The following is a 72,089-nucleotide window of genomic DNA, read 5'->3' on the forward strand; positions in this document are numbered from 1 at the left end:
CCGAAAAGCTATTTTAAAATCTGACATAGCAAATGCATAAAGGAGTTCTGCATCTATAATTCTTAAAATAATTGTTATGTATTTTGTCAATGTTTATGATGAGTAATTTAGTAAATTCACCGGAGGTTTTGAGTAGGAATGCATGTTTTGAACATCACATGCCAATGTAAAAAGCTGTTTTTGGATATAAATATGAACTTGATTGAACAAAACATGCATGTATTGTATAACATAATGTCCTATGAGTGTCATCTGATGAAGATCATCAAAGGTTAGTGCTTCATTTAGCTGTGTTTTGGGTTTTTGTGACATATATGCTTGCTTGGAAAATGGCTGTGTGATTGTTTTTGGCTATGTACTCTCCTAACTTAATCTAATGTTTTGCTTCGCTGTGAAGCCTTTTTTAAATCGGACAATGTGGTTAGATTAACGAGAGTCTTGTCTTTAAAATGGTGTAAAATAGTCGTATGTTTGAAAAATTGAAATTATTGCATTTTTGAGGTTTTTGTATTTCGCGCCACGTTCTTCCATTGGATATTGGCGAGGCGTTCCGCTAGCGGAACCCCTAGATGTAAGAAGTTTTAACACCTGCCCGCTTAACCTGGAAGCCAGCCGCACCAATGTGTCAGAGGAAACATTGTTCAACTGACGACCGAGGTCCACCTGCAGGCGCCTGTCCTACCACAAGGAGTCGCTAGAGCGCGATGAGCCAAGTAAATTCCCGGCCAACCCCTCCTCTAACCCGGACATTGCTGGGCCAATTATGGACCACCCTATGGGACTCCCGATCACGGCCGGTTGTGATATAGCCTGGGACTGAACCCAGGTCTGTAGTGACGCCTCTAGCACTGTGATGCAGTGCCTTAGACCGCAGCGCCACTCAGGGGGCCCTCTGTTACCCCCAGTTTTATCATTGGAATGTGAAACAAACGAGGCAACGGTGTGCTTTAAGACCATGCGGACGCCTCCGAGTGGTTGGATAGGCTTTTTAGGAGTGTTTATCTGACTAGATAAAAAAAAATATATAACAATAAGAATTATGTCCCCTACTTCTAAAACCATAGTTGCACCCCTGCCTGCGGCACTCTAGGACCAGGGTTGTCTACCCCTGTCCTATAGCTTGACTTTCCACTTGAGATGATGCATGCATTTTCCAGTCTCTCTCTCTCCCTCTCTGGAGTGGAGGCAGCAGAACTCAAGGTATGGAGGGAAATAGAGCGTGGGTAATACAGAGACACAGATCTTCCACTGCTTGAATGCAGCATTAACAATAGTCGGCAAAGCGTTCTCTTGTTTTCACCTTCACTTGACTGCTGCCATAATGCGCCATGGGGGTTGTGTACTCATCCCCCTGATTTTTGTGACACTTTTCTCCCCCTTCTCTCTGGCCGGCCTCATCTAAATAGCTCCGAGGCGCATAATGCTCATTCCATTTGTCCCTCATCCTCAGAGCAGTCATGAGAAATACGTGTTATCACAACACAAAACGTTGTCATTATTGCATCACACGGTCGTTAAACATATCATGGTTTTTGAGGACAGTATGGGAGACTTAAGCCAGCCTTTGAACCCTTTTTGGGATATTATGAAATATAACCTACACTGTAAAAAATGTGTCTTTGGGATCAATCTAAAATTACAAGTAAATTAGTTAGGTTTTCTCAAGGGAAAATACTACATTTGTTGAAACCAAACATAGGATTCAATGCCAGCTGTTTTATTTGATTATTAGAGAACCTATAATACTATTTCCAGTTGGTGCAACCTATTTCTCCCAACACTTAACTTAATTTCCCTTTCTAATGAATAACAAATACAACCAAATATTTCCTGTAAACACAACTGTTTTTTTCTTACTCCATTTATATTTTTTACTTTGAAAATACCTATCCAATTTACCACAACTGGGTTACAAGCAATTACATCAATTCCATGTAAATCGAAATATTAAGTTGAACTAGATGGTAACTTTACATGAAGTTGTGGGGCTTACTTTAGGTCTGTAAAACTATTTTTGTGGTAGTGGAAGAAGTTTAAAACATTTTACTTTACTTTTTAAAGCAATGCTGATAAATATACAGTGCATTTGGAAAGTATTCAAACCCCTTGACTTTTTCCACATTTTGTTACGTTAAAACCTTATTCTAAAATGGATTAAAAAACAATTTCCCCACAATAGGTTTTAGGAGATTTTAGCAAATTAACTAAAATTAAAAAACAGAAATACCTTATTTACTTAAGTAGTCAGACCCTTTGCCATGAGACTCGAAATTGAGCTCAGGTGCATCCTGTTTCCATTGATCATCCTTCAGACGTTTCTACATCTTGATTGAAGTCCACCTGTGGTAAATTCAATAGATTGGACATGATTTGGAAAAGCACACATCTGTCTATATAAGGTTGCACAGTTGACAGTGCATGTCAGAGCAAAAACCAAGTCATGAGGTCGAAGGAATTGTCTGTAGAGCTCCGAAACAGGATTGTGTCAAGGCACAGACCTGGGGAAGGGTACCAAAACATTTCTGCAGCATTGAAGGTCCCCAAGAATACAGTGGCCTCTATCATTCTTAAATGGAAGAAGTTTGGAAACCCCAAGACTCTTCCAAGAGCTGTCCGCACGGCCAAACTGAGGGGAGAAGGGCCTTGGTCAGGGAGGTGATCAAGAATGCAATGGTCACTCTGACAGAGCTCCAGAGTTCCTGTGTGGAAATGGGAGAATCTTCCAGAAGGACAACCATCTCTGCAGCACTCCACCAATCAAATAAAATCAAATTTATTTACATAGCCCTTCTTACATCAGCTGATATCTCAAAGTGCTGTACAGAAACCCAGTCTAAAACCCCAAACAGCAAGCAATGCAGGTGTAGAAGCACAGTGGCTAGGAAAAACTCCCTAGAAAGGCCAAAACCTAGGAAGAAACCTAGAGAGGAACCAGGCTATGAGGGGTGGCCAGTCCTCTTCTGGCTGTGCCGGGTGGAGATTATAACAGAACATGGCCAAGAAATTCAAATGTTCATAAATGACCAGCATAGTCAAATAATAATAATCACAGTAGTTGTCGAGGCTGCAACAGGTCAGCACCTCAGGAGTAAATGTCAGTTGGCTTTTCATAGCGATCATTGAGAGTATCTCTACTGCTCCTGCTGTCTCTAGAGAGTTGAAAACAGCAGGTAGCACATCCGGTGAACAGGTCAGGGCCTTTATCAGGCCTTTATGGTAGAGTGGCCAGACGGAAGCCACTCCTCAGTAAAAGGCACATGACAGCGCGCTTGGAGTTTGCCAAAAGGCACCTAAAGACTCTCAGACCATGAGAAACACGATTCCCTTGTCTGATGAAACCAAGATTAAACTCTTTGGCTTGAATGCCAAGTGTCACATCTGGAGAAAACCTGTCACCATTTTTACGGTGAAGCATGATGGTGGCAGCATCATGCTGTGGGGATGTTTTTCAGCGGCAGGAGGAGACTCGTCAGGATCGAGGGAAAGATGAATGGATCAAAGTACAGAGAGATCCTTGATGAAAACCTGCTCCAGAGTGCTCAGGACCTCAGACTGAGGCGAAGGTTCACCTTCCAACAAGACAACAACCCTAAGTACACAGCCAAGACAACACAGGAGTGGCTTCGGACAAGTCTCTGAATGTCCTTGAGTGGTCCCAGCCAGAGCCTGGACTTGACCCCGATCAAACATCTCTGGAGAGACCTGAAAACAGCTGTGCAGCTACCCTCCCTATTCAACCTGACAGAGCTTGACAAGATCTGCAGAGAAGAATGGGAAAAACTCCCCAAATACAGGTGTGCCAAGCTTGTATCATCATACCCAAGAAGACTCGCGGCTGTAATCGCTGCCAAAGGTGCTTCAACAAAGAACTGAGTAAAGGGTCTGAATTCTTATGTAAATGTTATATTTCAGTTGTTGTTGTTTTTTTAGCACAATTTTCTAAATCACTGTTTTTGCCTTGTCATTATGGGGTATTGTGTGTAGATTGATGAGGGGAAAAAATGATTTAATACATTTTAGAATAAGGCTGTAACGTAATAAAATGTGGAAAAAGTCAAGGGGTCTGAAAACTTTCCGAAGTATTGACTCCCCCACCTCCCGCCTGCTGTGTACTGGTAGAGTCCTAACTAGCTAGCACACAGTGTCCTTCGCTCCTGCCTGCCGTCGCTGTCGTTAAGAGAACTGTGGGAAAGCAGTACCCGACAGGCAGGGGTGAAGTACACTGTCTAGCTAAGTACACTGTCTAGCTATAGCTATTGTTAGCTAGCTAGCTACCTAGCCCGCCTGCTATGTACCAAAGTTTTAGCTAGCTAGCACACAGTGTCCTAAACGCCTGCTGAACACCTGACCAGCTGAGTGTTAATTTACCTCTTTGTTACACTGAAAAACAAATATTATCATATAACTACAGTTAAAACATTCTCATACCTATCTTTTTAAACTGAGCATGACATCTTCATGCGTGTGTGCGCGCAAGGTTACTATTTAAACACTGAGGTAAACACTAATGCTCAAGGCACTATTTTAAAGAAAAACATTTATCTAGATTCCTTCTTGCCTTCCAAAGAATACTTCTTGCTTTCCAAAGAATAATCTAAGAACCCTTTTTTCCAAAAACGGTTCTTAGAATGAAAATGCTTCTTGGTAGAACCCTACCCCTCTGCAAATAACCCTTTTGGAACCCTTTTTTTTTTTAAGAGTGCACTTTCATATTGCTGACAACAGGTGTTTCCAGAGTACCGGCGTCTGAAGCTAACTGAGCATTAACACCATCAAAGTTAACTAGGCTCTCAAAGGCTTATTTCCTATCAGCCAATTATGCTAAATGTTCTGAACTGTCAGTATAAATATAGGAGAAATAACAAAGAGCAGATTAGTTTATTCTGTGATCTGCCGGTAAGACTGTTTTTCTCTCATCTTGCTTTGTGAGAGGCATTGGTTTTGTCTCCACACCGGCTGGCAGTGGTTTGCTGTTTGTGGGTGTGTTATCCAAACTGAGATGTTACTTAAATATATTAAGTTGGATGTGCGGGTTGGGTAAGCGCAGGCCTAGAACCAGTTTGCCCTGGCCCCTAAATTGACCTTTACTCTAGGTAAAAAGCAAAACTGGCATGACATCAGAATTTAGGGGTAACGCATGCGCAAGCACACACAAAGTGTCATTATGACTAGACATACAGAGGTACATTCTTTGAGATACAGTGATGTATGACCTATTTTTGCAGAGACAGAATTTTGCTTTCATAATGATGCTTTTGCATTTGTGTGTGTGCGCAGGCTGTGCTTACCAGTGTCATACATTTAGATGATGCAGTGCGGCATGGCTTAAATCTTGAAAGGAAGTGCTATGCTGGTTTCTGGTAAATACTACTGTCGCATGCTCACTTCACAAACCATTAGAAAGACCAGCATGACGGTGGCCAGTGGCTTCTTCTGCTGATCCAAAAGTGCAGGAAAGGGGAACCTATCGTGACACTGTGGGTGAAAAATAAGGATTATTGGAAAAGAGGACCTGTATTACACTGTAAAAAGTGGGATGACGCTGTTGTTCATCTAAAGTGCTTTTACTGATTGGAATGATTGAAAAGTACGTTTTGGTCCGTTAAACCTTTTCTAGTTAATTTGTCTGAAATCAAATGACAAATCAGACAGATCAATGTGAGTTTTCAAATGTAATTAAAACTTTGAAATTGCTTTAGACACCTCATGCGCATATGCAATATCGGTGGGTGCGATGTAGCGGCGGCAGCCTATCATAAGAGTTGGAGGCGTGGCTTATTGGGGACGTGGCTTTCAGGTTGTTTTTTTTTGCCCACTCGACAGACTGAACGTCAGTCTAGTTAATTTGGTCGATTGTTGTCAACATTTAAACGTAACCTTATACACCGCCAGTATCTGCACTTGCTCAATACTTGCATAAATACATGTGACAAAGTGTAAATGCGCGTTGGCACTGTTCTTCATCTTAAGTGTTTTTACTGACTTGTAGAGGCTTTGGTTTGTTCAACCTATTCTATTCATTTTATCTGAAATCAAATAACAAAGTTGATAGATCAATGTGTTTTTTAACTGAATTGAAGTTTCTAAATTGCTTTCAACACCTCAAGTAAATGCGCATTGCATAGTGGTGGGGCAGTGTAGCAGTGGCAGCCTATCAGAAATGGAGGTGTGGCTTATTTGGGCTGTGCCTTTAAGGTTGTTATTTTTAGTCACCCATCACAGTGAATGTCATTCAAATTAATATGTTCTGTGGTATTCTTTTCATAGACTCTTACTTGTATACTACACACACTGAATCTCTAATGATACTTGCATAAGTTAGTGATGGGCATTCCGGCTCTTTTCAGTGAGCCGGCTCGTTCGGCTCAGCTCACCAAAAAGAGACGGCTCTTTTGGCTCCAAAACGGCTCTTTAAAAAATATGTTTCGTATTTTTTCAAGTCAAACAGTTTGCGATAGTTCGACTATGATTGGTGTTAAAACAATTCTAATTAAATTATTAAATGAAATCATACTCTACCTTAACCACAATGTAATTTAAAAATGCATTGGTTTGTTATGAAAAAGAATGCTATTAAACATTTGCATTTAAAGTATAACTTTTTAAGGTATTTAAACAAGGTGCATATAAATCTAACCATTCAAATCGAATACAATCTGAACAGCATAATAGAATATTGCAACATATCAAAGAAAAATAAATAACAAATTGCAAAACTGCAGCATCCCACAAATTGAAATAAATGTAAAAAAGCAGGATGCTATTACACATGTACATTTAAAGTATAACTTTTTTGATGTATGTAAACAAAGTGCATATAAATGTAACAATTCAAAATGAATACAATCTGAACAATATAATAATAGAATATTGCACCATATCAAAGATAAATAAATAACAATATGCAAAACTGCAGCATCCCACTTAAAACATTAAACTGGTCCCTCTTTTCTCTCTCTTATTTATTGCCATGTTATAACCAGCAGCACACAGCAATGCTAACCATATTTTGTTTTTATGAGAGATTTGCATTCAGAAATGAAAGCTGCCTCACTTTCGAGGGGCTGATGTGGTTTCTTCTCTCAGTAATTATTTGTCCCGTTTTCGAGAAGACCCTCTCAGAGGGTACGGATGTGGCCACTATGCAGAGTCTCCCTGTCATGACTTTAGTAAGCCGTGGGTAGACAGAGGCCTTACTATTCCACCAGCTCAGAGGATCTGCAGATCTTTGGAGGGACTCCTCCAAATAGGATCGGACCTCCGTTATGGCATCTGCTGAGGTAATCCTTCGTGCTGCATCCCCAATTGCTTTCTCGTCAAACAGCATCCAAACAGCAGACGTTTGTGGCACTACTGCTGGTGCTTCTGCTCCATCTGATCCCACTTCTTCCTGTTGCCCTGGTGCCTGAGCCAGCTGACTGCTGGGGCTGTCCCTCCCTGCTGCTGAGGTTATTCAATCGCTCTGGCATCACTGAAGGCTAACTTCTTAAACCTGGGGTCAAGTGCAGCGGTTTCTGATTACACGTGATTATATTCCATTCTGTGGAACTTTGTGTCCATTGATGAACATAGGGAGTCCATCAACTCTGTCACATGTCCTGTGGTTACATTTGCTTTTCTCTGGCGGCTGGCTGTGATTCGCTGCAGACCCTTATCATTTTTGAGGCTGTCACATAGCTGAAAAGAGAGAACAGTAACTTATTAGTTCAGGTTCATGTTTTGTCTACTGATACTAAATTCTCATCTACTGCTCATATACATATATAATACTGGATTAAATAATGATGTAGTAATAACTGCTTACTGTACCTCTCTCCACTGATCTCCACAGTGACCTGCTCAAAGGGTGCCTGGACTCTGCACACCTCCTCCACCACCTCCCATTCCTCTTGGGTCAGAGCATCAACAGCTGCATTGACAATGGCCAGGGTAGAGATGATGGCATCCTTTGACTCAAGAAACCACTTCAACATATAAAATGTTGAATTCCACCTTCTAGTGCAGTCTTGTTTAGGCCTCAGCTCAGGCATCCCCATCTGGCGTTGTGTAGACTTTCGTTTTTCAGCACCTATTGTGCTCCTGTGGAAGTATTCCACAGCTGCTTTCACTTTGTCCACAGTGGGCTTCATCACCTTCAGAGCATCGCTTACAAATCAGGTTGATTGTGTGGGCAAGACATGGATGATGGGTCCATTTTAACATTTTTATGCTGTGTTGTCGCTAACACAACAGACCACTTTTCCATCTACTTGCCATTCTCTGGCCACTCTCAACAGTTACTCTGCCAAGTTTTCTGAGGTGTGTCTGTCACTGAACTCAAAGCAGTCCAGAAGACAGCTAGACATCGAAAAATCTTCAATTAAGTGACATGTAACAGATATGAAAGAAGTGGTTACCCTTGATGTCCAGCAGTCAGTGGTAAAGCAAACTGCAGTAGCTTTTTGGACTTATTCCCACACTGAAGCCTGTGTGCTCTCGTACAGTTGTGGAATAAGTGATTTTGAAAGGGTTTTCCTGCTTCGAATTGTGTACATTGGATTTAGACTATTGCTATGATTTCTAAAACCTCTGTCCTCCACAATCAAAAATGGCTGGAAATCGGTGGCAATCATTTTACCCAATGCAATATCAATTTGGCCTTGTTTTGGTACAGACATAGACTTTGGCATAAACTGGTCCATAGAAGACTGCGTTGCTGTGGGTCGCGGAGTAGGCCTACTTGACTGAGTGGATACATCTCCATGTGTGGAGGTGCTGGCTCCACCACTATCACTAGCAGGCCCGCTAGTTTCTCGAAGCTTTGCTACAGCTAGCTTCACAGTTGGGTGCACAGTTCGCATATGTTGGTGTAGGTTGTGCGTAGAACCGGCTTTATATGAGATTTTGTTTTGGCAAATTCTACACTGTGCTCTAACATTGTCTACATTATTAAAAGGCATCCAAATGCTACTGTGCTTCCGACTAATTTTCCAGCTGTTGTTTTCACAGCTGTCCTTCCTCTCTCTCCTCGGCTGCTAAGTGTGTGACTGTGAGTGAGTTGGCTCGGCCCTCCCTCACGCATCTTTGGTTCATTGGTTCACACTGCGTGTCTGATTGACAGGAACAACAGGCGAGGGTGTTAGTCTGAGCAGACAGTCAGAACGACGAATGTGTGCGCTTGAGCATTTAGGCCTATATTATGTTATATATTTTTTTGTTCTTTGAATTAGTTAATTATATTCATATCTTAATTTGTTTATATTTTTATAAATAGATTTGGCTCTTCTGATATGCGAGCAGGCTCCCAACGTTCACCTATAAGAGCCGGCTCTTAGAGCCGACTCATTCGCGAACGACCCATCACTAGCATAAGTGCATGTGTTATTTAGAAACCAGGTCAAGGCTGTCATTGAGAAATCACTATTCGGCTTTAGTGTGGGCTATAAATGTGAAAACTTTAAGTGAAGATCAGTTTGGAGTGACTGTTTCATGTCATTGAAGCACTGTAAATTCTAGGTAATTCCTAAGTTAAAATCTACTTGGCACAAGATAAGAATGGGTTGAATTTACAGGAAATACTATATTGCATTTAACCTAATATTTTGATTGACGTGGAATTGATGTAATTGCTTGTAACCCGGTTGAAGTAATTTGGATAGGTAGTTCTAAAGTGAAAAATAATCTTGGAGCAAGATAAAACATTTTTTAAAGGGTTGTATTTACAGGAAATATAATATTTTATTAATGGCTCACGAAGCAAGAGTTCCCATTTTAAATATTAGACATGTTTCTTATTAGTGGGGCTTGCGAAGCATTTTAAATCCTCACTTTACATTTTTAACATACTTCTGACTTATTTGTGTGATTGTGAAGCAACACATTACTGTTATTCGTCATACTTCAATTACTTATTACCTTCCCACCTCTACTCCTCCTACAGCATTTATGCAACACATACAATTTTCACTTTATAACCTGCAGAGAGGTCTAACTTGAAAAAAATAAAAATTTTGACATGGAGGTCTATGGTGACCAGAATATGATATTTTTGAAACACTGCCGTTGTCACGTCCTGACCAGTAAAAGGGGTTATTTGTCATTGTAGTTTGGTCAGGGCGTGGCAGGGGGTGTTTGCTTTGTGTGTTTCGGTGTTTTTGGTTTAGGTTCTATGCTTTCTATTTCTATCTTTAAATCTAGTTTTCTATTTCTATGTTGGGTTTTTGGTAGGACCTCCAATTAGAGACAGCTGGTTGTCGTTGCCTCTAATTGCAGGCCACATTTAGTTGAGGTTTGTTTCACTTGTGTTTGGTGGGTGGTTATTTTCTGTATAGCCTGGGAGCCTTATGGAACTGTTTTTTCGTCGTTTCTTTATTTTGTTTAAGTGTTTTCTTTAAATAAATTAAGAAAATGAGCACTTTACCCGCTGCGCCTTGGTCCAATCCTTACGACAGCTGTTCACACCTTTTAACCCCAAAAACACTTCAAAATGTGCAGAATTCCAAAACCTAAAATATAATTAAGATAACTATTATACTTTTTATACCTTATACCTATTATACCTTTCACAATATTCAACTTTTTGTAACTCCAAAAACTCACATTAGTTAACATTTCCTTGCAACTGTCACGTCCTGACCAGTATAAGGGTTATTTGTTATTGTAGTTTGGTCAGGACGTGGCAGAGGGTATTTTGTTAAAGTGGATTGGGGTGGTGATTTATGTAGTAGGGTGTTTGATTTATTATTTCTGGGTTTTGGGTTACGTTCTAGGTTTGTATTTCTATGTGGTCTCTAGTCTTTTGTATTTCTATGTCTAGTTTATTGGGGTTGGACTCTCAATTGGAGGCAGGTTTTTTTCGTTGCCTCAGAGTCCTATATATGGGAAATTGTTTGGTGTAGTGTTGTGGGAGATTGTTTCTTGTTTTGCCTGTGTGAGCATGACAAGACTGTTTTGTTGTTCGTGAGTTCTTTGTTTTGTTATTTTGGTGTTCTCTTTATTTATAAATAAATACAAGATGAGCATCCACATTCCTGCTGCGTTTTGGTCCTCTATTCCCGACGACAACCGTTACAGAATCTCCCACCAAATAAGGACCAAGCAGGAAGGAGCAATGGAGGGATGATCGTGAGAAGTGGACGTGGGAGGAGATTATGGCCGGAGAAGGTCCATGGAGGAAGTGGAGCGAAGACAGGGAATGCTACAGGGGAACACGACTGGCGTTTAAGCCCGAGAGGCAGCCCCAATAAAAAAAATTGGGGGGGGGGGGGGCACACGGGTAGTTTGGCTGGGCGAGGATTGAGCCCAGGCCAAATCCCCGTACCTTTTCTGGGCAACCAGTGACTGGACAGGTCCCGTGCTTCGGGGTAATGGGTACTGTGGCGAGGCCAAGTATTTTTAGGCCGGTACGCGCAGTACCAGCGCCCCGCATTTGCCAGGGGGAAGTGGGCATCCAGCCAGTAAGAGCGATGCCAGTTCTGCGCTCGAGACCGCCAGTACGCCTCTACGGTCCAGTGTGTCAGCCCTGTCCGACTCGCCCTGTTCCCGCTCCCCGCACTAGCCCTGAGGTGCGTGTTCCCAGGCTGATACCTCCAGTAGCAGCACCACGCATCAGGCTTCCAGTGCGTCAGCCCAGTCCGACTCGTCCTGTTCCCGCTCCCTGCACTAGCCCTGAGGTGTGTGTTCCCAGGCTGATACCTCCAGTACCAGCACCACTCATCAGGCTTCCAGTGCGTCAACCCAGTCCGACTCGGCCTGTTCCCGCTCCCCGCACTAGCCCTGAGGTGCGTGTCCCCAGACTGGCACATCCAGTACCAGTACCACGCATCAGGCTTCCAGTGCGTCAGCCCAGCCTCGAGAGTTTGGCAATAGTGTGCAGTCCAGAGTATCCGGCGATAAAGTGGACCAAGACTTAGTGGGGAAATGTGCACCCATCTTCTTTATTAATAGGACAAAGAAGGAAAAACCAAAATAAACACGTACACAAAAAGACACAACGACGAATAATAGTCTGGTAAGGCACAAGGCTATACACAGAACAATATCCCACCAACTCCAAACACATACCTAATTATAGGACTCTCAATCAGAGGCAACTAGGAAACACCTGCCTCCAATTGAGAGTCCAACACCCAATACCTAAACATAGAAATACTAAACTAGAAAGAACATAGAAATACAAAAACATAGAACATAACCCAAAACCTGGAAATAATAAATCAAACACCCTTCTAAACAAACCACCACCCTGAACCACATAAAACAAATACCCTCTGCCACGTCCTGACCAAACTACAATAACAAATAACCCCTATACTGGTCAGGACGTGACATGTGCTAGTGAAAAAGTACCTAGCTAGCTAGTAAGTTTCTTATGTCTCTAGCTCACAGAAGGCTGCTGAGGGGAGATCGGCTCATAATAATGGCCAGAACGGAGCAAATGGAATGGAATCAAACACCTGGAAACCATGTGCTTGATGTATTTGATATCATTCCACTTATTCCGCTCCAGTCATTAACACCAGCCTGTTCTCTCCCATTAAGATTTTAAATTGAATCAAATTTTATTGGTCACATATACATGTTTAGCAGATGTGTTTGCGGGTGTAGCGAAGTGCTTGTGTTACTAGCCCCGCAGTACAGTAATATCTAACAATTTCAGAACATATGCCCAATACACACAAATCTAAGTAAAGGAATGTAATTAAGAATATATAAATATATGGACGAGCTATGTCAGAGCGGCATAGACTAAGATAAGTCTTATTACATACAGCCGGGAGAAACTATTGGACATAAGAGCAACATCAACTTATCAACATCAAGACCAGGAATACGACTTTCCCGAAGCGGATCCTCTGTTTGGTCCCCCACCCAGGACAATGGATTGGATCCCAGCAGGCGACCCAAAACAACGGCGCCGCTGAAGGGGCAGGCGGCGCATTCTTCTGGTCAGGCTCCGTAGACGGGCACATCGCCCACCACTCCAGAGTATACTACTAGCCAATGTCCAGTCTCTTGACAACAAGGTAGACAAAATCTGAGCAAGGGTTGCCTTCCAGAGAGACATCAGAGATTGTAACATTCTCTGTTTCACGGAAACATGGCTCATTCGGGATACGTTATCAGAGTCGGTACAGCCACCTGGTTTCTTCACGCACCGTGCCGACAGAAACCAACATCTCTCTGGTAAGAAGAAGGGTGGGGGTGTATGCCTTATGATTAACGAGTCATGGTGTGATCATAACAACATAAAGGAACTGAAGTCCTTTTGTTCATATGACCTAAAATTCCTTACAATCAAATGCCGACCACATTATCTACCAAGAGAATTCTCTTCGATTATAATCAAAGTCGTGTACATCCCCTCAAGCAGACACCTCGACGGCCCTGAAAGAACTTCATTGGACTCTATGTAAACTGGAAACCACATATCCTGAGGCTGCATTTATTGTAGCTGGGAATTTTAACATGGCTAATCTGAAAACAATGCTCCCTACATTTTATCAGCATATCGAAAGCGCGACCCGGGCTGGAAAAATTCTGGATCATTGTTATTCTAACTTCCGCAACGCATACAAAGCCCTCCCTCGCCCTCCTTTCGGCAAATCTGACCACGACCCCATTTTGATGCTCTCAGCCTTTAGACAGAAACTAAAACAGGAAACGCCCGTGCTCAGGTCTGTTCAACGCTGGTCCGACCAATCTGATTCCACGCTTCAAGAATGCTTCGATCACGTGGACTGGGATATGTTCCCGGATAGCGTCGAACAACAACATTGATGTATACGCTGACTCGGTGAGCGAGTTTATTTGCAAGTGCATCGGTGATGTTGTACCCATGGCGATAATTAAAACCTTCCCCAACCAGAAACTGGGGATTGACTAAGGATTGACTGCTTTTAATCAGGGCAAGGTGACCGGAAACATGACCAAATACAAACAGTGTAGCTATTCCCTCCGCAAGGCAATCAAACAAGCTCAGCGTCAGTACAGAGACAACGGCTCAGACACGGCTCAGAGACGAGAGCTATGTGGCAACCAGCCCCGTTGCGGACCCCGATGTCTTGCTCCCAGACAAACTAAACAACTTCTTTGCTCGCTTTGAGGACAATACAGTGCCACCGACATGGCCCTCTACCAAAACCTGAGGACTCTCCTTCACCGCAGCTAACATGCGTAAAAGAGTTAAAAGTGTTAACTCTCGCAAGGCTGCCGGCGCAGACGGCATCCCCAGCCACATCCTCAGAGCATGCGCGGTCCAGCTGGCTGGTGTGTTTACGGACATATTCAATCAATCCTTATCCCAGTCTGCTGTTCCCACATGCTTCCAGAGGGCCACCATTGTTCCTGTTCCCAAAAAAGCTAAGGTAACTGAGCTAAATGACTACCGCCCCATAGCACTCACTTCCGTCATCATGAAGTGCTTTGAGAGACTCGTCAAGGATCATATCACCTTCTCCCTACCTGACACCCTAGACCCACTCCAATTTGCTTACCGCCCCAATAGTTCGACAGACGACGCAATCGCAATCACACTGCACACTGCCCTAACCCATCTGGACAAGAGGAATACCTATGTAAGAATGCTGTTAATCGACTACAGCTCAGCATTTAACACCATAGTACCCTCCAAACTCACCTACAGTACCCTGTGACATTGGGTACTGTAGGTGTCCTAGAGGGCAGGTAGTGCACCACCCTCTGGAGAGCCCTGTGGTTGTGGGTGGTGCAGTTGCCATACCAAGCAGTGATACTGCCCGATAGGATGCTCTCAATTGTGAGTCTGTAAAAGTGTGTGGGAGTTTTAGGTGCCATGCCAAATTTATTCAGCCTCCTGAGGTTGAAGAGGCGCTTTTGCGCCTTTTCCACCACACTGTCTGTGTGGGTGGACCATTTTAGTTTATAGTGATGTGTACGCCGAAGAACTTGAAGCTTTCCACCTTCTCCACTGCGGTCCCGTCGATGTGGATAGGGGGGTGCTCCCTCTGCTGTTTCCTGAAGTCCACGATTATCTCCTTTGTTTTGTTGATGTTGAGTGAGAGGTTATTTTCCTGGCACTACAGTCCCAGAGCTCTCACCTCCTCCCTGTAGGCTGTCTCATCATTGTTGGTAGTCAAGCCTACTACTGTTGGGCCGCCCGCAAACTTGATGATTGAGTTGGAGACGTGCTTGGCCACGCAGTCATGGGTGAAAAGGGAGTACAGGAGGGGTCTGAGCACTCACCCTTGTGGGGCCCCAGTATTGAGGATCAGCAAAGTGGAGGTGTTGTTTTCTACTTCCACGGCCCATCAGGAAGTCCAGGACCCAGTTGCATAGGGCGGCGCTCAGACCCAGGGCTTCGAGCTTGATGAGCTTGGAGGAAACTATGGTGTTGAATGCTGAGCTATAGTCAATGAACAGCATTCTTACGTAGGTATTCCTTTTATCCAGATGGGATAGGGCAGTGTGAAATGTGATATGTGATTGCATCATCTGTGCATCTATTGGTGCGGTAAGCAAATTGAAGTGGGTCTAGGGTAACAGGTAAGGCAGAGGTGATATGATCCTAGACTAGACTCTCAAAGCACTCGCCATGAGTGATAGTCATTTAGCCGTTGAATTGCGACTCCACTTTGTCTCTATACTGATGTTTTGCCTGTTTGATTGCCTTGCGGAGGGAATAACTACATTGTTTGTGTTCTTCCATACTCCCAGTCACTTTGCCATGGTTATATGCGGTGGTTTGCGCTTTCAGTTTTGTGCAAATGTTGCCATCTATCCACGGTTTCTGGTTAGGGTAGATGTTAATAGTCACAGTGGGTACAACATCTCCTATACACTTCCTGATAAACTCAGTCACCGTGTCAGTATATACGTCGATGTTATTCTCTGAAGCTACCCGGAACATGTCCCAGTCCGCATGGACAAAACAATCTTGAGGCGTGGATTCCAATTGGTCAGACCAGCGTTGGACAGTCCTTAGCATGGCTACTTCCTTTTTGAGTTTCTGCCTATAGGATGGGAGGAGCAAAATGGAGTTGTGGTCAGATTTGCCAAAAGGAGGGCAGGGGAGGGCCTTGTATGCATCCCGGAGGTGGAGTAACAGTGGTTGAGTGTTTTAGCAGCGTGAGTACTACAGTCGATATGTTGATAGAGCTTTGGCAGCCTTTTCCTCAAATATGCTTTGTTAAAATCCCCAGCTACAATAAATGCATCTGCAGGATATGTGGTTTCCAGTTTGCATAAAGTCCAGTGAAGTTCTTTGAGGGCCGTCATGGTATCGGCTTGAGGGGTGATATACACGGCCGTGACTATAACCAAAGAAAATTCACTTGGGAGATAATAATACGGTCGGCATTTGATTTGTGAGTTATTCTAGATCGGGTGAACAAAAGGACTTGAGTTCCTGTATGTTATCACAATTACACCATGAGATGTTAATCATGAAACATACACCCCCCGCCCTTCTTCTTCCATGAGAGATATTTATTCCTTTCTGTGCGAAGAACTGAGAACCCAAGTGGGTAGACCGACTCAAACAGTGTATCCCTGAGAGCCATGTTTCCATGAAACAGAGTATGTTACAATCCCTGATGTCTCGCTGGAAAGAAGCCCTCGCCCTGAGCTCGTGAACTTTATTATCCAGAGACTGAACATTTGCGAGTAACATATTTGAAAATGGTGGGTGGTGTGCATGAAAAAACAAAATACTGCAAAGTTTCCTAAGAGCGAGATGCTAGGCAGCCCTCTCTGTTGGCGCCATTAAGCCACCAACCTCCTATGCTCTAGCTCTATCTTTTAAGAAAACTACTGACCACAACCACACAACTACTGACCTAACAACAACTGAACCACATAACCTCTGACCACAACCACACAACTACTGAACCACCCAACTACTGACCAGAAACACAGAACTACACAACTTCTGACCACAACACAACTACCCACCATAACTACTGACCACAACCACACAACTACTGACCACACAACTACTATCACTAGTGCTAGGGGAAAAGTTGCTAATAAGCTAGATGGCTAGCAAGTTTCTTGTCTCTAGCTAGCAGTCTTTTAAGAAAACTACTGACCACTACTGATTACACTACTGACCACAAAACTACTGACCACAACCACACAATTACTGACAACAACCACACAGCTTCTGGCCACACAACTACTGACCACACCAACATAACTACCTACCATAACTACTGCCCACAACCACACAACTGGTGACCACAACCACACAACTACCGACCACAACTACTGAACCAACCACACAACTATTGACCACAACTACTAACCACAACCACACAATTACCAACCATAGCTACTGGCCACAACCATACCACAACTACTGACCACAGCTACAGAACCACACAACTACTTACCACATCTAGGTGAACCACACAGTCACTTACTGACCACAACCACACAACTACTGACCACAATTACTGACCACAATGAAGATTGTGTTTGGCTGTGTGTTGTGTAGGCGATGCATTCGGGTACAGTAGTCTATGTATCATCATGCACAATTTGCGTTTTAAAGTGTGTATTATTTGAAGTGCTTCAGTTCAGGCCAGCCCAATTTTCCATAGTCCCACCCACGTACAAACTCCTGGCTACGCTACTGACATGAAGATGTCCATTGTCCTCACCAATCAGGATTTTGTGAATGTTGGATTATTGTTTTGTTTTTTTTACAAATAAAATTACCATAATTACACAGTTGTAGGCAACGGATTTAACCCCAAGCTGAAGTGTGTACGATTACATAATCTAACCACTCGATATGCCTACAGTGGCGACAAATTCAACCTGCTAGTCTACAAGCTCTGTAACACTTCAATGAAGCTGTCATGACTTTTCTCATGTTTTTATCCTTTGCATCAGCTAAATAAATAAACTTTCCCCAGTCATAACCACAATTAGGCCTACCTGCCACATTGATGTAGTCTTACAGTTGCCTAGGCTATATGTATTTCGTTATATAATTTCCCTTACACGTTTCTTCTCTGTAAATGCGGCAAGACTGTATTATTACTGTATGCCGACTTAGGGTCGCTGGCAATCGCAGATCATATTCAATCGCAGATCATATTCAATGTAAAAAGTATGGTGTCCAATCAAAAACAACATTTTTGACCAAGGGGTTTGGGAATATGTTCACTGTGTAGATAATCATCTCAGAAAACAAATGGTCAAAATCGTATGATAGTTGTTTCCCCCTGTAGAATTGGTAATATTTTGGGAACAAAATCAACAGAGGTGCGAGATAAAAAGTGGTCGCTAAGGGTGAAAAATGCTTCTCGGAAACAAGACAATTTGTAGCCTAAGCTTTGTGACAAGCATGGGGTTCATTGTAAGTCATAAAACTATAACCTATACATTTAGGCTTGATCTTATATTATGTGTAAATTCAATAATTGGAAAGCAATTGTAAAGCAATATTTATAATTGATTAGGACGTATAGGCTATCCCATTACTACAGTGAGGGAAAAAAGTATTTGATCCCCTGCTGATTTTGTACGTTTGCCCACTATTTGACCCCCTCACAATCAGAAAGAGTTCTGGCTCCCAAGTGTCTTTTATACAGGTTACGAGCTGAGATTAGGAGCACACTCTTAAAGGGACTGCTCCTAATCTCAGTTTGTTACCTGTATAAAAGGCACCTGTCCACAGAAGCAATCAATCAATCAGATTCCAAACTCTCCACCATGGCCAAGACCAAAGAGCTCTCCAAGGATGTCAGGGACAAGATTGTAGACCTACACAAGGCTGGAATGGGCTACAAGACCATCGCCAAGCAGCTTGGTGAGAAGGTGACAACAGTTGGAAGAAACACAAAAGAACTGTCAATATCCCTCGGCCTGGGGCTCCATGCAAGATCTCACCTCGTGGAGTAGCAATGATCATGAGAACAGTAAGAAATCAGCCCAGAACTACACAGGAGGATCTTGTCAATGATCTCAAGGCAGCTGGGACCACAGTCACCAAGAAAACAATTGGTAACACACTATGCCGTGAAGGACTGAATCCTGCAACACCCGCAAGGTCCCCCTGCTCAAGAAAGCACATATATATGCCCATCTGAAGTTTGCCAATGAACATCTGAATGATTCAGAGGACAACTGGGTGAAAGTGTTGTGGTCAGATGAGACCAAAATGGAGCTCTTTGGCATCAGCTCAACTCGCCGTGTTTGGAGCAGGAGGAATGCTGCCTATGACCCCAAGAGCACCATCCCCACCGTCAAACATGAAGGTGGAAACATTATGCTTTGGGGGTGTTTTTCAGGACAACTTCACCGCATCAAAGGGACGATGGACGGGGCCATGTACCGTCAAATCTTGGGTGAGAACCTCCTTCCCTCAGCCCAGGCATTGAAAGTGGGTCGCGGATGGGTATTCCAGCATGACAATGACCCAAAACACACAGCCAAGGCAACAAAGGAGTGGCTCAAGAAGAAGCATATTAAGGTCCTGGAGTAGCCTAGCCAGTCTCCAGACCTTAATCCCATAGAAAATCTGTGGATGGAGCTGAAGGTTCGAGTTGCCAAACGTCAGCCTCGAAACCTTAAAACCTGTTTGGGACAGGGGACAGTATTTTCACGTTCGGATGAAAGCCCAGAATCAAATATTTGCATATTATTAGTGGATTTGGATAGAAAACACTTTGAATGATGTCTGTGAGTATAACAGAACTCATATGGCAGGCAAAAACCTGGGAAAAATCCAACCAGGAAGTGGGAAATATGAGGTTTGTATTTTTTCAAGTGATTGCCTATACAAATCACAGTGTCTGTGGGGTCATTTTCCACTTCCTAAGGCTTCCACTAGATGTCAACAGTCTTTAGAACCTTGTTTCATGCTTCTACTGTGACTGGGGAGAGAATAAGAGCTGACTCAACAAGTGGACTGCCTGAGGCCAATGAGTTGTTTACTGCGCTGTCACACAGGCGTGCCGTTCCTTCTTTTTCCTCTGTAACGAATACGCTATTGTCCGGTTGGAATATTATTGAAGATTTATGATAAAAAGACCCTAAGGATTGATTATAAACATCGTTTGACATGTTTCTACGAACGGTAATGGAACTTTGACTTTTCGTCTCGGGTTTTGCGCTTGCGCATTTTGCCTTTGGAATAGTGATCTGAATGCGCGAACAAAAGGAGGTATTTGGACATAAATATGGAGTTTATCGAACAAAACAAACATTTCTTGTGGGAGTCCTGGGAGTGCATTCCGACGAAGATCAGCAAAGGTAAGTGAAGATTTATAATACCATTTCTGAGTTTTGTTGACTCCAGAACTTGGCGGGTTACTGTATAGCTTGCTTTGATGGCTGAGCTCTGTACTCAGAATATTGAACAATGTGCTTTCGCCGTAAAGCTGTTTTGAAATCTGACACAGCGGTTGCATTAACTTGTTATGGATGGGGGCAGTATTTTCACGGCCGGATAAAAAACGTACCCGATTTAATCTGATTATTACTCCTGCCCAGAAATTAGAATATGCATATAATTATTAGCTTTGGATAGAAAACACTCCAAAGTTTCTAAAACTGTTTGGTGTCTGTGAGTATAACAGAACTCATATGGCAGGCCAAAACCTGAGAAGATTCCAAACAGGAAGCGCCCTCTCTGACCATTTCTTGGCCTTCTTAATCATCTCTATCGAAAACAAGGGATCTCTGCTGTAACTTGACATTTTCTAACGCTCCCATAGGCTTTCAGAAGGTGCCAGAACGTTGAATGATGACTTTGCAGGCCATGGCTGAAAAACAGTAGCGCATTTGGATAGTGGTCGACCTGAGAACAATGAGACTGGCGCACGTGTGCACGAGAAGAGTCCATTTTACTTTCTCTGTCTTTGAACGAAAACAACGACTCCCGGTCGGAATATTATCGCTTTTTTTACGAGAAAAATGGCATAAAAATTGATTTTAAACAGCGTTTGACATGCTTCGAAGTACGGTAATGGAATATTTAGAATTTTTTTGTCACGAAACGCGCCGGGCGCGTCACCCTTCGTTACCCTTCGGATAGTGTCTTGAACGCACAACAAAACACCGCTATTTGGATAGAACTATGGATTATTTGGAACCAAAACAACATTTGGTGATGAAGTAGAAGTCCTGGGAGTGCATTCTGACGAAGAACAGCAAAGGTAATCCAATTTGTCTTATAGTAAATCTGAGTTTGGTAAGTACCAAACTTGGTGGGTGTCAAAATGGCTAGCCATGATGGCCGGGCTATCTACTCAGAATATTGCAAAATATGCTTTCCCTGAAAAGCTATTTTAAAATCGGACACCGCAATTGCATAAAGGAGTTCTGTATCTATAATTCTTAAAATAATTATGTTTTTTGTGAACGCTTATCGTGAGTAATTTAGTAAATTCACCGGAAGTGTTCGTTGGGAATGCTAGTTCTGAACGTCACATGCTAATGTAAAAAGCTGGTTTTTGATATAAATATGAACTTGATTGAACAAAACATGCATGTATTGTATAACAATGTCCTAGGAGTGTCATCTGATGAAGATCATCAAAGGTTAGTGCTGCATTTAGCTGTGGTTTTGTTTTTTGTGACATTATATGCTAGCTTGAAAAATGGGTGTCTGATTATTTCTGGCTGGGTACTCTGCTGACATAATCTAAGGTTTTGCTTTCGCTGTAAAGCCTTTTTGAAATCGGACATTGTGGTTAGATAAAGGAGAGTCTTGTCTTTAAAATGGTGTAAAATAGTCATATGTTTGAAAAATGGAAGTTTTCGGATTTTAGAGGACTTTGTATTTCGCGCCACGCCCATCATTGGATATTGGAGCAGGTGTTCCGCTAGCAGAACGTCTAGATGTAAGAGGTTAAGGAGAAGTGTATCTATAATTATTTCAATAACTGTTGTAAATTTTATCAACGTTTATGATGAGTATTTTTGTAAATTGATGTGCTCATTCACTAGATGTTTTGGAGGCAAAACATTTTCTGAACATCACGAGCCAATGTAAAATGTATTTTTTTTATATAAATATGAACTTTATCGAACAAAACATATAAAACATTGTGTAACATTGAGTCCTGGGAGTGTCATCTGATGAAGATCGTGAAAGGTTAGTGATTCATTTTAGCTGTATTTCTGGTTTTTGTGACGCCTCTCCTTGCTTGGAAAATGTCTGTGTGGTTTTTCTTGTTTAGGCGCTGTCCTAACATAATCTAATGCTATGCTTTCGCCGTGAAGCCTTCTTGAAATCGGACAATTTGGTTGGATTAACGAGAAGATTATGGGATCTAATAGTTGTATGTTTGAGAAATCTGAATTATGAGTTTTTGTTGATTTGAATTTGCCGCCCTGCTATTTCACTGGCTGTTGGCAGTGTGTCCCGCGGGTGGGATGCTAGCGTCCCACATGTCCCAGAGAGGTTAAAAGAGGTCCACTACCACATACAATCTCCAAAAGTTGAGAGGCAGTGGGACCACTGCCAACAGTGCTTGGTGCTTTGTTGTATGATGAATTACGTCACAAAATCAATTTTGTATATAGGCCTAATGTTGATGATTTGTTAGAGAAATACTGCACTGAGCACCTCAGAAACTGAAGGTTCCTATTTTTTGGGTGAAATGTATTTTGTACCATAAGGAAATGAAATTTACTAACTAAGCTGACGTATGTCGCGGGTCGCTACTTCACAGGAGAGCCGTTTGAAAATAAACTTTTTTTTAATCAAAATATTTTTGGGGGCAGAAATGCCTTCTCGAACATTTGCACTTTCATGTGCTTTAATAACAAAGTTGCATGCCATCTGTAAATACGAATAAAATAAAACTGTTAAATTACGAGCCTAGTTGGTTAAGCCACAGAAAAAGGGAGCAACCTTCCAGCTAGCCATGATTGGCTGAGATAATGAGTGGGGTGGACATCCCGAGAGATGAGTTTGGATTGGTCTGCCATATAGCACGCTTCTGTCTATTTGCACTGGTTAGCATGTGTAGGGTAATCCTGTCTAATGCTGCTTTTAAAAAGAAATGTTTTGCGTATTAAAAAGACTTCAGTATGCAAGTATCCATTTCAATAGAACATCCCTGCAGCGACTGTTTCAGAGCACTCACATCTGAGTGTACCAGAGTGCAAAATAATGGATGAATTTACAAATGCTTAACACCGGTTGAATATGGCCGGTGTCAGTAAACGTCAGCAAAAAAGTGTAATTAAATTGTTGCCAGGAGCACAGTTACAGTCACCAACACTCTGGATAACATGAAAACAGCCTAACCAGCTCTGCTAGGGTGAGTAAAATGGTCAGAGTTTGGGTGGGGGCTAAAGCTTAAGATGATTCTTATGGAATTGCACACGGTCAGTGTCAACCCGAGTGACTTGACACAACAATGGGCCAAGCAAGCTGTACATACAAAACGGAAATGACACAAGACGTCTTATTTAATGAAAGGGGATGCAGTCTGCCTTGAAGCATTCGTCCATGTATACAGGTAAGAGTCTAGCTACAGTTTCAGATGTTATACGTTTCTAATTTTGTCAGAAAGTTGTTTTCATGTCAAGCTTACTGTTAGCTAACTAGCTAACATTGAACCTATTTGGTAAACTTTAGCTAGCTATGACAATCGGTTTGTATTGCTAGTACTCTATGGATTGGGATTATGGTTCCTTGTTTAGCTAGCTAGCTAGCTCCATGTATAAACAAAAGACCCCAAGTTGAAGCTTACTTTTAGCTAGCTGATGTTAGATGGCTGGCTCGCTAGCTAACATTACATTTATGATCTGTGTGTAGTAATGTTCTCATAATTGCTAGTTATAGCCTAATGTTAGCTAGTTAATTAGCTAACATTGAACCTATTTTATTAACTTTAGCTAGCTATGACAATCAGTTTGTATTGCTAGTACTCTATGAATTAGGATTATGGTTCATTGTTTAGCTAGCATGTATAAACAAGACTTCACTTCGCCAGATGATTACATGACCCATCAATTTAGCCAGGTGTGTCTGATGGTGATTACGGCTATCTATTGTATAATAAAGCCAAAATGTTTGCATCTGGAAGTTGTCTTTCAGCATCAGTAGAACTCTCCTCCACCAGTCATATGAGGAGAATGGTCTAATGCCTCCCACCAAAAAGAGATCTGGTCCAAGCAAGCACAGGTTACACCTGAAGCATGAGGACTTGCAGCGAGTGGTGAACTTCATCAACAACTACAGGATAATGCAATAGTATTACCAGGACACAGCCAAGACAAACACTTTGGTGGAAAGCTGCTGCCATGCCATGTGACAAAAGCAGCAGTGTGGCATTCCTACAAGGAATCGATGACAACACTTGGTATGTAAAGCCTAAACAACACGTTTTGATTATTTAATTGACCAACATGATTGGCAATACTTTAATTGATCTCACATTATTTCTGTATTTTCCAGAGGTACGTGTTGTCAGGCTTTGTGTTATCATTTTAACTTCCAGTTTCCAAGATGATGTTTCTGTATACAGTGCTGCTGCTCTGCACATTTATAGGTAATTGAAACTTACCTGATAATGATGCATTAAAAAATGATATTACATTTTACATTACATTTTATTTTCATTAAATTATCTTAAGGTTCTTTTGTTGTTTGCAGGTGCACTATCCTTCTATGCAGCCAGGTCCCATCTACTTATTAACTCCTCGCAACTGCAGTGGCCAAAACAAGAACAAGTTTGTGCACTGGTACTGTGCCTAGCGGACCATGCACAAGCTACACCAGTCTTGACCTTCACTTCCTGATCACAGGCCACACCAAGTTTGCCCCTGACTGGTGCTTCGGCCTCATCAAGCAGCGCTTCAGAAAGACCAGAGTGAACTCTTTGTCTGAGATTGCTGGTGTTGTGAAGGACACTGTGACAGGGGTTGACATCCCACAGCTGATTGGACTGGAGGATGGTACAGCCCTGGTGGAAAGCTATGGCTGGCAACAACACCCGACTCCGTAATTCAGGCCACTGCCACAGTTCAAGCAGTACCAGCACTTCAGATGAGTATCATTTTCATTGTATTGTATGAGGTTATTCTTCTCATCTAAACTTGGTGAATTGATGTTATGCAAATTGTAATGTCTTCAAATTTGTATTTAATTTCCTGTTTTACAGCGTCGATACTCTGGAGCCTGGTGTTGTTGTCGCCAAGGAGCGTTTGGACTCAGCCGGGACCAGGTTTCAGTTGCTGCGCAACACTGACATCCTTCCTCCCATAGATGGTCTGCCTGTACAAACACCACCTAGACTGGACACAGCTAGACAAACTGATGTTTTTGAGAAGATCAGGGAGTTTTGCGATGAAGAGGCTATGGACATCACATGCCATGCACCAAAGTCAATGGCAGGACAGAAACAGGCTCTCCGAATATAGATACCCTTGTTCATGCGTGGTTCGGACAGACACGTCATCAGCACCATCTGCAATGCCTCTATTCAAATGACTCTCTCCTAACACACTCCATACGTTGCTGCTACTATTTTATTTTATCCTGCTGCTCAGGCACTTTGCCCCTGATTGTATGCATTTAACTACCTTATCTATCACTGATATTGTTATTGTACTGTATATTATTTTATTTATATTGACACTATTTCTGATATTGCTACTATGCAAGTAACCATTTGGCTGTGCTGTTTACACCTTCTGTAGAGACCAATCGACTTGGCATGATGTGGCTGGGTGGTATAGCATTTCTTTCACATGACCCATCAATTTAGACAAGTGTGTCTGGGTAAGTGTCATCTAATATTTATAAAATATTTTTATCTGGAAACTTTTTGTTAACCTGAAATTGTTCCTTATTGTAGGCTACTACTTTTGCCACTTGTAGTCTTAATCTTTAGTACACTGCTCACTGTTTAGCACATGACCTCACATGTGAATCCTTAAAGAGATGGGTGGGGCTGGCTTAAGAGGGTGTGAACAATGCTGAATGGGTGTAGACAAGGAGAGCTCTCCAGTAGGTACCAAAACATTCAAAGGCCATTTTCTCAAAAGTGAGTTTACAAGTTTATCAACTTTCAAAGCAAAGAAAATGTATTTATAAAGCCCTTCTTACATCAGCTGATATCTCAAAGTGCTGTACAAAAACCCAGCCTAAAACCCCAAACAGCAAGCAGTGCAGGTGTAGAAGCCCGGTGGCTAGGAAAAACTCCCTAGAAAGGCCAAAACCTAGGAAGAAACCTAGAGAGGAACCAGGCTATGAGGGGTAGCCAGTCCTCTTCTGGCTGTGCCGGGTGGAGATTATAACAGAACATGGCCAAGATGTTCAAATGTTCATAGATGACCAGCAGGGTCAAATAATAATCACAGAGGTTGACGAGGGCGCAACAGGTCAGCACCTCAGGAGTAAATGTCAGTTGGCTTTTCATAGCCGATCATTCAGAGTATCTCTACCGCTCCTGCGGTCTCTAGAGAGTTGAAAACAGTAGGTCTGGGACAGGTAGCACATCCGGTGAACATGTCAGGGTTCCATAGCCGCAGGCAGAACAGTTGAAACTGGAGCAGCAGCACGGCCAGGTAGTTAGTCCTGAGGCATGGTCCTAGGGCTCAGAGAGAGAAAGAAAGGGAGAAAGAGAGAAAGAGAGAAAGAAAGGAGAGAAAGAGAAAGAGAGAAAGGAGAGAAAGAGAGAAAGGAGAGAAAGGAGAGAAAGAGAGAAAGGAGAGAAAGAAAGAAAGAGAATACTTAAGTTCACACAGGACACCGGATAAGACAGAAGAAATACTCCAGATATAACAGACTGACCCTAGCCCGACACATAAACTACTGCAGCATAAATACTGTAGGCTGAGACAGGAGGGGTCGGAAGACACTGTGGCCCCATCCGACGATACCCCCGGACAGGGCCAAACAGGCAGGATATAACCCCACCCACTTTGCCAAAGCACTGCCCCCACACCACTAGAGGGATATATTCAACCACCAACTTACCATCCTGAGACAAGGCCGAGTATAGGCCGAGCCCACAAAGATCTCCGCCACGGCACAACCCAAGGGAGGGTGCCAACCCAGACAGAAAGATCACGTCAGTGACTCAACCCACTCAAGTGACGCACCCCTCCTAGGGACGGCATGGAAGAGCATTAGTAAGCCAGTGACTCGGCCCCTGTAATAGGGTCAGAAGCAGAGAATCCCAGTGGAGAGAGGGGAACCGGCTAGGCAGAGACAGCAAGGGTGGTTCGTTGCTCCAGTGCCTTTCCGTTCACCTTCACACTCCTGGGCCAGACTTCACTCAATCATAGGACCTACTGAAGAGATGAGTCTTCAATAAAGACTTAAAAAGGTTGAGACCAAGTCTGCATCTCTCACATGGGTAGGCAGACAGTTCCATAAAAATGGAGCTCTATAGGAGAAAGCCCTGCCTCCAGCTGTTTGCTTAGAAATTCTAGGGACAGTTAGGAGGCCTGCGTCTTGTGACCATAGCGTACGTGTAGGTATGTACGGCAGGGCCAAATCGGAAAGATGAGTAGGAACAAGCCCATGTAATGCTTTGTAGGTTAGCAGTAATACCTTGAAATCAGCCCTTGCCTAACAGGAAGCCAGTGTAGAGAGGCTAGCACTGGAGTAATATGATCAAATTGATTGGTTCTAGTCAAGATTCTAGCAGCCGTGTTTAGCACTAACTGAAGTTTAGTGTTTATCCGGGTAGCCGGAAAGTAGAGCATTGCAGCAAGCATGGATACATTTTTCTGCATCATTTTTGGACAGAATGTTTCTGATTTTTGCAATGTTACGTAGATGGAAAAAAGCTGTCCTTGAAACAGTCTTGATATGTTTGTCAAAAGAGAGATCAGGGTCCAGAGTAACGCCGAGGTCCTTCAGTTTTATTTGAGACGACTGTACAACCTTCAAGATTGATTCAACAGAAGATCTCTTTGTTTCTTGGGACCGAGAACAAGCATCTCTATTTTGTCCGAGTTTAAAAGTAAAACATTTGCAGCCATCCACTTCCTTATGTCTGAAACACAGGCTTCCAGCGAGGGAAATTTTGGGGCTTCACCATGTTTCATCGAAATGTACAGCTGTGTGTCATCCGCATAGCAGTGAAAGTTAACATTATGTTTCCAAATGACATCACCAAGAGGTAAAATATATAGTGAAAACAATAGTGGTCCTAAAATGGAACCTTGAAGGACACCAACATTTACAGTTGATTTGTCAGAGGACAAACCATCCAGAGACAAACATATCTTCCCGACAGATGAGATCTAAACCAGGCCAGAACTTGTCCGTGTAGACCAATTTGGGTTTCCAATCTCTCCAAAAGAATGTGGTGATCGATGGCAGCACTAAGGTCTAGGAGCACAAGGACAGATGCAGAGCCTCGGTCTGACGCCATTAAAAGGTCATTTACCACCTTCACAAAAGCAGAATTACTTATTCATAATCACTGTGCTTGGATTAGCACCCTTGTTAGCCTTTGGAGATAAGTAACTCGCCACACATCGGTGGAATCTTTAAACAGTGGTAATCGATGCTTCACCGCTACAGGAATAAGAGGTAAATACATTCCCGAAAACCTTTAGGAAGTCCACTGCGGGGGAGAAAATGCCATCAAAGTCACAATCATCATCAATGGTTCACTCTCCCCTGCCAAATTCAACGCTGGTGCTTCCGGCTGCCCCAGAATGATTTTACCAGATTCACACTCTGAAAACCATCCAGAGTCAATCAGGGATAGTATATCATCCCTGGAATCCGGACTCTGAACACTCCCGAAAGGTTAACCCAGCCGGAGACAATGGTTACATGAACTGGTCCGAGCCAAGGTCTCCTGAGCTTGTTTCCACCCCAGGCAACAGGACAGCACTCGAGAGTATCTTTAATTTTTATTGTGAAACAACATGCCCAAGGCACTGTTGGAGGTTCAAACTCGGCTGGTTATCCTTTTTTAACTTACTCTTACCACTGACCATCTTATCAAAGAAGCACTAGCTACACAATTAGAGCAGAAAGTAGTGTTTTTTTTGCCAACACAAATCTTACCCAAGCATGGAAGCATTAGTTACAGAAGTAGAGCAGAAAGCAGTTAGCTTTTAGCCAACATAAAAAAACGATACCAAGACAACTAAGTTGGAGCCGAGTCTCGTAACTTTCGTGTACTTGAAAAGTTTGTAAACTGCGTGACACATTCTTCCTTCAGGCGAGCTGAAGAACAAAGAATTCAGGAAATGAATGCAAGCCCTGGTATTATAGCCAGGAAGGCAGGGCTTCCGAGGGTGGGCTTGGCATCCATTGGCCATGATTACAGTTTGCATCAGGTGAATAGGATTGGTTGTTGACTCCCCATAGTATTATGTACCGAGTGACTGACTGAAAGGGAAACTTTTTCTGTAGGCTATTTTTAGAAATCTTTGGAGTGCTGTTCATTGTCATTGCCACTGTCGGCTTTCCAACTTTGTGACAGTGCCATTGTAAAAATGTCCTTTCTGTATAAACTATATGGTAGCCTGACAACATTGAGTTAATAAAGCAATCAAACATGTTTTACTGTCTGTGGGATGAGGTGGTGCAAGTTTTTAGGCTAATATCCTATTTCATTTTATACCTTATCAAATACATGCACAATTGCATGATTTCATTAGCAATTTGCACGAGGTGATCGATGTATGCAACAATGGTCATTCAATGTTTGAGGGAATATTTTGCTGTTTACATAATTTAGTAATGCGACACTAGGCCTACTTTCACATATTAGTATAGGATATGTAGACTACCGGTGGTATTAGGGATTATCCCTGACCAATGGTGTGCCTGTTACGATCAAATAAGTGTGTATTTTTGTTTTTGGACATGTTTTTAGTGTTGCGTGCCACTGTTTAGCTGAAGCAAATTGGAGCCCAATGTCATTTAGCTACATATCATTTTCTAAGGTGTAATCTTTACTGTTAACTGTGTTTTACGGATGAGTCATCAAGCCTGCATGTGTAGTCATGGTGACCAGCATGTGTAGTTATGGTGCGCCAGGGGGATAATAAAGCAGGTGCATTCATTTGAATTTCAAGACATGGATGGTCTCTTTCATCTTCTAAGGTAGAAATCAAAAACACAATTTTATCTTACTTTAGCTGCTTCGACGCATCATTTTGATAACTGTTAGGCTATACTTTTTAAAGTTGCATTAATCAACATTGGAACATTGGTTTCAATGATCACCAAATATTTACTTTTCATTGGTTTTACTGGAAGATACAGTATGTCAAAGATATAGGCCTTACTAATATAGCTCACTATGTAAATGTCTTCCACTACCATTAATAATAATACTTCCAGCCAGCTGAGCAAGCACACAAAGGTTCCACCGATTGCGAAACAACACACTGTTATTAGTCATACTTTAATTACTTATTATTATTCCCAACGCTATACCTCCTACAGCTTATATGCTAAACATACCAATTCAACTTTATAAATTTGCAGAGAGGTCTAACTTGAGTTGATACATTTTTGGGGGGGATACTCATCATTTTAACATGGAAGACTATGGTGGCCAAAATATGACATTTTTTGGAACACTGCTGTTCGTACACCTTTTAAGATACACACTCCATGCCAACATTAAAATGTGCAGAACACTCCAAATGAAAAACCCTGTAAAAAACCTGATAACTATTATACCTTTTACACCTTTTACAATGTTTTTATAACTACAAAAACTCCCATTAGTTAACATGGTGTTTCAAAATGAAACATAATTGCCTAGCAACCCAGTAGCCAGTTTATATGAACAAGTAAGTCGTTTTAAAAGATGAATTATGCAAATGTTGTCAAAATAACAATTCAAAACCTGATATTTCCTATAGTCTTACATATGCTTTTTCACTGAAAGAATAAGCCATTCAGAAGATAGCCAATATCACTAGTGCTAGCAAAAAAGTAGCTAGATGGTTTCTTATGTCTCTAGCTAACTAGCTAGCTATGTCTTTTAACAAATCTCTAACTAGCTAGCATGCCATCCTTTAATCAAATCTAGAAATATAGCTAGCTAGGTAACTAGCAAGCCAGGAATAACAACTATGTTTTCACTCTGGGACAATGTAAAAACAACCATTTCACCTGGAGCTGTCTAAATCCACCATTTTAGACTGCCAACACTCACGTCTCCATCGCATAAAGGCAATGACTACCCCAACTACAGACCACAAAAACTACTGACCACAACTAGACCATAAAAACGACTGACTACAACTACTGACCACAACCACACAACTACTGACCACAACTACTGACCACAAAAATGACTGACTACAACTACTGACCACAACCACACAACTACCGACCACAACTACTGACCACACAACTAATAATCACAAACCTCTTTTCCATCAATAAAGAGCATATGAAATCTTCCTCTACTTCTCTGCTTTTCATATCTGAAATCGGCACACAAATATATCTTACCGATCAAACATTATAGCTGTTTTAGTAACCATATCAACAACATTTATGTGAACTCTTAGAAACAACTGCCATTTTGACCACTCCCTCAACAAGTTAGACCAAAATCTTTGTCTACTTCTCTGGTACTTAAAGGATAGGTAGCATAAACATAATGACATGTAACATAGGGATTTGCATTAATATACACATCAAAACTCCCCGTGCAAAGTTACACCTTACTTTTCTATTTTTGTAGTTAGTACATAAAACTGATCAGAATTCTGAAGAATGCCGAAATCATGTCGAAAAATGTTTTTACGGAGTGGGATGTAATATGGAGGACCCAGCAAGACAGCCTTTTACCTATAATGTAAACTCAAACAGAAATAACTTCAAATGTATAACTTCATATTAAACCAAATCGTTTGGACTCGTGACCAATAGTTTCAATTTAATTTTCAGCCAACTTATAAGCAAATACTTTATGAATTGATTGGTACAAATCAACCTGCAAGGTTGCCTGCCAATTAGCCTGCTAACTTTAGCCCTACTAGCCCGCTAACATTAGCCCTACCAGCCTGCTAACGTTATATTATCACTGAATGAGTCAGTTGCTATCAAAACCTAGCCTACAGCTACATTAAACTAAATCAAAGTTTTTGCCATCTAACTAAATATCGAAGAATGTTAGCTTTATGCAGTTCTTAGCCTGCAAGCTAGCCAGCCAGCTAACGTTAGTTATTTAGCCAAATAATGTTAGCTATTAGCCTAGCAAGCCCAGCCTACCAGTATGAATATGGTCAACATGCTAGAGCCCAACTACTGGAGACCAGTTAGAACACTACTAACACAACATAACTAAAACATAACCGCAGAGCAAAGGAGCAGAGATTTACAGATTTACAGGCCCCGCCAATGGTAAAGGTCAGGGAAAATCCAATAGATATAGCGAGAAAAGTCCAAAGTAGATAGATTCCAGATGTCCGTCAGCTAAAGCACTAGCTCTAAGCCAAGGTGGAAAAAGGTACAAAACTCCCATAGCCTACTTCACAGAGAATATTCCGAAACATTGACAAAACAAAAAGGAGAACAGACGAGGTACCACGGTAAGAAGGCACCAGATCCTGCAGTACTAAAGGAAGTCTTTGACCATATTGTGTTGTTACTTTAGTGAGTAAAACTGATGATTCCTACCCTTTAAGGCCTCTAGAAGTGCAAGTGATATAAAACACCAAAAATTCATTCATATGCTGTAATGTGTAAATACTTTACCTTAGTGATGGGGAAATGAAGCTTCCTGAAGCATTGCCTTTTTGTCATCTACCGAAACCAATGAGCGGGATATCTTTTGTCATTTCGGTGACCAACATTGGTCAACACCATTCAAAGTGTGTTGGTTGCATGATGGGGATAAAAATTGTCTGACTTATGCCAACAACGTGAGCAAAGGTCATGAAGTTGACTGCAGTCGACTTAAACTTTCTGCAGTTTCTCCTCATGAGCTGCAACTTGCATCTGTTGACTGCATTGTGGGAGGCACTATTTGTTAACCAATCACTTGTGTTTTTGTGACTGAAACAGAAGCAGTTTTCCTGTATACAGTGGATATGTACAAATGAATGTGATATTTTGGGCTCCCTCTCCACAATTGATAGTACAATGTACACACATATATTTACAGTTTGTGAGCGTGTGATATGGGGGTTGGAGATATATTTATTTCAACATTACAAAAATATGTTTTTATGAACAATGGCATCACTGCCATATTGCACTGAGCCTTGCTGTTGGAAAACCTAAAACCACTGTGTTAGGGTATAACTAGGCCCCTCAGAAAGGCCTTATGATATATGTATTGTCAAAGAATTTTGAAAGCCAATTAAAGGCTGGTGGAACCTCTCAGTAATACTATTTAAGAGTCTATTGACATACCAGTGCATCAATCAAAGTAACATAATACAAAAATTCCAATCAAGATCTGTGAGTTTAAGCTAGAGATACAGTATGATACATAGGTGAATGCAGTGGATTGAGACACAGCCTATGTCGGCCTTCCGCATCTGTGGTGCAAGGTGGCCGAGCTACAGCGGTGTTTGTCAGACAATGAGACATCCCGAAAATGGGTTCTCACACAAATGTCTGAAGTGTCAAACGGTTTGTCCTACAAACTAATATGACCACTCTATAGAAAGGTGAGACTCTCACGGACAAAATGGTATTTTCCGACCCCCACAAGTGTCACACGACTCATCTGAATATAACCGGTACTGGTTTAAAAAAATATATGGAAGTATGGAGGTAGCCCAAAAAATTTTTGAATATGTGTCCAAAAAACAAATTGTTTTCCGTAGCTTTCTTATACACTGAGTGTACAAAGCATTAAGGACGCCTGCTCTTTCCATAACATAGACTGACCAGGTGAATCCAGATGAAAGCTATGCTCCCTTATTGATGTCACTTGTTAAATCCACTTCAATCAGTGTAGATGAATGGGAGGAGACAGGTTAAAGAAAGATTTTTAAGCTTTGAGACAATTGAGACACAGAGTGGTTTGTGTCAAGAACTGCAATGCTGCTGGGTTTTTCCACACCCACCAGTTTCCTGTGTGTCTCAAGAATGGTCCACCACTCAAAGGACATCCAGCCAACTAGGCCAAACTTTGGAAAGCATTGGAATCAACATGGCCCAGCATCCTTGTGGAACGTTTTCGACACCTTGTAGAGTCCATACCCTGACTAATTGAGGCTGAGGGGGGGGGGGGTTCAGAGGTGTTGGGTTAAATGCAGAAGACATTTCAGTTGAATGCATTCAGTTGTACAACTCACTAGGTATCCCCCTTTCCCTATTGTGGCTATTTGATCACAATGTAGGCATAATATAGCTGTTCTGTCATTCAACCTACAGTAGCAGCCAATGTGTGGTGTTCATTGTAGGCAAACATTCCATGAGAATTTTGATTAAAAACATGCAGGGCTTGACAGTAACCGGTTTATCTACATCGAATAAAATTGTATTTGTCACATGCGCAGAATACAACAGGTGTAGACCTTACAGTGAAATGCTTACCATTAACCAACAATGCAGTTTTAAGAAAATACCTTAACAAAAAAGTAAGAGATAAGAATAACAAAAGATTAAAGAGCAGCAGTAAATAACAATAGCGGGGCTATATACAGGGGGTACCAGTACAGAGTCAATGTCAATGTGCAGGGGCACCTAATGCAAATAGTCTGGGTAGACATTTGATTAGCTTTTCAGGAGTCTTATGGCTTGGGGGTAGAAGCTATTCAGGAGCCTCTTGGACCTAGACTTGGCGCTCCGGTACCACTTGCCGTGCGGTAGCAGAGAGAACAGTCTATTACTAGGGTGGCTGGAGTCTGATAATTTTTAGGGCCTTCCTCTGAAACCGCCTGGTATAGAGGTCCTGGATGGGAAGAAGCTTGGCCCCAGTGATGTACTGGACCGTACGCACTACCCTCTGTAGTGCCTTGCGTTCGGAGGCCGAGCGGTTGCCATACCAGGCAGTGATGCAACCTGTCAGGATGCTCTCGATGGTGCAGCTGTAAAACCTTTTGAGGATCCGAGGACCCATGCCAAATCTTTTCAGTCTCCTGAGGGGGAATAGGTTTTGTCGTGCCCTCTTCACGACTGTCTTGGTGTGCTTGGACCATGTTAGTTTGTTGCTGATGTGGACGCCAAGGAACTTGAAGCTCTCAACCTGCTCCACTACAGCCCCATCGATGAGAATGGTGGCGTGCTCGGTCCTTCTTTTCCTGTAGTCCACAGTCATCTCCTTTGTCTTTATCATGTTAAAGGAGAGGTTGTTGTCCTTACATTACACGGTCAGGTCTCTGACCTCTTCCCTATTGGTTGTCTCATCGTTGTCAGTGATCAGGCCTACCACTGTTGTGTCATCAGCAAACTTAATCATGGTGTTGGAGTTGTGCCTGGCCATACAGTCATGAGTGAACAGGGAGTACAGGAGGGGGCTGAGCACACATCCCTGAGGGGCCCCTGTGTGGAGGATGTGTTGTTACCTACCCTTACCACCTGGGGTGGCCCGTTTATTATAAATCCCGCTATTTCTCATAACCTTCCGGATTAGAGTCCCACTCCTTGAAAGCGGCAGCTCTACCCTTTTGCTCAGTGCGAATGTTGTCTGTAATCTATGGCTTCTGGTTGGGGTATGTACGTACAGTAACTGTGGGACCAACGTCCTCGATGCACTTATTGATAAAGCCAGTGACTGATGTGGTGTACTCAATGCCATCGGAAGAATCCCGGAACATATTCCAGTCTGTGCTAGCCAAGCAGTCCTGTAGTTTACTGTCTGCTTCATCTGACCACTTTTTTATAGACCAAGTCACTGGTGCTTCCTGCTTTAGAAATGCTGATAGAAATGAATTAAAACTGATTTAAGTTTCCCTGCATTAAAGTCTCCGGCCACTAGGAGTGCTGCCTCTGGATGAGCGTTTTTCGGTTTGCTTCAGACAAGATGACTGAAAATGTTGTGTTGTTTGATACAAGAAACCACTTCACAAAATAAAATGCATAAATTATTCCCATACCATTATTACAGAGAATCAGACAAATTATGCTACCTTCTGCCTATTGGCTACTTAGCTTATCCAAGCCTGTCTCAGTATACAACATTGCCCCTTTAAGAACAAGAAAAGCTCTTTACCGGACTCGCTTTTCAAAGAAGTCTAGAAATGTACACGTTTTGTGCTCTTGTAGGAAGCAATCACTCCCGTATTGCCGACTACAAATTATCTATAACGGGGCTAATAACTCACTAACTAGCAAAGGATATGAACAAAATGTGCTTACGAGGCTATATGCAGATCTCGCTTTGATCTCAAAACAAGCTCATCTACTCACGACTGCTCATGTTGTAAACACAGTCCAGTTCAAACTCAATGGCACAGATCCATATATGGCAATTGTCTATTTGCATATAGGCCTACTACAGCTCTGATTGTTTATGCCGCACTGGTCTGTGTTGCGTTTGGGCTGAGTCGTGCGTGTCAATGCAATAGAATCCTACTCTGACGTTTTCTGCATACAACAAAATCTCTTGCATAGTTAGTTTGGTTTCGGTATGCTGCATTGAAAGTGGCTAATATTGCGTTGATTCGATCACAATTGCCACAGTAAAGTGTTAACGGAAAACCCTAGATCAGTGGTCACCAGCCTTTCCTGAGTGAAGATCATTTTCTGAGTCAAAATGCAAGCCGAGATCTACCCAGATTTTTTTACAACTTAAAAACATAAGCCTTTGCAACATTAACCAATTAAAAGTAGTACTGTTGCAATGAGGTTTGTGCAGTAAGCTATAGTCCCAATACATTATCACCGCATATTGGCTTTGCTTGAATTGCCCTGCCAATTAATTGTTGCTTGGGCAACGTTTTGAAATTATATTTCAACAACATCCCTCTGTTCTCCCTTTCCTTCACTGACACTGACCAAAAAGTGACACCATCTTCTAGTTGATGGGGAAACTCAAGTCACACCGCATTGTTTCTGCCTCATGCACAAATTCATGTTGTTACTCTTATGAAGAGAGAATGTAAATATTCCTCGATATTAAAAAAGACATGCCACTAATAATAACAACATCGCAAGACTATCGATATACTTTCCTACTCATTCATTACTGCTGCAGTGCTTGTTGTAGCGCTGAGTGGAAATAGGAAGAACGTGCATTTTATGGCTTATAAAAGCATTGAATACAAAGTGTTGACAATGCTGAATAAGAACTTAAACATGAACTCACTCGTTGACAGTTTCTTTCTAGTCATGGTTTTAAAAAGTGTCACTCGTGCTCCCTCTCCGGCCTCTAGGTCAGCAGGCTGCTCAATATGGCGCACACCTGCCACCATCGTTACATGCATCAGCGCATAATGACACTCACCTGGACTCCATCACCTCCTTGATTACCTGCCTTATTTATGTCACTCGCTTTGGTTCCTCCCCCAGGTGTTATTGTTTCTGTTTGTTGTCTGTGTGTTGTTCTTGTTTTGTATTATGTTTTCATTTATTATATGATTCACTCCCTGAACTTGCTTCCCAGCGCAAACGTTACAAAAAGTATACATTTTGCAGTAGCTTTGGCCAGTGGTAGGCCTGTTGTCCACTCTCCAGAGGCAGAGTTTGTACCTTTAGACACATGAAATGGTTCAAAATGGCAGCTGAATCGGGTGCACCTACTGTACCACCAAGACGAATAACAAAAAAAGGCTTTATCATTGGGTTTTTTACAGAAATGATTGGCGACCGACTAGGAATGTGATCAACCTGTTGTTGACTACTGCTCTAGAAAGTTGATTGAAGTTCAATATTGTGCTTCTCTCTGTGGGCTGATATTTATTCTGTACTGCAGTCCTGGGGAGCTGCAAGGCAGTCTCGGGTTAATGCGCGACTGCGCACACTTTAGTGAGAACAATGGTTGTAGGTAGAACCACATACAGGAGGTTCTATGAAGAACCTTACATATACAAAGACCTAGCCCCCAATAAAGTTCCCCTATGGGGACAAACCAAAAAACCCTATATGGTTCTACTCAGCAGTGAATCGGTTCTTTTCCAAATATTTGTGTATGCCTGAGAGCAATTTACACTGCTCAAAAAAATAAAGGGAACACTTAAACAACACAATGTAACTCCAAGTCAATCACACTTCTGTGAAATCAAACTGTCCATTTAGGAAGCAACACTGACTGACAATAAATTTCACATGCTGTTGTGCAAATGGAATAGACAACAGGTGGAAAGTATAGGCAATTAGCAAGACACCCCCAATAAAGGAGTGGTTCGGCAGGTGGTGACCACAGACCACTTCTCAGTTCTTATGCTTCCTGGCTGATGTTTTGGTCACTTTTGAATGCTGGCGGTGCTTTCACTCTAGTGGTAGCATGAGACGGAGTCTACAACCCACACAAGTGGCTCAGGTAGTGCAGCTCATCCAGGATGGCACATCAATGTGAGCTGTGGCAAGAAGGTTTGCTGTGTCTGTCAGCGTAGTGTCCAGAGCATGGAGGCGCTACCAGGAGACAGGCCAGTACATCAGGAGACGTGGAGGAGGCCGTAGGAGGGCAACAACCCAGCAGCAGGACCGCTACCTCCGCCTTTGTGCAAGGAGGAGCAGAAGGAGCACTGCCAGAGCCCTGCAAATGACCTCCAGCAGGCCACAAATGTGCATGTGTCTGCTCAAACGGTCAGAAACAGACTCCATGAGGGTGGTAATGAGGGCCCGACGTCCACAGGTGGGGGTTGTGCTTACAGCCCAACACCGTGCAGGACGTTTGGCATTTGCCAGAGAACACCAAGATTGGCAAATTCGCCACTGGAGCCCTGTGCTCTTCACAGATGAAAGCAGGTTCACACTGAGCACGTGACAGACGTGACAGAGTCTGGAGACGCCGTGGAGAACGTTCTGCTGCCTGCAACATCCTCCAGCATGACCGGTTTGGCGGTGGGTCAGTCATGGTGTGGGGTGGCATTTATTTGGGGGGCCTCCATGTGCTCGCCAGAGGTAGCCTGACTGCCATTAGGTACCGAGATGAGATCCTCAGACCCCTTGTGAGACCATATGCTGGTGCGGTTGGCCCTGGGTTCCTCCTAATGCAAGACAATGCTTGACCTCATGTGGCTGGAGTGTGTCAGCAGTTCCTGCAAGAGGAAGGCATTGATGCTATGGACTGGCCCGCCCGTTCCCCAGACCTGAATCCAATTGAGCACATCTGGGACATCATGTCTCGCTCCATCCACCAACGCCACGTTGCACCACAGACTGTCCAGGAGTTGGCGGATGCTTTAGTCCAGGTCTGGGAGGAGATCCCTCAGGAGACCATCTGCCACCTCATCAGGAGCATGCCCAGGTGTTGTAGGGAGGTCATACAGGCACGTGGAGGCAACACACACTACTGAGCCTCATTTTGACTTGTTTTAAGGACATTACATCAAAGTTGGATCAGCCTGTAGTGTGTTTTTCCACTTTAATTTTGAGTGTGACTCCAAATCCAGACCTCCATGGGTTGATAAATTGGATTTCCATTGATTATTTTTGTGTGATTTTGTTGTCAGCACATTCAAATATGTAAAGAAAAAAGTATTTAATAAGATTATTTCATTCATTCAGATCTAGGATGTGTTATTTTAGTGTTCCCTTTATTTTTTTGAGCAGTATAAATTCAAACTGCTGCTATTTAGTGCATGAGTTGAGCCAGTACTCATCTGTTAAAGAATACTGGCTCTAAAATATGAATACCCGTACTGTAAAATGGGTATCTGCAGCTAAAATAAGCACCCACATTTATTTAATTCCACTTCAAGCACTGCTGCTATTCAAAGTTATATAGAGAATCTCTATGAAAACATTGTATTGACAGGTTATTTTGTCAACACCCTAGAAACTGGATTGTTTAATGTAGCAGAAAAACATTAATCACCTTGGAAAATCCACAGTAAAACAATATTGATATGAATATTTTAATCAGTTTTAATCAATTCTTCGCCAGAGAGCATCTTTTGACAGTACATTGCAACGGTCAAAATGAACAACGTGACTAAAGCAGAATGAGATTTGTCTCTATCTTAAAAACAGATTGTTGTGTTTCCTAAATGCCAGCCAGGAGTAAGTCCACCAAATGCTGTGCTTCAGACGAGGGCCCCGAGGGACCTGGAAACACGCACACCCACATCTGTTGTGTGTAGTCCACACACTGAGGGTCACTGTGGACCAAGTCTAACTGCATCTCCCTTAAGCTTTAAAGACCTATAGGTTTGGCCCCAAAGTCACATTGGGGACTGGCATGGCATCTGTCCCCAAACCATGAGCCAACGGCTGGGGTGAGGGAGGGAGGACCAGGTCCTGTAGCCCAGATAAAGACAGCCTACCCTGACTATGGCAGTAGGGGACTGGGGGGCATGGTGGACAGGCCTTTGGGTTCAGCTGAAGACTGCTGATAATAATCCACATGGGTGTGAAAAGCCCGTAAGGAAAGACCTGCAGGAGAACGAGGCCTAGGAAAACAAGATTAAAATTAGTCTGTGCTCAATGCTCAGGACTGTAACGCATTAAGGAAGCCATAATCCATCCTCCATTGCACTGCTACTACTTCTACTACTGTATATCATTACCATTTTTACACAGAGAAAATGTTGTACGGCGAATGCACTAGCCTTCATGAGTACACTTCTACTAACGCTAATTGGTTTGCTGTAAACAAATCAAGCCATTCTCGTTCATTGAATTTAATATTGGATTTAATAATGTAGTGTTTATTTAATAGGATTTTAATCAAACCAGTTTACTGTCTCAGCGAACAAGCGCTTTGCTTTTCTTTCATTATCATTCCACTTGTATAATCAACATTTTAATTTCCCAATCAAAGGAGTTAAGGGTCACTTTATTACATGAACCAGTGAGGTGAATCAAATAAATTCTGGGCTCATGGATAGTTCAGGGTACAGTGTATTCTAGTTAATTCAATATGATATGCTATACTGACTGTTCAATTTATATGGCAAATAATTGAATGTATAACTTACATTTAGTTATACAGGGGATTTATACATCAAATGATAGCTTATGTGTAATATAAAAAAGTAAATGAGGTAATTAATTTAGCTTATTGTAACATTTCACTGAATAACACAATAGCTGTGACATAATATGAAAAATAATAACCGTACGACGTACACAGTTGAGCGCTTTGCTCAATATCAGTTTACCAGTCATGTACTGTATGCAGGTCAGCTGTGAGGCCTCAGCTGGAGTAGAGGAGGCTACACCTGTCAGTGCCCGTGGGCCGCTTTCTTTCTATCTCTGTCTCTCTCCCTCCCTCCATACATCCCTCTCTTTCTAGCTGGATGTGCAGGAACCCCTCACCCCAGATAGATCCAGGCTGCGTCAGCCAGTCCAGCTCAGCCATGCGTGTCCTACTCTGGGAATTCACTCCGGGAGCTTCAGTTACATCCATCTTTCTTTCTTTCTCTCCCTCCCTGTCTCTCTGTCTCTCTGTCTGTTATTAACCTCCCACATTGCTGTTTCTTGCCTCTCTCTCACAGTGACTGCCCTCTCACTTTTTCTTTCCCTCCCTCCATCTCTTTATCATTCTCTCCTCATGCTCTCTTCCACTGGTCTCTCTTCCACTGGTCTCTCTGTCTGTTGTCTCTTCCTCTCCTCTCTTTGTATCTACATTATCTCTCTACCCACTTCCCTCATTCTCTATCTTTCTTTCTCCCTCATTCTTACCTAGCTCTCTCTCCCTCTCTCCGGCCTTAGTCACCCCATCCCTCTCAACAGTAGTCCAACAGGAGTGAGCGAATCCGGTGGTGAGGGTGAAAATGAAAATGAGTTGGTTGCAGTAGGAATGTGTAGCCTTGGCTTGTTGATGGAAACCCTGCCATTAGGCTCTGGCCCAGAAAGGTTGAGAAACAGAGCGTAAACAATGGCTCTCCCAAAGGAGGCCACTCACTTCCTGGATGGAATGCGAGGCACACACACACACACATACCGGCAAAAATCATCACGTTCATCATCAGCTGTGTACACACACACACACACACACACACACACACACACACACACACACACACACACACACACATATTCTGTAGTACGAATTCATTACACTTTGTGAAAAAAATTGCCCTACCATCTAACCCTGCACCCATTAAAACCTCACCACTATTCCACTACTTTGGCCCCATCTGATCCTACTCCAGGCCAGCGGACTGGGAGGATGGGACAATATCGTTCAAAACATTTGAACTCTTCTGCTGTAAAATCTCGTACACCCAAATACTTTTCTGCAGCTGCCACCACAACATCTATCCTCTGTGATTTACCTTCCATTCCTGTGGTACAATTGACAACCATGGCCATAAATGCCAAAAAAAACACTTACTGAAGCACATGTTATTCCTATCACTCTCTACTCTCTAATCACAGAGATCCTCTCAGGATCCCTCACCCTGGACCCATCTTCCTCTACTACTCTCGCCACTGCCTCAGCATATGACATCTTCTGCACTACTCTGATCCTGGCAACCTCAACTTCTCGCCGGACACTTCTCAAAGACAGTGTCTTCTCAGATGAAGCATATGCTAAGCTACAGGACTGTTTTGCTAGCACTAACTGGAATATGTTCAGGGATTCTTCCGATGGCAGTGAGGAGTACATCACATCAGTCACTGGCTTCATCAATAAGTGCATCGATAACGTCGTCCCCACAGTGACTGTACGTACATTCCCCAACCAGAAGCCAAGGATTATAGGCAACATCCACACTGAGCTAAAGGGTAGAGCTGCCACTAACCCAGAAGCTAATAAGAAATCCCGCTATGCCCTCTGATGAACCATCAAACAGGCAAAGCGTCAATACAGGACTAAGATCGAATCGTACTACAATGGCTCCGACGCTCGTCGGATGTGGCAGGGCTTGCAAACTATTACAGACTACAAAGGGAAGCACAGCCGAGAGCTGCCCGGTGACACGAGCCTACCGGATGAGCTAAATTACTTCTATGCTCGCTTCGAGGCAAGTAACACTGAAACATGCATGAGAGCATCAGCTGTTCCAGACGACTGTGTGATCACGCTCTTCGTTACCGATGTGAGTAAGACCTTTAAACAGGTCAACATACACAAGGCTGCAGGGCCAGACGGATTACCGGGATGTGTACTCCAAGCATGCGCTGATCAACTGGCAAGTGTCTTCACTGACATTTTCAACCTCTCCCTGTCTGAGTCTGTAATACCAACATGATTTAAGCAGACCACAATAGACCCTGTGCCCAAGAACACTAAGGTAACCTGCCTAAATGACTATAGACCTGTAGCACTCGCGTCTGTAGCCAGGATGTGCTTTGAAAGTCTGGTCATGGCTCACATTAACACCATGATCACAGAAACCCTAGACCCTCTCAAGTTTGCATACCGCCCCAACAGATCCACAGATGATGCAATCTCTATTGCACTCCACACTGCCATTTCACACCTGGACAAAAGGTACACCTATGTGAGAATGCTATTCATTGACTACAGCTCAGCGTTCAACACCATTGTGCCCTCAAAGCTCATTACTAAGCTAAGGACCCTGGGACTAAACACCTCCCTCTGCAACTGGATACTGGACTTCCTGACAGGCCTCCCCCAGGTGGTAAGGGTATGTAACAACGCATCCACCACGCTGATCCTCAACACGGATGCCCCTCAGAGGTGCGTGCTCCTGTATTCCCTTTTCACTCATGACTGTATGGCCAGGCACAACTCCAACACCATCATTAAGTTTGCCAATGACACAACAGTGGTAGGCCTGATCACCATCAATGACGAGACAGCATATAGGGAGGAGGTAGGAGACCTGACCTTGTGATGCCACCAGGACAACAACCTCTCCCTCAAGTTGATCAAGACAGAGGAGATGATTGTGGTCTACAGTAAGTGGGGGACAGAGCATGCCCCCATTCTCATCGATGGAGCTGTGGTGGAGAGTTTCAAGTTCCTTGGTGTCCACATCACCAACAAACTAACATGGTCCAAGCACACCAAGACAGTTGTGAAGAGGGCACGACAAAACCTATGCCCCCTCAGGAGACTGAAAAGATGTGGCATGGGTCCTCGGATCCTCAAAAGGTTTTACAGCTGCACCATCGAGAGCATCCTGACGGGTTACATCACTGCCTGATATGGCAACTGCTCGGCCTCCGACCGCAAGGCACTACAGAGGGTAGTGCGTACGGTCCAGTACATCACTGGGGCCAAGCTTCCTGCCATCCAGGACCTCTATACCAAGTGGTTTCAGAGGAAGGCCCTACAAATTGTCTAGCAGCTTCATTAAATAGTACCCACAAAACACCAGTCTCAACGTCAACATTGAAGGGGCGAATCCGGGATGCTGCCCTTCTAGGTAGAGTTGCGAAGAAAAAGCCATATATCTAAAAATTATTTTTTAAGATGGTCAAAAGAACACAGACACTGGACAGAGGAACTCTGCCTAGAAGACCAGCATCCCGGAGTCGCCTATTCACTGTTGACATTGAGACTGGTGTTTTGGCCTGTAAGTAAGCATTTCACTGTAAAGTCTACACATGTTGTATTCGGCGCATGAGACAAATATAATTTGATTTGATTCTCAGTTTCACCACGCTCTCCACAGTGTCTGTGGCGCACCAAACGGCAGGCGTCACAGTTACTGAGAATCTTCAACTTCAGTTGATCCTCCTTAACACTTAACGCCACTCCAGTTATCACTCCTTTCAACGGCTCCCTGATCCGGAGAGGAAAGCAAGTCACAGCTCTTGTCCCCATACCTCTGGATTGCAGAAATGTAAAAAATCTACACGATCCATTTCTTTTTGACTTTCAACGACCCAACATTCGCCAAACTCTTCTCCATTCAACCTGACAATACATATGGATCTGCCAAATATCTCACTCTCACTGGGCCAGAAACATCTTTGTCAACATCAGGGCGATGTTCAAATTTGGCGGTCTTCACCACACCTGCCATTGTAATTAATTTATCCTCACTCTCGCCACCTTCAGTTTTCTTCTGTAGCTTCCAAAAGTTCTGTGTGATCCACCACTCCATATACACTTAAAACATATTCCACTTTTCATAAGAAAATCCTGTCTGCCATCTTCTCCTTCATCAGATCTTCCAGAGGGATTGTGCATTCCCCCATTCCATATTTACTTATAATATGTTCCACTTTATTATGTAAAATTCACTGAACAGTGTGCCGATGCAGGTATCACTTTATCAGAAGCACTTGATCAATGACGTCCGAAGCTTTGTTTCGTTGAACAACCACCTGATTAGTTTGGTATTGGTTTCGGTCGAAGACAAAATGTTACCCCGCGCTACTGCGTGCACGACATCATCTATAATAATTTGTCTGTTCTAAGTTTTTGTTGACCAGCAGGTGCCACTAGTGTAGAATGTGTCGATCAAAGCCTCGCGTAATGAACCTATTTTCCAACACAATTGGCTGGAAATACTCAATGCTTCATTTCCCCATAACTATTTCACTTTACTCCTTTTTTTCCTGTCCACCATCTTACCCCCACCTCATAGCCACAACACAACATTATTTACGCTATAGGGAACACAATATGGTCTACACTGTACTTGGCATATAGAGTTGAATACGGAAGTTTACATACACTTTTGCCAAATACATTTAAACTCAGTTTTTCACAATTCCTGACATTTAATTTCCTTTCTTAGGTCAATTAGGATCACCACTTTATTTTAAGAATGTGAAATGTCAGAATAATAGTACAAGAGAATGATTTTATTTCAGGTTTTATTTCTTTCATCACATTCCCAGTGGATCAGAAGTTTACATACACTCCATTAGTATTTGGTAGCATAGCCTTTACATTTTTTTTACTTGTTTCAGGTAGCCTTCTACAAGCTTCCCACAATAAGTTGGGTGAATTTTGGCCCATTCCTCCTGACAGAGCTGGTGTAACTGAGTCAGGTTTTTAGGCCTCCTTGCTCGCACACGCTTTTTCAGTTCTTCCCATACATTTTCTATAGGATTGAGATCAGGGCTTCGTTGGCCAATCCAATACCTGGACTTTGTTGTCCTCAAGCCATTTTGCCACAACTTTGGAAGTATGCTTGGGGTCATTGTCCATTTGGAAGACCCATTTGTGACCAAGCTTTAGCTTTCTGACTGATGTCTTGTGATGTTGCTTCAATATATCCACATCATTTTCCTTCCTCATAATGCCATCTATTTTGTGAAGTGCCCCAGTCTCTCCTGCAGCAAAGCACCCCCACAACATGATGCTGCCACCCCCATGCTTCACGGTTGGGATGGTGTTCTTTGGCTTGCAAGCATCCCCCTTAGTATACTACAACATTCTACAATAAGTACTACACATGATCGAGGGACACTACATTCTACAGTTTACTATAACATTCTACAGTAAATAAGTAAATAGTACATTTTCATGTGGGTAGACCTACACAATACACATTTATTTTTCATGGGTATTTTTTTTTTAGATTTAACAAGTCAGATGTGGGGTAAATATATTTATTGCTCCACACATTATATCAGTAGTATGATTTTTTTATTTAAGCAGGCAAGTCAGTTAAGAACAAATTCTTATTTACAATGACGGCCTACCGGGGAAAAGTGGGTTAACTTCCTTGTTCAGAGGCAGAACGACAGATTTTTACCTTGTCAGCTCGGGGATGCCATCCAGCAACCTTTCAGTTATTTGCCCAGCGCTCTAACCACTAGGCTACCTCTCACCCCATAAATGTAATGTGTTTATGTGCTTACATAGTAAATATAGAACTTTTAGGGGAAGGATGTTTTAGTTAGTTATATAATGGCATGCTATTGTGGTGATACAATTAATATCATTGGCTTAGTTGCCCTCAAAGCATTTGTCATTTCATAACAGTTTTATGAAAACACTATACTGTTTTGCAGCATAGTGAAAAGCCTGGCTTGTATAGTGGTCAGATAATTCTGCCGCTCGAAATGTAAACTCAAGAAGCACACTGCTGTGCATCTTGAAATATGACCATAACAAAACCTTTGTCTTCGGCCATTGTTCGCCACAATATTTCAACCGGCTCTCCCTGGGTAAAACGTTTCCTCAATGTTACCTCAACAACCACGTTGATCCTAAACACTTCCAAAAGATGCAGCGAGGGCCACATTCACAATTCTCAGACACAATTATAAAAATATCACATTTTAAAAACTGCAAAAGCACCTTTCTATCCTTTCCTAAATCAAATAGGCCTGACTCAAGGTATTTCAAAAATTGCAAACAGTAGCCTACACACTAACAAGGCTAGCACAGTTAGTGTTGTGCAATAGCCGTGGCGAAATCCTCACATCTTTCCAAAATGGGAATTATAATATCTCCACCTTGCAGGCGGCAGCCGGAGGAAGGCTTAGCACTCGCTGCTTTTTTCTGCAGGAGGCTGTGAAGTGAAGTCTGATGGTGTCAGGGCTTTTTCTCTCCACCGAGGGAGTTGAGTATAGCGGGTGAGCCTGTCTGTGTGTGTTTGTGTGTATCCTTAAAAAGGGAACACTGTGAGACACTGATAAGAGATTGAAAGCAGATATATACACACTAGACTGAACAGCTAGCGGATGCAGACAGACAGAGACAGTAAACACATCACATGCATTAACCTTCTAGGATTTGCACGTCACAGGTGTAAGTGACAGCAACTGGAATTCATTAGCATGTTAGGTAGGTAAATGTAAATCTTAATGCAGAATTCTGTATCGTAAGTCATGCTATGCAAAGCTAACAGCTCCATGTTAGAAGTGCAAATACTTCTGTTGGTGCTTTAACCAGATTCTAGGTTAATTTCTTTCCCTATCTCAGTGGCAAAAAACTACTGGTTTGAGTAATAAACAGTGTGTGTGTTTAGTGCAGTCTGCAATTGCAGAACAAGCATTTCCCTCTTTCCCCCAGAAGACCCTGCAATTTACTTTTCTGGTTTGATAACACCATGAATACCAATACTACAATGCATATGTTCTTCCTCTGCATAGTTTTCCCCATCCCCTTTTCTCCCCCCTGCTCAAATACAAAGTTGCCAGTCGTTGCCATGACTACAGTTGGAGTTCATAAATTCAGCTGCAGAGGGACTATTCATTCTCTGTAAATTATCTTTTTTGGGGGAGAGAGGATAAAGGATTTGGAAAGAGGGTGGAAGGAGGGGCTATAGACCCTTACCTCTGTGTGCCCTGCTAAAACAGATGGTGGATATGAGAGAGAGAGCAAAAGAGAGAGACTGTGCGTCTGGTGGCATCATAGCTGGGCCAACATAAGAAGACAAATTGAACAAAGTGATGACGTACAGACAGACTGCAGACAAGGGAAGCTACCATTCTGTTTGTGTCACGGTCATTTAGCCCCTCATATGCAAACCCAGTGTAAATGGCAAACATTCTTCACAAAATAAATATAGAATTCTGCGATTGACATTATCATCTGCTATCACTATCAGTTCTGTAAGCAGTTCAGTGAGGGAACACATCATGCGACATCCTGCACACAATCGAAAATGGTTTGCAACATATGAATGTTTTGCAATGAAAATTAGTGCTTCTTATTGGTCCAGATAGTCACTCCCTGTTTCTGTCCATTTTCTTCCAATTAGTCCCTAATGAACTCGACCAGGGTTGGATGATAATAGGACATCATAACAGCAAAGGCCTCCCTCACCAAACTTTGCTTAGGCTACTCCAGGACAAATGCTATGTCAGAAATATTAATAATCCATAAATCATTATTAATCATGTGGGCATAATAAATAAATCCCAAAACGAGGGCCCTGTGGGGGCACATTGCTATTTATTCATTTTCCCTCCATTTTCAGATGTCAAAACAGACAGGCAGGTAATTGAAGCAAATACCAATCAAATCCACCTAACAATATCCTGTGCCAGGAAATAACAGCCCAGTTTCTCACTAGAGAATGGTGTACCGGTCTGTGCAGGGCTGGGTAGGGGGCGGTGGCTGGATGCTCTTACACACCACCCTGGCACACTCTCTCACATACACTGGTGCACTCTTCTACCCCCAAACCATAAGACAACTAAATAATTAATCAAATAGCTACCCGGACTATCTGCATTGACCCTCTTTGCACTAACTCTTTTGACTCATCACATATGCTGCTGCTACTGTTTAGTATCTATTGCCTATTCACTTTACCCCACCTAAATGTACATATCTACCTCAATTACCTCGTACCCCTGCACATCGAATCGGTACTGTTATCCTATGTATATAGCCAAGTTGTTGTTACTCATGGTGTATTTATTCCTTGTGTTATAATTTGTTCTATATTTTTCTCTGCATTTTTGGGATGGGCCCATAAGTAAGAATTTCAATGTTAGTCTACCTGTTGTTCACGAAGCTTGCGACAAATAAAATTGTATTTGAATCACTGGCCCCTCACACACACTAGAATACAGCAGGCACATTTATTACAGAGGCACGCACACATACGCACACGCATGCCCGCACACACGCATGGACACACACACACACTTGATCTCACTCACTCACTCTCTCTCTCACACATACACACACACATACACACATCAGCCCCTCTCAGTCCGTGGGCTGGAAGAATGGAGCTAGTGTGCAGCAAGGCAGCCAGTAGCAGAAATGAGGGCAGGGCGGGGGTTTACAGGGGTGGGGGCACAGGGAGGGTACGAAGGGGGGGACATCGGTGGAGTTCGGGGGACTGAGGTTAGCCAGGGACTGTACATTTGAAGTACATTAAAGTAAACAAGTGGTCAAAAATAGAAGCTGTGGCCTTTTGGGGACATCACTTGGTTAACTTGAATATTCTCTTGAAGTCAAGGCTTTGGGGAATACAGTGAAGAAAGGCCTCCATTCTTTCAGTAAATGTAGAATACTGTATTAATCTCTAACCCATAATCATAGCTGTAACTCTGCACTGTAAAACCTTTCCTGTTGTTTTACGGTAACTTACAGGAATTCATTTGCCTGTAAATTACTGTAAGAAAAGGTACAGTATGTTACCATACCGTATCCAACACTGTTACTGTACCCTTTTGGTAACACTTTACTTGAGATTGTCATGACTCTCTCTCCTTGGTGAGGATCAAAGGTGCCAGATCAGCTAGGCACATGGCTGACATGTGCCTAGCAACCCCCCCCCCCTCCCACGGGGGGGGGGGGGTTGAGACGGTTTTATGACTTAACAGCCAGTCATAAATAGTTTGCAGAAACTATCTCTTTCTTGCCCTGCAGTATTGGAAAACAGAAACTCCTTTGTTACAGAGAAACTTTTGCCAGCAAAGAATGAACTATGGAACAATATTCATAAGATAGGAATGTTATTAATGGTCCCTGGGGATCTAAAGAATAATCTTGTCATATGGTTTATTATTTCATGATGTCATTAAGGATGGTATGACAAAGTACCTCTAACTCTGAAAGTGTATGCGTTCTATGTATCAAGTTTCCATCAAAATGTGGTATAAAATATATTTTATATGTCGCGCCTGCTTCCGCTTCCCCTCTCTGGCGCTCGAGGGCACCAGGCTGCCCTTCATTATGCACACCTGTCACCATCATTATCCGCATCAGCGCTCATTGGACTCACCTGGACTCCTTTACTTTGTTGATTACCTCTCTATATCTGTCTGCTCCTCAGTTTGCTCCCAGTGTCAGCATTATTGTTGTTTTGTTTTCCCCTGTCCAGACTCTGTCCGTATTCTGTTAATGTCTGTGTTTCATTAAATGTTCACTCCCTGTACTTGCTTCTCGTCTCCATCGGCTGTCCTAACAATATATGATTAAATAAGATAGCAATGCAATACAATACCGTCCAAAAGTTTGAGGACACTTAGAAATGCCCTTGTTTTCCATGAAAACATACATGAAATGAGTTGCAAACTGAATAGGAAATATAGTCAAGACGTTGACAAGGTTATAAATAATGATTTTTAATTGAAAAAAATAATTGTGTCCTTCAAACTTTGCTTCCGTCAAAGAATCCTCAATTTGCAGCAATTACAGCCTTGCAGACCTTTGGCATTCTAATTGTTAATTTGTTGAGGTAATCTGAAGATATTTCACCCTATAATTGCTGGTACACCTCCCACAAATTGGATTGACTTGATGGGCACTTCTTACGTATCATACGGTCAAGATGCTCCCACAACAGCTCAATAAGGTTGAGATCCGGTGACTGTGCTGGCCACTCCATTATAGACAGAATACCAGCTGACTGCTTCTTCCCTAAATAGTTATTGCATAGCTTGGAGCTGTGCTTTGGGTCATTGTCCTGTTGTAGGAGGAAATTGCCTCCAATTAATAAGCGGCGTCCACAGAGTATGGCATGGCGTTCCAAATTGGAGTGATAAGCCTTCCTTCTTCAAGATCCCTTTTACCCTGTACAAATCTCCCACTTAACCACCACCAAAGCACCCCCAGACCATCACATTGCCTCCACCATGCTTGACAGATGGCGTCAAGCACTCCTCCAGCATCTTTTCATTTTTTCTGCTTCTCACGAATGTTCTTCTTTGTAATCTGAACACCTCAAACTTAGATTCGTCTGTCCATAACATTTTTCCAACCTTCCTCTGTCCAGTGTCTGTGTTATTTTGCCCATCTTAATATTTTCTTTTTATTGGCCAATCTGAGATTTGGCTTTTTCTTTGCAACCCTGCCTAGAAGGCCAGCATCCCGGAGTCGCCTATTCACTGTTGACGTTGAGACTGGTGTTTTGCAGGTACTATTTAATGAAGCTACCAGTTGAGGACTTGTGAGGCATCTGTTTCTCAAACTAGACACTCTAATGTACTTGTCCTCTTGCTCAGTTGTTCACCGAGGCCTCCCACTCCTCTTTATATTCTGGTTAGAGCCAGTTTGCGCTGTTCTGTGAAGGGAGTAGTGCTCAGCGTTGTATGAGATCTTCAGTTTCTTGGCAATTTTTCGCTTGGAATAGCCTTAATTTCTCAGAACAAGAATAGACTGACACGTTTCTGTCAGGGAACTCCAAGCAGCAGGAGGGGTGAAGTCAGGCGCAGGAGACTGAGGTCCGTCAGGGCAGCCAGCAGGTTGTCCAGTCTGATGTACAGATCAATGAGCTGGTCCAGGGTGATGGGGGTATGCTGACATGCTAGCTCCCGGCGGACGTCCTCCCTCGGACTACAGCGGTAGTGATCTATCAGGGCCCTCTCATTCCAACCCGCTCCAGCGGCCAGCGTCTGGAACTCCAACGCAAAGTCCTGCGCGCTCCTTGTCTCCTGTCTCAGGTGGAACAATTGCTCACCCGCCGCTTTACCCTCCGGTGGATGATCGAATACTGCACGGAAGCGGCGGGTGAACTCCGGGTAGTGGTCCCTGGCCGAGTCCGGACCGTCCCAAACGGCGTTGGCCCAGTCCAGGGCTCTACCCGTGAGACACGAGACGAGGACGCTGATGCTCTCCTCTCCCGAGGGAGGGGGGCAGACGGTCGCTGGTAGGGGCGCAGGCTGTTGAGCAGCCGCGTTAGTGTGGGAGGGAGCGCTTCTCTCCCAGCTCTCCAGACACGCCAACACCTGGTCCATGGCGGTGCCCAGACGATGGTGGAGTGCTGGGCAACCCTTTCCTCAATGGACGGGGTTGGTGCTTCTGCTCCTGCTGACTCTATTAGGGGGGTGCGTGATTCTGTCAGGGAACTCCAAGCAGCAGGAGGGGTGAAGTCAGGCGCAGGAGACTGAGGTCCGTGAACACACTTTTAATAGGCAATAATCCAACACTGCCAACAACAGGTAAGGCAGGGCAAAATACAAAGTACAGAACGAGCCGGTGGACAACCAGAGCCTTACATCGAGCCACTCCCCATCGACGGATCGATTGGTTTAAACAGAGAGACGACAGAGAAAGGCAGCCACACGTAAATATGTATTGCATTTCTAATCCAAACGAGCGGTGGTTAAGGTGCTAAGTATTCTGGTTACTGTGAGCATAGTTTCCAAATGTATGTACAAAAAGTTGACTCTCTTTGTCTCTCCCTCTCCTTATCTTTCCCCATCCCCTTTCCATTATGTAACATATGTAACAAGCTGTCATGTCGTGTCAGTCCACCAGGGACTTTTATCTCATGTAAGTGCGTATGGGTATTCTGTGTTTTTATTTAGTTAGTTAATAAATAAATGATTAAATCAATTTGAGTAGTACAGAATACATTTTATTTAACCTTTATTTAACTAGGCAAGTCAGTTAAGAACAAATTCTTATTTACAATGATGGTCTACCAAAAGGCAAAAGGCCTCCTGCAGGGACGGGGGATTAAAAATAAATAAATAAAATATAAATATAGGACAAAACACACATCACGACGAGAGACAACATAAAGAGAGACCTAAGACAACAACATAGCAAGGCGGAAACGCATGACAACACAGCATGGTAGCAACACAACATCACGCAAAGCAGCCACAACTGTCAGTAAGAGTGCCCATGATTAAGTCTTTGAATGAAGAGATTGCGATAAAGCTGTCCAGTTTGAGTGTTTGTTGCAGCTCGTTCCAGTCGCTAGCTGCAGCAAACTGTAAAGGGGAGCGACCCAGGGATGTGTGTGCTTTGGGGACCTTTAACAGAATATGACTGGCAGAACGGGTGTTGTATGTGGAGGATGAGGGCAGCAGTAGATAACTCAGATAGGGGGGAGTGAGGCCTAAGAGGATTTTATAAATAAGCATACCCGTCTTGCAACGGGTATACAGAGATGACCAGTTTACAGAGGAGTATAGAGTGCAGTGATGTGTCCTATAAGGAGCATTGGTGGCAAATCTGATGGCCGAATGGTAAAGAACATCTAGCTGCTCGAGAGCACCCTTACCTGCCGATCTATAAATGATGTCTCCATAATCCAGCATGGGTAGGATGGTCATCTGAATCAGGGTTAGTTTGGCAGCTGGGGTGAAAGAGGAGCGATTATGATAGATTTTACTTTAGCCTGCAGCTTTGATATGTGCTGAAAGAAGGACAGTGTACCGTCTAGCCATACTCTCACATACTTGTATGAGGTGACTACCTCAAGCTCTAAACCCTCAAAGGTAGTAATCACACCTATGGGGAGAGGGGCATTCTTCTTACCAAACCACATGAGCTTTGTTTTGGAGGTGTTCAGAACAAGGTTAAGGGTAGAGAAAGCTTGTTGGACACTAAGAAAGCTTTGTTGTAAAGCATTAAACACAAAATCCTGGAGAGGCCAGCTGAGTATAAGACTGTATCATTGGCATATAAATGGATGAGAGAGCTTTCTACTGCCTGAGCTATGTTGTTGATGTAAATTGAGATGAGCGTGGGGCCTAGGATTGAGCCTTGGGGTTCTCCCTTGTGGACAGGCAGTGGCTGAGACAGCAGATTTTCTGACTTTATACACTGCACTCTTTGAGAGGTAGTTAGCAAACCAGGCCAAAGACCCGTCAGAGACACCAATACTCCTTAGCCGGCCCACAAGAATGGAATGGTCTACCATATCAAAAGCCTTGGCCAAGTCAATAAAAATAGCAGCAGAACATTGCTTAGAATCAAGGGAAATGGTGACATCATTGAGGACCTTTAAGGTTGCAGTGATATCAGAGCATAAGTCAGAATTGGGGCTAGCAACAGTAAATGGGCCTGGGTGTACATGCACATTTCTAGATATCACCAACAGTAATACAATCAAGGCACGGCGTAGGACAGGGAGAGCAGTGCAGTGCATTGCTAATTTATGACATCGGAATGTGCATCAGATGGCAACAAGATCATGTTGTACAGCAATTTCATCAGGTAACATGAATACAAAGCCGGTGAGAGGTGGTTAGAATAGGATGGGAGGCCAAAAGTCAGTGTAACCGATAGAGAGTCAGAGTCCCGAGTGTGGCAACAAACAGTCTGTCCCACAGTTGGGTAAAGAAAGTTCATAGTCAACCAAGCATGCAGGAGTCATGAGGCAAATAGCAAAATGCGCAAGAAAAAAGATATAATAAATTCAGAGTCCCAACAGTGCATGTGAGCTGGAGGTGAGCGAAAACTCAGGAGAGAGGGGGAGTGTGGTGGGGGTACCTTTACCGGACAGGGGTTGACAGGCCAGGGCAGACGGTGAACAGATCGCCAGGTGGAATCCAAGCAGCAGTGCAGCAGGCAACGGGAGTAGGTGTCACACCCACTTGGGAGAAGCTTTTATTTCTGGAGGCAGATTTCTTGTAGAAAATGCCAGTGGATGGTCTTTGAACAGCAGGAGGGAGCTTCAAAGACTCCTACCACATGTTGGGGCCAAAGACATTGACAACTTTCACTTCACACCTCAGTGCTAATTGAAGTTGTATCTGGTCTGTCCTAGCAAGCCTGGAATATTCAAAAGGGATTAGGGTTCTTGCTGATCCAAGGATTATGCGACATTCATAATGAGACTAATGAGGAAATAGTTGACTGTTATTGATGTAAGAGATATCTGTATATCTTTAGAGTTCAAGTCGGGAGATAGTAACTCGTTAAACAACTTTTCCCGTGGTGCCCCAAATTCCTAATGAGTTATTTGTTACATGATTAATTTAATCGAGTAACAATTAAACATAATTAGTTTGATTCGATAAATAACAGTCATCAGATTAATGATGGTCACGTCACAACAACATCTAGTGTCATAACATGTTATGACACGGTCATAACCATGTCATAATACAGTATGTCATAACAGCTGACATAATTTGTCATAACCTGTCATAACAGTGTCATGACCCATATATTTACACCTGTTGTGACATATATTGCGTTATTTTATGGCTGGACATGACACCTACATAAGAGTGCCAAAAATCCACATTAATTCAAATGTATTCTTTCCCTGCCAAGAAGTTTAATTTAGTTTCTTAAATCATTTGTTGTTGTGATGAATTCATTAGAGTCATTTTCCCCCCCATTATATTTTAAATAACTTGTAGAAAATACACTTTATGACATTGTTAAAAAGCATTATGACCATCCTGTGTCACTTTCCTTGGACTAAGAAAATGCACTTTCTATCACTGTCATGAACCATTATGACTATACTGTGTCACTTTACTTGGTGTGCGTTCATAAATTCAATCTGGCCATCTACTCCGATTTCAGAGCACTCTCATCTGTGTGCCAGAGTGCAGAATAAATGAGGAATTTACAAATGCGCAACACCCGTTAAGTATGGCGTCAGTAAACATTGGCAAAAAAACATAATTAAATTGTTGCCAGCAGCACAGTTACAGTCTCCAACACTAGATAACAATGAAAATAGCCTAACCAGCTCTGCTAGGATGAGGAAAATGGTTAGAGTGAGGTGTTCTCTCATTTGTCTGGAAGTGGCTAGCAAGCTAGCCAACTTTAGCCAGTTAGCTTGGGTGCTTGACTGCCGTTGTGTGGTCAGAACGCTCGGATCACTCCTACTTCTCGGTCAGACAAACGGACAATCTGACAACACTCTGAATTTAAGAACGCCCAGAGCGCACTCTGAGCACACTCTGGCACTGCAGAGTGATTTTACAAACACACCCTTGGACTAAGAAAATTGTATTTATGACGATGTCAAGAAGCATTATGACCATCATAATCATATAAGCCAGATAGGCCTATCATGTACATGCCCGTATGTCAGTCATCAGTCAAAAAGAGCTGCTCCTGCATTCATCCCAGTCATCAGCACAGAGCATTGGGGTAGGTGCATGTCTGACGTGTGGACATTTACAATGATTGCAATTAAAATGTTGTATATGATAAAAATACTGTTGACACGTAGGCTATGGTGTAATGGAGTGTGTTGCTTTGTGTGGTAGGTTTTGTGGGTTTTCACACTGAAATTGTCACTCCTGCTCACGCTCTTTCCCCCTGGCGCTCGAGGGCACCGGGCTCCCCAGCATTACGCACTCCTGCCACCATCATTACGCACACCTGCTTCCCTCGTCACGCGCATCAGCGTTCTTTTGGACTCACCTGGACTCAATCACCTGTGTTATTTCCTTCCCCATATCTGTCTGTCCCCCAGCTCTGTTCCCCGCTTCTGCAGCTCTGTTCCCCGCTTCTGCATTTATGTTCGTATGTCGTTTTGTTACCCGTGTGCTGATGCTGTTCCTGTCTTGTTCCTTGTCCGTTCCTCATTAAATGTTTGACTCCCCGTACCTGCTTCTCGACTCCAGCGTCGGTCCTTACAAAAATGCAATATATGTCACAGGTCTAAATATTTGTGTCATGAAAGTGTTATGACCATATTATGTCAGCTGTTATGACATATTATAACATGTTATGACGCTAGGTGTCAAGTAAGATGTTACTGTACATTACTGTAATCTTATTACGGTAATTGTAACAAATGAATGAATGCCTGAATTAACTAATGACATTTTTTTTGAGGGGAGATGGGGTTTGTATTTTACCATAATTGCAAGCGGTTGGTGCAAGCAGGTTGGATGCTAATTCACGTGTCTACATATTACAGCATATCGATGAATGCGAGTTTAGAAGCCTTTGTTAAGGCCTCTAGAATTGCAAGTGATATAAAATACTAAATGTTTTATATCACTTGCACGTCTAGAGCAAAGGCTTCCAAACTGGCAGTGACTGCAGGGCAAAACAAACCAATAGACATGGCAAATTCTCAACCATTAAAGGTTTGTTGGGTCACTACTACCACATATCAGTGAAATTGGTGTAGCACTCTCACTAACGGATAGGGTTACGGATTTTGTCCGGATTTTGTCCCTTTGTCTCACGTCCCACAATCAAACAATTTTGATTAAGGGCTGATTTCAAGGTTTTACTGCTAACATACAAAGCATCACATGAGCTTGCTCCTACCTATCTTTCCGATTTGGTCCTGCCGTACATACCTACACGTACGCGACGGTCACAAGACGCATGCCTCATAATTGTCCCTAGAATTTCTAAGCAAACAGCAGGGCTTTCTCCTATAGAGCTCCATTTTTATGGAATGGTCTGCCTACCCATGTGAGAGACGCAGACTCGGTCTCAACCTTTAAGTCTTTATTGAAGACTTATCTCTTCAGTAGGTCCTATGATTGAGTGAAGTCTGGCCCAGGAGTGTGAAGGTGAACGGAAAGGCACTGGAGCAATGAACCGCCCTTGCTGTCTCTGCCTAGCCGGTTCCCCTCTCTCCACTGGTATTCTCTGCCTCTGACCCTATTACAGGGGCCGAGTGACTGGCTTACTGGTGCTCTTCCATGCCGTCCCTAGGAGGGGTGCGTCACTTGAGTGGGTTGAGTCACTGACGTGGTCTTCCTGTCTGGGTTGGCATCCCCCCTTGGGTCGTGCTGTGGCGGAGATCTTTGTGGGGTATACTCGGCCTTGTCTCAGGATGGTAAGTTGGTGGTTGAAGATATCCCTCTAGTAGTGTGGGGGCTGTGCTTTGGCAAAGTGGGTGGGGTTATATCCTGCCTGTTTGGCCCTGTCTGGGGGTATCATCGGATGGGGCCACAGTGTCTCCTGACCCCTCCTGTTTCAGCCTCCAGGATTTATGCTGCAGTAGTTTATGTGTCGGGGGGCTAGCGTCAGTCTGTTATATCTGGAGTATTTCTCCAGTGTCCTGTGTGAATTTAAGTATGCTCTCTCTAATTCTTTCTCTCTTTCTTTCTTTCTCTCTCTCGGGGGACCTGAGCCCTAGGACCAGGCCTCAGGACTACCTGGCATGATGACTCCTTGCTGTCCCCAGTCCACCTGGCTGTGCTGCTGCTCCAGTTTCAACTGTTCTGCCTGCGGCTATGGAACCCTGACCTGTTCACCGGATGTCGCAGACCTGCTGTCGCAGACCTGTTGTTTTCAACTCTCTAGAGACAGCAGGAGCGGTAGAGATACTCTCAATGATCGGCTATGAAAAGCCAACTGACAATTACTCCTGAGGTGCTGACCTGTTGCACCCTCAACAACTACTGTGATTATTATTATTTGACCATGCTGGTCATTTATGAACATTTGAACATCTTGGCCATGTTCTGTTATAATCTCCACCCGGCACAGCCAGAAGAGGACTGGCCAACCCTCATAGCCTGGTTCCTCTCTAGGTTTCTTCATAGGTTTTGGCCTTTATAGGGAGTTTTTCATAGCCACCGTGCTTCTACACCTGCATTGCTTGCTGTTTGGGGTTTTAGGCTGGGTTTCTGTAAAGCACTTTGAGATATCAGCTGATGTAAGAAGGGCTATATGAATAAACATGATTTGATTTGATAAAAAAAATGAAAACACCACTAATTTAGAAAAAAAGGTTGTTTTGTCCTGTACAGTGAGGGAAAAAAGTATTTGATCCCCTGCTGATTTTGTACATTTGCCCACTGACAAAGAAATGATCAGTCTATAATTTTAATGGTAGGTTTATTTGATCAGTGAGAGACAGAATAACTGCAAAAAAATCAAGAAAACGCATGTAAAAAATGCCAGAAATTGATTTGCATTTTAATGATGGAAATAAGTACACTGCTCAAAAAAATTAAGGGAACACTTAAACAACACAATGTAACTCCAAGTCAATCACACTTCTGTGAAATCCAACTGTCCACTTAGAAAGCAACACTGATTGACAATAAATTTCACATGCTGTTGTGCAAATGGAATAGACAACAGGTGGAAATTATAGGCAATTAGCAAGACATGCCCAATAAAGGAGTGGTTCTGCAGGTGGTGACCACAGACCACTTCTCAGTTCCTATGCTTCCTGGCTGATGTTTTGGTCACTTTTGAATGCTGGCGGTGCTTTCTCTCTAGTGGTAGCATGAGACGGAGTCTACAACCCACACAAGTGGCTCAGGTAGTGCAGCTCATCCAGGATGGCACATCAATGCGAGCTGTGGCAAGAAGGTTTGCTGTGTCTATCAGCGTAGTGTCCAGAGCATGGAGGTGCTACCAGGAGACAGGCCAGTAAATCAGGAGACGTGGAGGAGGCCGTAGGAAGGCAACAACCCAGCAGCAGGACCGCTACCTCCGCCTTTGTGCAAGGAGGGGCAGGAGGAGTTGCACCACAGACTGTCCAGGAGTTGGCGGATGCTTTAGTCCAGGTCTGGGAGGAGATCCCTCAGGAGACCATCCGCCACCTCATCAGGAGCATGCCCAGGCGTTGTAGGGAGGTCATACAGGCACGTGGAGGCCACACACACTACTGAGCCTCATTTTGACTTGTTTAAGGACATTACATCAAAGTTGGATCAGCCTGAAGTGTGGTTTTCCACTTTCATTTTGAGTGTGACTCCAAATCCAGACCTCCATGGGTTGATAAATTGGATTTCCATTGATTATTTTTGTGTGATTTTGTTGTCAGCACATTCAACTATGTAAAGAAAAAAGTATTTAATAAAATTATTTCTTTCATTCAGATCTAGGATGTGTTGTTTAAGTGTTCCCTTTATTTTTTTGAGCAGTGTATTTGAACCCTTCTCAAACAGAAAGATTTCTGGATCCCAGGTGTCTTTTTTACAGGTAACGAGGTGAGATTAGGAGCACACTCTTAACGGGAGTGCTCCTAATCTCAACTTGTTACCTGTGTAAAAGACACCTGTCCACAGAAGCAATCAATCAGATTCCAAACTCTCCATCATCGCCAAGACCAAAAAGCTCTCCAAGGATGTCGGGGACAAGATTGTAGACCTACACAAGGCTGGAATGAGCTACAAGACCATCGCCAAGCAGCTTGGTGAGAAGGTGAAAACAGTTGGTGCGATTATTCACAAATGGAAGAAACACAAAAGAACTGTCAATCTCCCTCGGCCTGGGGCTCCATGCAAGATCTCACCTCGTGGAGTTGCAATGATCATGAGAACGGTAAGGAATCAGCCCAGAACTACACGGGAGGATCTTGTCAATGATCTCTCAATGCTGCCTATGTCCCCAAGAACACCATCCCCACCGTCAAACATGGAGGTGGAAATATTTTGCTTTGGGGGTGTTTTTCTGCTCAGGGGACAGGACAACTTCACCGCATCAAAAGGATGATGGACGGGTCCATGTATCATCAAATCTTGGGTGAGAAGCTCCTGCCCTCAGCCAGGACATTGAAAATGGGTCGTGGATGGTTATTCCAGCATGACAATGACCCAAAACACACGGCCAAGGCAACAAAGGAGTGGCTCAAGAAGAAGCACATTAAGGTCCTGGAGTGGCCTAGCCAGTCTCCAGACTTTAATCCCATAGAAAATCTGTGGAGGGAGCTGAAGGTTCGAGTTGCCAAACGTCAGCCTCTAAACCTTAATGACTTGGAGAAGATCTGCAGAAAGGAGTGGGACAAAATCCCTCCTGAGATGTGTGCAAACATGGTGGCCAACTACAAGAATCGTATGACCTCTGTGATTGCCACCAAGTACTAAGTCATGTTTTGCAGAGGGGTCAAATACTTATTTCCCTCATTAAAATGCAAATAATTTTATAACATTTTTGACATGTGTTTTTCTGGATTTTTTTGTTGTTATTCTGTCTCTCACTGTTCAAATAAACCTACCATTAAAGTTATAGACTGATCATTTCTTTGTCAGTGGGCAAATGTACAAAATCAGCAGGGGATCAACTACTTTTTCCCCCACTGTATTAGCACGGCAAACCGTACCAATATATCCAACAAACACCGGCTTCTCGGGCATTATCACTTTTTATACAACGGGTTACCAACATATTCAATAATGATCAACATTTTTCATTAAAAATGTTTTATTAATTTATTCATACTATTTCATCCTGCCCCAATTTTTTTCATTCTTTTTGTTCTGTATCTATAGATGCAACACAGTCGTTTGTTCTAAAGGTTTCATTACCATACTGACTGGCAACGTTCTTATCCCTTGCTTGCTAGCTAGCCAACTTTTGGCAAATTTACAGTCATGTCAAAAAGTGCAGCCAGAAAAATAGCAAAGTATTTTGCATATGTTTAAGTTGTTTTCTAGTTCAGATTTATTTGGATACATCCATAAGATGTGAGACTTTGCCTGGCAGAAACAAATTGCTCTCTTGTCAGGACACTGTTCAGACAAAAAAAGGACAATTCATGACATAAATCTGAGCTGATTTTAATAAATTAAACCATGCATTATTTTTGTTACCAACCACAGCTAACATAGCTATAGCTATTTATTGTATGTCACATTTATCTGTACATTCCCCTGGATTATGCATTGGTTGAAATATCTGTTGGAGTCTGTGCTACTACTTCTGCTGCCTTGCTTCAGCCTTTTGGGTGTTGATGGTGCTGCAGTGTTCTCTTTGTTTTCCGCCAGGATGTTGCTCCAGCGTTTTCTGTCTGCCAGTGACGGACGCCAGTAGGTATGGAGCGAAGCTTCGCACCGATGCCCACCCACTGACATAATCTCCCTCGCTTCTAAACCAGCATTGGCCATTTTCAGGACTGTCGTGGTCCTGATGTTGTGATTTGTGTATGTAGTTGTTTCCGCTGCCCTGCAGATCTTGGGTAGAAGTGCTGCCAGATAGTTCACGCCCATCGGCTCTGACGTGTACCAGATCAAGTCCCCGATACACTCTCCTGTCCTTGGGGGAGATAAAATGCAAGGGTGTTCTCCCAGCATATCGATAGATATTTCTCCAGTGATGCCACTGGGCATAGTGGGTTCCCTGGCTGCTCGAACATGAATCCCCTTTTGGACTCCCTGCCCCTCTCCCTTGAGTCCAGATTATTCTTTGTGGCCTCGTTATATGCGAGAGTGACGTATCAGAGAGATTGCGTTGTTATAATAGTGCAACTTAGAAATAACACAAACAGACCGTTCTAGTCTGTTTTTACAAGGAATAAGTTGGGCTTTAGTTGTCTGTTCCCCTCTTTTCCTGTAACTGGAGGTCGAACTACACTTTCTGGACCAGACTCCTTGGTGTACCGGAATTCAGAGCCTGGGAATTTTGGAGCTGGGCCATGTCCTTCTCGGTGATGGGAGGGTGGCTGTTTGTGATATCTTTTCCTTGCCGCCTTAGCTGTTGGGTGGTTGGGTCATTTAGAAACCGGTTGAGCGCACGCCAGAGTGCCAGGTAACTACTTATACAGTACTGCTCCCCCTACTCATTTCGTACATTTCCATAAAACTGTTGGAGAAGGATGTTACACTCTTCCTTAGTGACAGTTTTGATGTCAACAACTTTTTTCTTCTCTGCTAGCCAGCCCTTGAAGTAACACACAGCCCAGTTTGCATTCTTAACTTAGTTTTTTCCGATGCGGCTTTTCTCTAGGCCATTCAATGCAGTATCCTCCAAATCTGCATGCCTGGGTAGTATTGCTATCTCTTTTTCGCATTTATCCATTGTCATGATGTCGAAAAGATGAAAATAAATGTTCCACTCATCCATTTTAGTTTTTGCAACAAAGTATCAATTTTGCCAGTCAACTGAAAAAGTTTTGTATGTTGCTACGACAACAAGCTCAATTTGCTGTCATTTTCGTTCGGACACATTCACTTTATATTGGACGGTGGAGATCACAATTCAATATTGAAACAAGCACTATGATGAAACTGGCTCTCAATGAGGCCCGCCCTAAGAAAGGAAGGCCTATGCTGCAAAGGAAGACCTACCTATTACCTATGCTGCAGAGGATAAGTTAATTAAAGTTACCAGCCTCAGAAATTGCAGCCCAAATAAATGCTTCACAGAGTTCAAGTAACAGACACATCTCAACATCAGCTGTTCAGAGGAGACTGTGTGAATCAGGCCTTCATGGACGAATTGCTGCAAAGAAACCAGTACTAAAGGATACCAATAAAAGGAAGAGACTTGCTTAGACCAAGAATCACAAGCAATGGACATTCCTTGGTCTGATGAACTGCCGTGTCTTTGACAGATGCAGAGTAGGTGAACGGATGATCTCTGCATGTGTGGTTCCCACCGTGAAGCATGAAGGAGGAGGTGTGATGGTGCGGGGGTGATGACACTGTCTGTGATTTATTTAGAATTCAAGGCACACTTAACCAACATGGCTACCAAAGCATTCTGAAGCAATACGCCATCCCATCTGGTTTGCGCTTAGTGGGACTATGATTTGTTTTTCAACAGGACAATGACCCAACACATCTCCAGGCTGTGTAAAGGTTTTTTGACCAAGAAGGAGAGTGATGGAGTGCTGCATCAGATGACCTGGCCTCCACAATCATCCACAATTTTCGAAGATGGCGTCGCAGTCAGACGTGTGTTTGTCATGTCCGTGTAAATAATAGTTTTTTTTCGTATAGTTTTTTTTCGTATATATTTCGTATATATTTTAATCTCACTTTCCATCTACGGACTGAATATACTCTCTTTTCTCTACCACATCTCCAATTTCCTACCGCAAGCTCTGGACCATTGCACCCGATCATCGCAGCTAGCTAGCTGCAATCCGAGTGGCTACTCCTGGCTAACGCCTCTGTCCCGAAGCAAGCACCAGTCAGCCTTGAGCTAGCCTCGAGCTAGGCCCATCTCACGTATAGCCGAAGAGATCTACCAGCCAATTCTTGAGCAAGAATACCTATTTTGCCAATTGGCCTGGACCTTTTATTGCCGACGACTGGTCTGCCGACGTAATCGTCCGAAGTGGTTTCAACAAGATTTTCCGTTGTGACGTCGCTGAAGGCCCATCTGCTGGCCCCGACCCGCTATCTTCATGAAACGCGTGTCTCCAGCTCGCCTAGCATAGTAGCGACTACCGAACGGCTCTCTGACTCACCAATTGCTGCACATTGGACCCTATGATCACTCGGCTACACATGCCTCTCCATAATGTCAATATGCCTTGTCTACTGCTGTTTAGGTTAGCTATTATTGTTTTATTTCACTGTAGACTCCCCAGCCATGACCTAAATGCCTCCCACCCTCCACACATGCGTAGACCTCACCTGGCTTAACTGGTGCCTCCAGAGACAGAACCGCTCTCATCGTCACTCAATTCCTACATTTACCTCCACTGTACTCACATCCTACCATACCCTTGTCTGTATATTATGCCCTGAATCTATACTACCACGCCCAGAAATCTGCTCCTTTAATTCTCTGTTCCCAACGCACTAGATGACCAGTTCTTCTAGCCTTTAGCCGTACCCTTACGCTAATCCTCCTTTGTTCCTCTGGTGATGTAGAGGTTAACCCAGGCCCTGTAGTCCCCAGCACCCCACCTATTCCCCAGGCGCTCTCATTGGTTGACTTCTGTAACCGTAAAAGCCTTGATTTCATGCATGTTAACATCAGAAGACTCCTCCCTAAGTTTGTTTTATTCACTGCTTTAGCACACTCCGCCAACCCTGATGTCCTAGCCGTGTCTGAATCCTGGCTTAGGAAGGCCACCAAAAATTCTGAAATTTCCATCCCCAACTACAACATTTTCCAACAAGCTAGAACTGCCAAAGGGGGCCGAGTTAGTTAGTCTACATAGTTCTGTCATACTATCCAGATCTGTGCAAAAACAATTTGAGCTTCTACTTTTAAAAATCCAACTTTCCAGAAATAAGTCTCATACGGTTGCCGCTTGTTATAGACCCCCCTCAGCCCCCAGCTGTGCCCTGGACACCATATGTGGATTGATTGCCCCCCATCTAAGCTAGATGCCCTCAATCTCACACAAATTATCAAGGAACCTACCAGGTACAACCCTAAATCTGTAACCATGGGCACCCTCTTAGATATCATCCTGACCAACCAGGATCTCAGCGATCCCTGCATCCACAATGGGTCCGCGGTCAAACGACCACCCCTCATCACTGTCAAATGCTCCCTTAAACACTTCAGCTAGCAGGCCTTTCTAATCAACCTGGTCCGGGTATCCTGGAAGGAAATTGCCCTAATCCTATCAGTAGAGGATGCCTAGTTGCTCTTTAAAAAGTGCTTTCTTCACCACCTTAAATAAGCATGCCCCATTCAAAAAATTTAGACCTAAGAACAGATATAGCCCTTGGTTCACCCCAGACTTGACTGCCCTTGACCAGCACAAAAACATCCTGTGGCGTATTGCATTAGCATCGAATTGCCCCCGGGATATGCAACTTTTCAGGGAAGTCAGGAACCAATATATTCAGTCAGTTAGGAAAGCTAAGGCTAGCTTTTTCAAACAGAAATTTGCATCCTGTAGCACTAATCCCCAAAAGCTTTGGGACACTGTAAAGTCCATGGAGAGTAAGAGCACCTCTTCCCAGCTGCCCACTGCACTGAGGCTAGGAAACACTGTCACCACCGATAAATCTACGATAATCGATCATTTAAATAAGCATTTTTCAACGGCCTGCTATGCTTTCCACTTGGCTACCCCTACCTCGGCCAACGGCTCTCTACCCCCTGCAGAAACTTGCCCAAGCCCCCCCCCCCACTTCTCCTTCACCCAAATCCAGACAGCTGATGTTCTGAAAGAGCTGCAAAATCTGGATCCCTACAAATCAGCTTGGCTAGACAATCTGGACCCTTTCTTTCTAAAATTATCCGCCAAAAATGTTGCAAACCCTATTACTAACCTGTTCAACCTTTCTTTCATATCATCTGAGATCCCTAAAGATTGAAAAGCTGCCGCAGTCATCCCCCTCTTCAAAGGGGGAGACACGCTAGACCTAAACTGTTATAGACCTATATCCATCCTGCCCTGCCTTTCTAAAATCTTCGAAAGTCAAGTTAACAAACAGATCACCGACCATTTTGGATTCCACTGAACCTTCTCCACTATGCAATCTGGTCTCCGAGCTGGTCATGGGTGCAACTCAGCCACGCTCAAGGTCCTAAACTATATCATAACCGCCATCGATAAAAGACAGCACTGTGCAGCCGTCTTCATCAACCTGGACAAGGCTTTCGACTCTGTCAATCACCGCATTCTTATCGGCAGACTCAATAGCCTTGGATTCTGACTTTCGTGTCGCACCTGCTTGGTTGAAATATGATTTTCATGTGTTTGTATGGTAGGGTGCTGTCCTCAGATAATCGCATGGTTTGCTTTTGCCGTAAAGCCTTTTTGAAATCTGACACGGTGGCTGGATTAACATGCGGAACGTCTAGCCGTAACAGGTTTTAACAAACCTCCAAATGAGCTTCAATGCCATGCAACCCTCCTTCCGTGGCCACCAACTGCTTTTAAATGATAGTAAAACTAAATGCATGCTCTTCAACCGATTGCTGCCTGCACCAGCCCACCCGACTAGCATCACAACTCTGGAAGGTTCTGACTTAGAATATGTGGACAACTAGAAATACCTAGGTGTCTGGTTAGACTTTAAACTCTTCTTCCAGACTCACATTAAGCATCTTCAATCCAAAATGAAATCTAGAATCAGCTTCCTATTTCGCAACAAAGCATCCTTCACTCATGCTGTCAAACATACCCTCGTAAAACTGACTATCCTGCCGATCTTTGACTTCGGCGATGTCATTTACAAAAATAGTCATTTACAAAATAGCCACCAACACTCTCAACACAAAATAGCCACCAACACTCTATCACAGTGCCATCCATTTTGTCACCAAAGCCCCATATACTACCCACCACTGCGACCTGTATGCTCTAGTTGGCTGGGCCTCGCTACATATTCGTCGCCAAACCCACTGTCTCCAGGTCATCTATATGTCTTTGCTAGGTAAAGCCCCACCTTATCTCAGCTCACTGGTCACCATTGCAACACCCACCCGTAACACGCGCTCCAGCAGGTATATTTCACTGGTCATCCCCAAAGCCAACACCTCCTTTGGCCACCTTTCCTTCCAGTTCTCTGCTGCCAATGACTAGAACAAATTGCAAAAATCACTGAAGCTGGAGACTTATATCTCCCTCTCTAACTTTAAGCATCAGCTGTCAGAGCAGCTTACTGATCACTATACCTGTACACAGCCCATCTGTAAATAGCACAACCAACTACCTCATCCCCATATTGCTATTCTTTTGTTGCTCTTTTGCACCCCAGTATCTCTACTTGCACATCATCATCTGCACATCTATCACTCCAGTGTTAATGCTAAATTGTAATTATTTCGCCTCTATGGCCTATTTATTGCCTTACCTCCCTAATCTTACTACATTTGCATACAATGTACATAGACTTTTCTATTATGTTATTGACTGTATGTTTGTTTATCCGATGTGTAACTCTGTTGTTGTTTTTGTCGCACTGCTTTGCTTTATCTTGGCCAGGTCTCAGTTGTAAATGAGAACTTATTCTCAACTGGCCTACCTGGCTAAATAAAGGTGAAATAATAATACAATTTTTTTTTTAAACTCAACCCAATTCATATGGTTTGGGATGATTTGGACCGTAGAGTGAAGGAAAAGCAGCCAACAAGTTCTCAGCATATGTGGGAATTCCTTCAAGAAAGCTGGTTTAGAGAATGCCAAGAGTGTGCAAAACTGTCATCAATGCTATAGGTGGCTACTTTGAAGAATCTCATATAAAATATATTTGTTTAACACTTTTTTGGTTACTACATGATTCCATGTGTGTTATTTCATAGTTTTGACGTCTTCACTAATATTCTATAATGTAGAATATAGTAAAAATAAAGAAAAACCCTTGAATGAATAGGGGTGTTCAAACTTTTGACTGGTACTGTATTTGCTGCTACTTCACCCAATTCCGTTTTAAAAGTCTCCCTACCTGACTGTTTTACATTCTCTGAGACCAACCAGAAATGTTTTTCCTTGGACAAATATTTCCAGATTGTAATATAATAGTCACACATGTAGTCTCTCATTTTGCATCAACAAATTTTGCACAAGGCAAAAGAGTAGGCAAGGAATGATTCAATTAGCTCATTAGGTGCAGCGGAATCAGAGGTGTAGTGGTGCACTCAGCCACTTCTCACAATGGTGTCTGTTTAGTGAAGTTAGATCAAAGCTGATCCATGATCACATAGTGATTCATTTGTATTCTACATAACAGAACCAAATATAATAGCATAGTATAACGATACTGTTACAGCAAAACACCACCTAATCTTTTATGAGATTTTAGGATGGTTAGCTGAATAGTCACACTTTCTTTCTCATTCGCCCAAATCTAAACCGCGAGCGCCACTAGGCAGAATGTGCTTGGATTGAAACAAAATACATAGGCTATAGTTTGTTCACACCATCTGCTCTAATTTGTTCACAAAACAGTAATTCAGTATGATCTAAATGAATATTCCCATGAATCTGATTGAGATCAAATGACTGGCATGCAGATGCAGTTTGGACATTTCACCCGTAAAATGTAAATAATTCTCATTCACATTGACAGTGATGATGGACTAATTTCAAATTATGTATGCCTAACTTGGTGTTTGAGGTTATTAAAGTTGAAAATGTTATTGAAACAATACGTGTGATCATAGGCATACGTTTCAATTGGAGGATGCACTTTATGCATATTCTATGATGAGATTCAATAGGCTAAATTTGTCGGTGCTGCCAAAAATGTTTTTAATGTAGGCGACTAAATCACCCTGTTGTCCTGAATTTGGTCACCTTACTAACAGGGGGCACAAATGTAGCCTCTTACAAGTCTCGGCCAAGATATGTTAATGAGCCAGAAACAACAATACCATGCAGCCATGGCGCTCCAAAAATACGGTAAGGTACTGTATTCTGTGGTGTAAAATTACAGTACTTTTCGAAATACAGCAATTCTTTCCCTGCCCACAACATTTTTCCACAATACACCATAATTTACAATATGTTGCAGTATAATGCTTCACATTCTTTTACTGATAAATGTAAAAATGTACAGTATAAATCACAGCTTTTCATTACAGTGTGATATTTTGTACATACCTTGTTTGGTTGGTTTAGTCAAATTATTTGAAAAAGTCGCAAGTTGCCAATCACACAATGATGTGTGGTTACAGTAATGTACTGTTAAACCAAAGTTTTTTCGGAGTGTACGGTATCATTTACTGTTTACGCCTACAATCACCCAGAGTGCATTGCCATTTAATAGGGATGAAACGATTCCCCGATACTCATCGGTTCCGATTCAAATGTTTAAGATAGAAGTACATCGATCCGTGGACCCCAAACCGATCCAAATGTAGCATGCATTAGTCAGAAAATCGGTTCATTAAAATGTTTTGCTCATATTACATTCTTTTTACCTTCCAAAAGTATTCAGACCCCTTGACTTTTCCACACTTTGTGACCTTACAGATTGTAATGTGACGTTACAGCCTTATTCTAAAATGTATTAAATCATTTTTCCCTCATCAATCTACACACAATACCCCAAGATGACAACAGGTTTTTAGAAAAAAATGGTTTTTAGAAATGTTTGCTAATTTATAAGAATAAAGGGAAAAAAACTGAATTATGACATTTACATAAGAATTCAGACGCTTTTCTCAGTACTTTGTTGAAGAACCTTTGACAGCAATTACAGCCTCAAGTCTTCTTGGGTATGACGTTACAAGCTTGGCACAGCTGTATTTGAGGAGTTTCTCCCATTCTTCTCTGCAGACCCCATTATTTATATTTCTACTTTGCACTTTCTTCCACTGAAAATCTACCATTCCAGTGTTTTACTTGCTATATTGTATTTACTTTGCCACCATGGCCTTTTTTGCCTTTACCTCCCTTATTAACTCACCTCATTTGCTCACATTGTATATAGACTTATTTTTCTACTGTATTATTGACTGTATGTTTCTTTTACTCCATGTGTAACTCTGTGTTGTTGTATGTGTCGAACTGCTTTACTTTATCTTGGCCAGGTCTCAATTGTAAATGAGAACTTGTTCTCAACTTGTCTACCTGGTTAAATAAAGGTGAAATAAATAAAAAATAAAAAGATCCTCTCAAGCTCTGTCAGGTTGGATGGGGAGCGTAGCTGCACAGCTATTTTCAGGTATTTCCAGAGATGTTCGATTGGGTTCAAGTCCAGGCTCTGGCTGGGCAACTCAAGGACATTCAGAGACTTGTCCCAAAGCCACTCCTGCATTGAGTTGGCTGTGTGCTTAGAGTCGTTGTCCTGTTGGAAGGTGAACCTTCGCCCCAGTTTGAGGTCCTGAGCAGGTTTTCATCTCTTTGCTCCATTCATCTTTTCCTCGATTCTGACTAGTCTCCCAGTCGCTGAAAAACATCCCCACAGCATGATGCTGCCACCACCATGCTTCACCATAGGGATGTGCTAGGTTTCCTCTAGACGTGATGTTTGGCGTTCAGGCCAAAGAGTTCAATCTTGGTTTCATCAGACCAGAGAATCTTGTTTCTCATGGCCGGAGAGTCTTTAGGTGCCTTTTGGCAAACTCCAAGCGGGCTGTCATGTGCCTTTAACTGAGGAGTGGCTTCCGTCTGGCCACTACCATAAAGGCCTGATTGGTGGAGTGTTGCAGAGACGGTTGTCCTCTGTCAGTGACCATCGGGTTCTTGGTCACCTCTCTGACCAAGGCCCTTCTCCCCCGATTGCTCAGTTTGATGGAGACCACTGTGTTCCCTGGGGACCTTCAATGCTGCAAACATTTTTTGGTACCCTTCCCCAGATCTGTGCCTCAACACAAGCCTGTCTCGGAGCTCTACGGGCAATTTCTTGGACCTCATGGCTTTGTTTTTGCTCTGACATGCACTGTCAACTGTGGGACCTTATATAGGCAGGTGTGTGCCTTTCCAAATCATGTCCAATCAATTGAATTGACCACAGGTGGACTCTAATCAAGTTGTAGAAACATCTGAAGGATGATCAATGGAAACAGGATGTACCTGAGGTCAATTTCGAGTCTCACAGCAAAGGGTCTGAATACTTATGTAAATAAGGTATTTCTGTTTTTTTCATCTATAATAAATGTGAAAAAAAATCAAAATACCATCACGGGTTATTGTGTCTAAATTGTTTGGAAACAGAAGTGGGCCTCCCAAGATGGCCATCATATTTTAGAGGAAGAAGGAGCTGAGTTAACTGTGCTGCGTTCATGAACGATCGGCGATGGCACTGATTTACTCCACAGCACTTTAAAGATGTGGAGTGAGAAGGTGGGTGACACAAAGTTCACTGATAGAGTAGATTAGCTGATTTGTGCGCCAGACGGCAACATTTTGATATTTAGATAAGGCATCTCGCTTATTTGGATTAATTGGGACAATAACAGAGATGCCAGATCTATAATCCAATCCATGTGATCACTATGGCTGAATATTTTCATCGAGAAGCATTTTCATGAGGTTTCGTGCAAACACTGGACCTGAAAGAAAGGGTTCACCTTCTTTTAATCTAAAGTGTGTATCATCATGGTGTGGCAAAAGCAGTGGTGAAAATATACATTTTAGCAGTCTTTCAAAAA

The sequence above is a fragment of the Salmo trutta genome, chromosome 22 (assembly GCF_901001165.1).
Source record: "Salmo trutta chromosome 22, fSalTru1.1, whole genome shotgun sequence".
In the NCBI taxonomy this organism is placed as follows: Eukaryota; Metazoa; Chordata; class Actinopteri; order Salmoniformes; family Salmonidae; genus Salmo; species Salmo trutta.